General features: G+C 42.3%; 2 protein-coding genes across 11 annotated transcripts; both read left to right on the top strand.

The window, feature by feature from the left end:
* The first annotated feature begins 3,556 nt into the window (after nt 1-3,556).
* Nucleotides 3,557-8,200, top strand: tmem183a (transmembrane protein 183A). The gene is made up of 8 exons (XM_085775846.1): nt 3,557-3,761; nt 4,120-4,209; nt 4,316-4,486; nt 4,604-4,763; nt 5,096-5,276; nt 5,454-5,534; nt 5,651-5,806; nt 6,648-8,200. Exons 1-8 carry the CDS (start codon nt 3,698-3,700, stop codon nt 6,837-6,839), a joined length of 1,095 nt encoding a protein of 364 aa, XP_085631972.1. The 5' UTR covers nt 3,557-3,697; the 3' UTR covers nt 6,840-8,200.
* A 727-nt stretch (nt 8,201-8,927) lies between these two features.
* tfeb (transcription factor EB) lies at nt 8,928-41,865 on the top strand. 10 transcript variants are annotated; one of them, XM_085775843.1, is made up of 12 exons: nt 8,929-9,217; nt 20,426-20,519; nt 26,478-26,582; nt 27,553-27,723; nt 30,474-30,572; nt 31,173-31,361; nt 32,157-32,246; nt 35,709-35,826; nt 36,007-36,057; nt 36,582-36,657; nt 36,772-36,919; nt 37,975-41,865. In XM_085775843.1, the coding sequence occupies exons 3-12, from the start codon at nt 26,553-26,555 to the stop codon at nt 38,557-38,559; spliced, it is 1,557 nt and encodes a 518-aa protein (XP_085631969.1). In that variant the 5' UTR covers nt 8,929-9,217; nt 20,426-20,519; nt 26,478-26,552; the 3' UTR covers nt 38,560-41,865. The 10 variants fall into 10 exon arrangements, with proteins under 10 accessions (XP_085631970.1, XP_085631969.1, XP_085631963.1 ...); XM_085775836.1 differs by having other exon boundaries at nt 8,948-9,217; nt 36,001-36,057; XM_085775840.1 differs by having other exon boundaries at nt 8,962-9,217; nt 20,412-20,519; nt 36,001-36,057.
* Nucleotides 41,866-52,482: the final 10,617 nt, after the last annotated feature.

The raw sequence follows: 52,482 nt of genomic DNA, 5'->3' as shown, positions 1-52,482 counted from the left end.
TAAGGTGTGAATAGAAGCTCCCAGGAATAAAACAGCGATGATTCTTTGTTGCCATCTAGTGGTTAATAGAGATTCACTGAAACAGTGCTGCAAAACAACCTCTGTATTCTGACCTCTGACCTCGTCTGGGGAGGATCTGTTTTATTTTTTGGTAAAACTACCTCCTCTTCAGCCTGCTCAGGATTTATGACTATGGACTGTAGTAAGTGTTGCTGTATTACATGTGTTATAATTCTATAAAATGAGAGATTTTATACTCATGACCAGTTAAAGCTTTCTCTTCTGTACCCTCATATTCATCTCTAATTGTTGACAATACAACATAGATTATCACTTTAGTTCATATTTGTATTATAATACAAACCATTTACAGATTCTGCTTGTGACTGAGCAAAAGCCGTTGCTGTTGTGTTTTAAAGGCCCCATGCTGTGCACTTTTCTCTGGGTTTATTTACCTGCTGATATCCCTAACAAGATGTATCATTGGTTTTGAGTGCCTGTGATCTGCTTAATATCGTTTATACGGCCCTTTTCTGTTGCCTCTTTCTGGAGCTCTAGCAGGCACAGGTCATTTGGCCAATCAGAAGAGAGAATGAGAACCTCTCCTCTGATTGGCTCACTGTTTTTGAGTGGCATGTGGTCGGGCCAATCACAGGCAAGTAACTGAAACCTAAGCTGCATTCATAAAAATTGAAAAAAAAAAAAACAACTGGCGGAGTTACCTTGTGTGTGACATCACAGAAAGGAGGAAGTGCTATCCACTCGTCTTAAAGAGAATGTTCCTACAAATGGGCGGTGTGCGTTTCTCCGTTTATGACCAGTTTGATGCATGGGGCAGTGTATACGTGGCCCAGAGACCTCCCCAAGCACGAAAAAATAACCAAAATCACATTTTTCATGCCATGGGGCCTTTATCTTTTCTGACTGTCAAACCTCTGTGCAATATTTACCTACTGTGCACTATTATCTGTCTATTCTACTTTGTCCTGTTTTATTCTATTTATTTAACATTTCTTACTCTTCTTGATGTCCTTCCTAAGAATGGGAGTGCCCCAGACAAAATTGTGTTGTGTATTTATTAGACAATGACAACAATATTTGACAAGATTGCAGTTAATGTGACATATTTTTCTTTTTGATTAAAGACAGGGTTATAATTAGGATATATTAGGTGTGTAGGTTATGGACATGAGGAGGATTTTGTGTGTTAAGGTCAAATTACAATGCACTGGCAGGAGACAGTTTTAGGTTGGGATAATAACAATAAGAGGAGCTCTTGTTCTTCTTATTGATCTGAAGGTCTTGATGTACACGGACATTTTTATGTTGTGGGGTTTCTTTTCAGAGGAAATCAATATTTTGGGTTGTAAGACGGGGATGACTGAAAAAGCACAGTGGTCATGAGATATTTGACAAAACTGGATCTGTTCTCAGACTCAGACTTTAAATAGTTTAATGGGAACTCTGGTTACAATCAAGAATAACCTGATTTCTCCTGACATTGCCTCTGGCACATCTCTAAAGTGGGAGGGAATCAGAGAGTCGCTGTGCTGATTGCAGATGCTTAATTGTTAGGAAGTAGGATTTTTCATGGCCAGAGGAGGTACAAGCATCACCTCTGTGTTTTCTTTGGTCTTCGTTGAACTACATCAGATTTCTCCCAAAAACTAATTTTTACTTTAGCAGTTTGCCCTGCGGTGGGTTGAAATATTCTGCCACAGAGTTTTCAAGGTCTCGGCAGCAATGTTGTTAACAGTCACTCTGTGTTGCTGTGGTGGCCTGAAGCACTTTTCACAAGATGATTACATAGGTCACTGCACATAGGACCTTTTTAGCATTATGATTCTCAGGGGCTGATAACATTGTCCGTGGTAATGATTTCTGCCACTATCTCCTCTCTCTGACAGATGGTTCTTCTTGAGACTACCTGGCTCGCTGATTGACTTTAAATGTGTGCATTAGCGCCCTGATGAGTGGAAAAGATAATCTGTAGCCTACTTTCACTCACTTTTCTGACAGACACGCCTGTTGAGTGGGAACATGGCTTCAACCGATGGTGATGATCACTCATAGTCGCACAGGAAACAGCAACTTGAAGATCTCAGGATTTCATTCTGCACACAATAAGATACACACTTTCAGCATCAGCAATGCTTTGTATGGCCTTTTTCTGTTTATCTCATTAATTAGGCCTACAATAACATTTAAAACATAATACTCAGATAATAATAACAAATGCTTATGTAGACATGATGAGATTGGAGTTTCAATTAAATCCACAGTTCAGTGATACATTTTAAACACAGAGAACAAATTTACCAACATACCTAGTGCCCACCCACGGTCGAGGGGGTACACACTCCCTCGACACACAGTCGCTGAACACGCTCTCCCTATGCAAAACAAACACATGCTAATTAGACCGCTACGATCGTCACAGACATTTAAAACACTTTAACACATGTGTATAGGCCATATGCATGGGAACTAGTAACTTCAAGAGCCCATTAGCTTCAAATAGCAAAGCGAGTTACGTCGTATGTCCTACCATTTCCATTTTGAGGGAACAGGACACCTAGCTGCAACATGCGCTGCAATACCTGGGGGTGCGTCACTAATTAACGCCCCCACCACAACAGGTGAAACAGGTCATAAATAAACTTTCAGTAAATAAATACATAAAATTAAAAAATTGAAAAAAATCAGCCATTAGCTATTTAAATCAGGTCTAAATAATATATGTCGTGGTTTAAGTTTGCAAAAGTTCACATAAATAATATCAGTTTTAAATACAATTTTAATCAAAGTATTGACCATAGACTGTAAAAAGAAGGTATTGACCAAGTTAATGGGCAGCAGGTGCTGCAGGAACTGTTTCAGTGAACACATGATTAATCTCTGTTGTTGCTGATGTCTTAATTACGTTTTTACTGGACACAAATCATCATAACACTACACCTCTTTCAGACAATTAATGAGAAACAATCCAAACAGGATAAGATGTCGTGTTAAAAAAAAGGAAGAGAAATTGATGTCCAGCTAAAGTCTTCACTAGAGAACACTTTTTTTTTTTTTTTTTAATAATGTCTGCTCTTTATTTTCATATTATAGGCTATTGCATATCATTATGTCTGCCCTCCCCTTGGAAACTTTGAGGAATAGGCCGATAACTTAATCCAGTCATACTCAATGTGAGTAAATACTACAAAAATATATATGGATAATAAACGTATATAAAACTGTGCTGATCAAGCAATAATGTCTGGTCAGCAACATTTAGAAGATAGCACCGCCATGGCACTGTCAAATGAATAAAAAGCACTAATATAATATAAAATGTGTACAATTAATTGTGAATAGCTAAATCTCAGGAAGAGTGTGCAAAGTATTCTGGAAAGTTGTAAAATTTGCCTAAAATTAAAACAAAAATGCATCAAAGCTCAATTTTCTACACTGGAGAAATCGTTGTAATGCTCGCGCCTACCTGCAGATGTCAGTAAAGCAACAAGACCGAGCGGCGGCAACGATACTCTCGCGTGATTTCCGACGTCACGTCATTCCATGATGGCTGAAGATCCTGGCGGAACATTTTTCAATTTCTCTCTCATTTTTCTTTCTTTCTATCTACCTCGGCTTGCCATAGAGCCATGGCAGGACTCACAGCCCCGTTAAGCGTTCGCAGATCATTGGTGTCGACATGCCCAAGAAAGGGAACCGAAAACGGCTGAAATTTAAGGCTGGAGACGTTTGTTCGGAATCAGGTAACTTAACGTTAGCTTCCGGCTACAAGCTAACTAACTCGCCCACTGTTGGCACTCCACACCTGGCGAGACTAAACTTGAAATAGTTCACCTTTATTTAACAGTTTTTAATACTTTATCATTGCATTTACTGCATTATACTACAAGTGAGCTCTTTTAACGTTTGTCTTTAGTATCACTATATTATATAAGACTATTAGCGCACTGCTAAAGTCATGTAGCAGGTTGAATGTGTCACTGTACAATAAGTAGCGGTCATAGGTCATATGTGGCTTTGCTGGAATATATTAAAGGATTATGACAGCTGAACAGTATAATAATGAGAAAATGTATTTTATTGTTAATGTTATTTCCGCAGTGACCGTTGCTGATTATGCTGATGCCGACCCAGCCGTTGTGAAGTCAGGGAGGGTGAAAAAGGCTGTTGCAAATGCAGTAGCTAAAGAAGGTAAATAGATAGTGCACGATTGTGTGTCTAACTAAGTGAGTAGTGAGTCAGGTGCTGAACAGGCTATAAAATATGAATGTGTTTTTTTGTTTTTTTAATCCTCCAGTAAAATTACTGTGCGGGCTGGAAGCATCTCAGGGTGCTGTAGAGGAAGTCCTCTCGTCTGCAGTGAGTGTCCAGTCAGACGCTTTGGAGAGCAGTGATGACCTGGAGCCCGAGGAGGATGGAGAAAATGAAACTAAAGTGGCCCGCAAGAAGAAAAATAAGAGGAGAAAGGGTATTTGGAACTTTCTTTTTGGTTCATAAATGGCTCAATAAGTTGAATGCACAGGATTTCCTGGTTATTATTATTATTATTATTATTCAATGTGATGTTTGTACGTTGACCTTACAGAGTGCAGTGAGAGCAGCGATGGGGGGGAGTATCCAGTGGACATTTGGTTAGTGCTCTCCTCCTATATTCGGCCAGAGGATGTTTGCAGATTTGCCCTAATCTGTAGGAATGCCTGGACAGTCACTTGCACCGCAGCTTTTTGGTCCAGGCTCTACAGAAGGTGAGGCGATTTTATTTATTCATCAATTGCGCATACTTAAGTCATTTTCAGTGGTGGATTGAAGGCAATTTGTTGATTAATCTATTCAGTTCCAAAGCTAATCTGCTGATTCACTCAGAAGACAAGAGTAGCAGTGAAAGTGCACATGAAACTAAAACCTGAGTCTCTATGCAGTCTATGGTTTTATCTTACTCAGTGTTTTGACCAAATTTACCTTACAGGTAGATGATAAAAATGGAAAAGACAGAATGTGGGTCAAGTAATGACGTTAATTGACATATAATTAACATGTTTTCTTTCCCTCTCAACTTCTGTGTCTCTGTTTTTTGAAGACATTACAAGATTGATGCCGATCTGCCGTTTCGTCTCCAGCCTGACTGTATTCACATGATGCGCTGTCTACGGGCCCGTGTCATTCGCTCCCTTTTCCATTTGTATGAGCCGTTCAGCTTGCGCGTCTCAAAAATTCCTGCCCTGCCAGAATCCACACCCACGACCTTACTCAACTCCAAGGTAAAGTATCAAGCAGACATACGGCATCTTGCCCGCTGCACTTTAAACAGACAATAGATTTCTCAATTCTTCATTTTGCATTTGCATGAATATCATATTTATATAAGAATGAAATCCATCTCCCAGCCTTTCACAATAGAAGCCGCTGTGTTATACACTTAATTTTTCCTGTTGCAGTGTTTACTGTTCTGGACAAAACAGGTGTCAGGGACTCGACCAGAGGTATTGTGGGAATTCAACTTCAAGTTTGTAAAACAGGTAAGAGCCTTAACATTTCCTTCCCAAACATTAGCTTCATATCAATCGGTAACAGCCGACTGTGGCTCCTGCTGTCGTTCATTTTGTGTCTGTCTCTCTGTTTTACTCCACTGCAGCAGGGACACAGTAAAAATGGTTGTGCCAAGTCCTTGTGTTTGCCCAGACAATACGAAGATGTCCACACCAACCCAGACTCTGACTGCTACGTGCTTCAGGTCACCACACTCAACTTCATCTTCACCCCAGTGGTCATGGGCATGACACTGACCCTGGTGGGTACTTCCCTGGTGTTTATTTAGGTTTCGATAGTTATGTACTACAGTTTACTGAGTGGAAGTATCTGTTTAGTGCCGAAATAAGAAAAACTGTGTAGATTGTTTTTGTTTTATTCCATGATGTAGTGTCCAAATCTGCTGTCAGTCACCACAGCTGAAGATTAGACGGGGCTTCACTTGATATGAGGGGATGTACAAACTGTTGAGAGTAAAAAAGAATGAAGTCTATTGTTAGTAGCAATAAAAAAAAAAGTTTAGGGACTATTAGCAGATCAGATCTATATCTGCTGTGTTTTGATCAAACATCAGACTGGGACTCTAATGTTACCTGATCATTAATTCCTTATTCTAATACTTGAGTTTTTTTTTTTGCATTGTTTGGTAAAACTTGCTTTTAGGGGTCTGTGTCAGGTCTTTTTCTTGAAATATGATAGATTGGTGAAGTGTTGACTAGCAAGAGCACTGGGACAAGCTCTAAATATAAACACTTTAAGAAGTCTAGTTAGGGTGAGTGAGTCCTAGGGAGCGGGGTTAGTTGCTGTTTATTATTAGCAACAGTCTCTAGAGTTTCTGGGTCTTCATCACAGCCCCATAAAAAGTCAGTGAATACACGATAAATACAGACGAGGGAAGTCTGAAGTGAATAATGTTAAAGGACATCCAGGATCACTTCTCCTAATGTTTGTTTGGGACATGCAAAGTAATGTGTTTGAATTGTGTCTGACCAATAGACAGGTTTATCTTACAAACTAATGAAATAATGAATTTGCACAACTACCAGCTCCTTAACTCCTCTCCTAATCCACTTTGTTCTTGTCTCTGTCCGTCCGTCTCATAGTTCACAATCAACGTCAGCACAGACATGCGCCACCATCGAGTTCGTCTGGTCTTCCAGGACTCGCCGCCGCTCCAGCGGGGGAAGAAGAGGGCGGATCAGGGCGGGACCCAGGTGGTTTTGGATCCAGTGCACAGTGTGAGGCTCATGGACTGGTGGCATCCACAGTACCCCTACGTACCCTCCTTAGCGTAGGACTTTGTTGCCCCCCCCGTGCTGTTAATTGCATCAGTCCCACCGAAACAGAAGTCTTGGTGTTATTCTGTTGAAACATGGTGACAGTGGCAGTTCCTCTTCTCTTTGAACACTCCTCAGCGCCACACCACTTCCTGAGTCTCTCTGACAAACATGGAGAAGTAGGGCTGGGTATCATGGGAAAGAAATACATTTCATCATAACGAGAAGATCATCATCATCTAAAAATCGTGTTGGCATTTAAAAAAAATCAAAAAACATCAGATTTAGGGAAGCATATTATCATGCACAAACCAGGAAGAAAATTTGGTTTTCAGATGAGATTCATCAGATTGATATTGAACTTCATGTTGTTAAAATTACACAAAAGTGTTTCACAGTGTAGAAAATAGAATGAAATACATGATTAATAGACATATTACCCACTCCTAAAAAAAACATGGCAGACAGGATTGGGTATTTGGTTCAACTGGTTGCATAAAAGATTTAAAGTCCATCACCCTTCAACACAGACAACAAAGAGTTGCCTGTTAAACCTGTGTGTGTGTGTGTGAGAGTGTGTGTGTGTGGGGCATACTTTGTTTTTAAGAAGAGAACTCTTGGATCAACAGGGTGGAACATTTTTACTTCCCTCTCAGTCTCTGATGTTCACTTGAAATTTGAAAGTTATGAAATATTCTGATTTTAATTTTGACAATGTTGCACCAACATAGATTTTTTTTGGTTTGTTTTTTAATCATACGTTTTCTTTGGATGTATTTAATTCAAGGCAGCCTCATCATGTAGTATTATGTGAATATTAATAACACTGCTCTACTCTAAAAGGGGCCAAAGAGCTGATTTACTTGATGTCATCCTCTCATCTGCTGATTTGAGCAGTGTTTTCTTTTCTTTCTAAGTGTTTCATGGCTAAAAAAAAACAAAACATCTTGATTGTCTCTTTGCTAATTACATGAGCCACGCCCATGACTGCCATCTCTATAACCTCAGTCTCATGTTCTCAGTGGTCTGTCTTGTGCATTTTGAATGTAAGTGAAGTCACATACTTGATCGAGTGCTACGGAGGGAACGACAACTTTCACTTACAATGATTTAGGGATCAATTGAAAATCATTTCTCTTTGATTGATTTGCACTTATGCTATATATATATATATATATTGTGAAGGAAATCATTAGATTAGCTGCAAACTGTTTACACTAGCCCATAGCTAATGTCAGAAGCCCATAGCAGAGGACAGGTGGATGTTTAGGTTTGCAGCAGGTGATTGTGTTAGTGGGTGGTCTGGGTTTGATCAGATGAGAGGTTCCTCTGGTTGACAAAACGTACTGCACTGAAATAAAAACTGAAACTGCCCATGATGAACGACTTCGCTCTTCTCTCTTTTATGAAATGTTCATGTGCAAAGTAGTTTTTCCCTCCCACTTGTGGTCATACCTGGTACTACCTCTGAACAACCCTGAAGTCATCCATGCAATATCAGTGGTAAGTTTCAATGTGTAGGCTCCAATACAATACAATCTCTCTACATGTGTGTTCAAATTCACAACCTATAAATGAGACATTGGTGCTGAAATCCAGACAGCAGTCATGTTAAGTAGCACTTTACTTCACCACTAAACTGGCAGAGATGAGAATTTAGGAAATAAAGCTGGATCAACAGGATGTGGACTGTGATGAAATCTGAACTAAAACTGCACAGACTATGACCTCATAAATAAATCCCAGATCCCCAGGTTGTAAAGTAAACTAACTGGTCGCAGGGATTATTCACTGGATCACATTTAGTGCAGAATAACAAAGCAGAGTAATCCAATTAAATTGAGACTTTTTTTCTCAAATGGATAGAAACAGACTGAAAGAAGAAAATACAGATTATAAATGAAGTGCTGCTGTTTATCCTGGAGGTATTTTTGGGTAAAGTTAGAGGAGACTCTTCAAACTCTCCCCCCAGCTTTTTGCTGTCAACAGGCGTCACGTCATCGCCTCAAAATAACTCAGAGCCAGTGGAGGATGTGAGAAAACTACATTTCCCACAAACCAATTTCTGCGCTTCGCCATTGGCGGTGGCACAGGTGACCGCAGACGCTTCTCCGGGTTGTGACAACATCCCCGACGGACGAAACGAAAACAAATTAGCCTCCGAGGCTCCAGCGGTTGCACGCGCTGCAGCGGCTCTGTGGAAATACAGAGAAACCGAAAACTGACTTATTGGGGGTTTTTTCCGTTTACACACGACTTTTTTCTACTCCTTCTCCTTCTCTTTCTGTGGCAGAGACTGATAGACTCGGTGTGTTATCAGGGCATGCACAGAGAAGTGGACACGCACTTTTACTGAAGCCAACTCTTTCCTTCGTACTGTCTGACCTTCAGAGCGGGTAAGTGATATTTCACCAGCAGCGCCACTGACATGTGGCTCCTGTTAAAACACCAACACCTCTGGAAAACACTGCGAGTGTCGGATTTAAAGTGCGTTTTCGCCCCTTTACGCGCAAAGTTGTGTGATTTACGGAGCTTTTAGAGTGAATTACAGCCACTTTATTATTTGTCCTTAGGGAAATTAAAGATTGAAGCGTCCTGCTCTTTTAAGTGAAATGTTGCCAAATCATTTTTAAATAGCTGTGAGAACTTAATGCCAAGTTTTATTTCTACACTTTACTACATTAAGGCTGCAATAAGCATCACAAATCACAGTGCCCCATTGATAAGTCATTATTGATCTGAATAGAGGAACTCTGCTGCATTCAATACATTTCCATATGCATTATGTTCAGGTCATTTATAGTTTACAGTCTTCAGTCTAAATGGATCACACAGTAGATTTTACAGCAGCTCTGTCATTCTGCTGTTTGCCTTTCAGACAGGGTCACTGCTGCTGCTGCTGCTGCATTAGGACCCCACTGAGTTAGACCATAATGCATCACTTTCCCCCTTTTGCAGTCATCTCTGTTAGCCTCTCTCTGCTCGGAGCTGCCCCTCTTTGCCATATATACACAGTAGCCCAGCAGGCTGGTATCAGTAACAACACCTCAGCCCCAGGGGGGTGGGGTAGTGGGGTGGGTGGGTGAACATGCTCTCATGTATAAGCTGCTGCTGCAAACAGGACGGATCACACAGAGGGAACGCTCTGCTGCTGCTGCTGCTGCTTATTCAAGAACTTTCCTTGAAGGTCCTGCATGGTGCCAACACCAAAATAATGACGGCACCGCCTCTTACCATTTATTTCCCCTTTGGCCCCCTCTCTGCAGACTGAGATTTATTTATATACCGCAAGTTTATTATTAGTGAGCAAGCATGCATGTTTAGGTCCAGTTAATGCAGAGTCATTCTAATAATTACCATTTACATGTGGTGTGGTCTTCACGTTTTGTGGCTTTCTAAAGTCACATTTTATATATTTGAATTGATTTTTATTTTTACGAGATTGGTGCTGAGGATGGCAGTGAGCATCAAAACAGGATTTTCTTTTATTTATTTATTTTGCTCTTTTGCTCTAATAATGGTCAAACTAAAAGTTCCCCTCATCTACTAATCTACTTGTTGGCCTGTTGGCTGACCTACAATGTTTCTAACTGTCCATTTGACATTAGACCCTGTTCCTTGACACCTGACCCCCTCCCCCACTACGGCCTCGTCCGTCTCTGTGATCGACTATACCTTTCTCAACAGAACACAATAAAGGGTTAAAGGTCAGATCAGAAAGGTCTCTCAGTAAGTCTGAACTTGTGACTGAAAAGTGCATCTTTTTTTTTTCTTGTTTCCAGTGCTCTGCTTACGTTCTGCTTACGTTCATGACCCGGGCCGTCTGCTTTCATTCTTAGTGCGCTTCTAAGAAATTCCCCGTCAGATATTACCAGTAGCACTAATCCGGTGTGACTGTTGTTGTGTTATAAAACATCATGATGACATCCCACGGAGTGAGTTAGCAGGAATAGGAAATCAACACTTCAGCTTATATTTCTGATAAGCTCTGTGTATATTTTATGAAATAGATCATGGGAGGTGGATTTTTTTTTAGGGAACTGCAATCCTGGAAACCACAAGACAAACAGAACAATATTGACACAATCAGCAAAAAAAAAAAAAAATTAACAATTTGAATGACAATGGGTTGAAATACCTTTGTAGTAATGTGTTTCACACACCTGTTGTGTATAGAAACAGTATGTTAGGTTTAGTTTAGTTTATTATTTGTTTCATTCATCGAAAAAAGAAAAAAACAACAACTCAAAAAATAACAATAATGCAACTCCTGAATGAAAGTGGGCAGAAAGAAGCAAAATTATGTTGTCAATACCCCTTTTTTTTTCAAGAAATCCTTTCACACATTAGATAGTATAGTAGTAGAGTTGTTTAGTAGTTTAGATTTCCACGAACATACTGTATGTCACAATCAGTGGGTGTGTTCAGCCAAGTTATTTTAGGACTATTTTTCCAGACAGTATTGTTGCATAATTGTAATATGATGGTTACGGATGATGATTTATCATTCTTCCATGATGATCTGGGAGAGTAAACAAACCAGTTTAATGTGGTTATTGTCTTGTAATTTCTATGATTTGTCTATATTTTTCCTAATAACGTCTCTGAACTGAAAAACTCCAAAGTCAAAGAGGTCGTATTGATAAATATATGAATATAGTAAGTAAAATGTAGTGATAAGACACCATTTCTATATAATAATAATAACCCAGTGTGTAAGTGTAGCTGCATGTGTAGACTGACACCTGCACTTTACACACCAGAATAAGTGTGTGTGTGTATTGTTGAGAACAGGACAGATGCACATGGAGGCGTCGGTGGGGTTAGAGAGTGCAACACAGCAGGAAAGGTCAGGGGTCAGTAAACACACTGAGCTGTGAGGTCACTGTCAGCAAGGTCAGAGGTCAGCAGCCAGTATTCAGAGCAGCATTTTCTCCTGACAGAGTGATTGCTCCAACAGCACAGCTGTAACCTGCTGCTGCTGCTGCTGAGGCCGCCAGAGGAAAACAGAGTCGGGTTCCTCACGCCAAAAAACCTCAAAGACCACTTTGACAAACTCTTCTAATGAAGATCCTAGATCTAATTACCAAACTACCTGTTGCATTGGAGCATATCTCCTCTCCTCTCCTCTCCTCTCCTCTTCTGGCTTGTGTTGTGATCAACTTGTCGGAAATATCCACGGATTAGCTCATGCAGTGCTTCCTGTGTGCTGTGTATATGGAAAAGTGTTGTGTGGGTTATATTTTCAGCCTCATTGGATTCATGGTCGTTTGCAAGTGTTTGGCCATAGGGTTAATTTTCTTAAGGTAAACAGAAGCAACAGAGGGACACACACACACACACACACACAGTAACACACAGGCAACACTGGCAAAGGCCCAATGGATGTACTCTAGTGTGAAAGAGCATCAGGAGTGTGTAAACACAGCGTCGACTCGTCCGTTTGCCATATGGACACATCTCCTATGACCTGGATAGCTGTCCTGCCATGTCGTGACTAGACCAGTAAAATATGTGTATGAGGAACTGTCTCAGTGGTTCACTGGGTTTCCCTAAAGAGAAAGAAGTCAATCAAAGCACCAAAGCAATAAAAAAAAAAGAAAAAAAAAGTTTGTCATTTGGACTTTTTCTAGAAATCCACAGGAGTGACAGCTCGGCATGTGCTGTGTGACAACATGACCCATGATCTATCAGAGGTGAGTGTGGGCGGGACGTTTCAGGGCATGTGCTGAATGTGTGACTCCACTTCCTCATCTTATCTCCATTCCTCTGTTTCATATCCTCTTTTGACCGACAGACAGTAGTGATGGTCTAACGCAGTCTCTCTCTCTCTCTCTCTCTCTCTTTCTGTCTGTCTTCTCTGTACGAACGGCGTCGTCTCAGCTGCGTCTGTGAAGCACGCGCTGCAGCTGCCCTCTTGTTGTTGTTGTTGTTGTTGTTACGTCCGGACAGTTTGTTTTTATTAGTTTGAACTGCAGCAGGGGTTTTGTTTCTAGTCTAGTCGTGGTCCTAATTGTCTGCAGCTCCAGAGATGTTGCTCTGTCACCTCAAGTGATGCTTCTTAGAAATAGAAATACCACAGTAAACACCACACCACTTTAAATGTTGTGACTGTGGCAGCTCAGTTTCAGTCTTAGAGGACATGTCCACTGATGACTCATGACAAGACACGTGCCGCATTTATTCATCTCCGATTAGTCAAACCATCTCTAACTCATGTTCTCCAGTATATTGTTGATATTAATTCTGGAGGCCTTGGACTTAGTTTTCACCTTTTATCGGTTGAAATGGACAGGTTTTGTATCATCCTCAGGTAAAAAGCTCCTGTGACATCACACATGGCTCCATATTAGATCAGATTGACCTTCGTGTTTCCTTTTGATCATTCAGAAGTGCAATATTTCCTTCCACTTATCTTGATGAAACTTGGCTGTAATGACTTTCCATTTGATTATCAAGGTCTTAATAGCTTTGTTTCATATTTCTCTCATGTACGACATCGCTTAAAGTTTTCTCTATATTTCTATATATCATATATTCTGAGGATCATCAGACACACAGACTGTGGAACAGTTTTCTCTTTTACCATCAAGTCCTGAACCTGCTCCTGTCTTTCTTTTCCAATCTAATGTGTAGAAATTGGAAAATGATTTTGTCCTTTGTACCAAGCAACCCAGAATACTTTCATTTTAAAATGTCTTTTCAGCTCCAGGTCCACACTGGTGGAAACGGACCCTTGTGAAAACATTTTGATTTTCACCTTGTCAGCCTCTAACATCATCAAAGTGCACAGATTATTCATATTTTTTTTATGAATCCGACTCTCTGAGCCCTTCAATCTCCTTTTTTGTCAGTATTTTTTTTGTTACACTGCACAGGTGTCTCTGTGAGAGGATGACTAAACCTCACTGTATTTCAGGGTCCCACCAGAGCAGCAGCTCTTTGTTACTAAGACGCATTTATGACCCTCAGTCAAAGATGTTTTTTGGCAGTTGACGGAAACCTGTTTGCCAACTGCCATTAAATCATAAAGAGGAATTTAACCTTTTGCACTTGTTGCAGTTGTTATAAAAACCTTTTGTATTCACTGGCACGGTGACTTTTGGCTACTTGCTCAGATTTAATATTTGCTGAAATAGGGAAAGTATTAATTTGGCCTTCATCAGTGCTGAACATCATTATATCAGCAGGGGAAATCGTCTTAGCGGAGATTATCACTTTAAACCTGTTTGATAGCTGAAGAGTTGGACGGATGCTCCTTCAGTCATTAGCAGATATCTTCTCTCTTTAAACAGCTCTTATCTGTTTGCATCAGTAATTTACAGAAAAGCTCAGCTATTTAAGCAGCGACTCTGTGCACGGCTCCAGTTTATGTACATTTTAAACAGATCATTTCTTCCTCCTCTTTGTTGGCGTCGGTCTCTCGGTCCGTGGCGGAATCATTTGTGGTAGAAAGCCGGTGATGCGCTGTATAAGGTTGGATGTGTGAGTCTGTTTATAGACACACAGCATTCCTTTGTCTGCACTGTTTAATCAAAAGCTCCCTATATTTGGTCAGGGAATCAAATAAAAAGGAGGTGGATGCTGATCTCCAACCCATGCACATGCACTTACTCACACGCTTACAGACAGGAAGTTCATCTTTAAGCTTATCTAATTGATTATCACACCCTCGACCCCTCCTTGAACTCTCCTCATGTTTTCCATTGTTCCTGTCCTCTCTCTCTCTCTCTTCACTCTGTTGGTTTTTTTTTGTCTCTTCTCCCTCTCAAAGTCTGGAGAGGTCAGAGTCAGCCACGCTCTTCGTTGTTAATCAGAACTAGTTTTCAACTTGTCCACACAGTGAGGATGAAGGATGGAGAAAGAAGAGTTTAGAGAGAGTGGAAAGTTTTGTAAACCATCAGGTTTTTTAGTGTGCAATGTCTGCAGTGAAATACATTTTGTATGAGTATGTGTACTGTGTGTGTGTGTGTGTGTGTGTGTGCGCGTGTGAGTGTGTGTGTGTGTGTGTGTGTATGTGTGTGTGTGTCTTATCACCCAACTCATCAACTCAAATACCTTCCATTCCATCAGCCCGTACATGATGACTTTCAACCACGTAAAAAGAAAATGCTGTGCGTCTGGTTAGTTCATCAATCTGTGACTCTCTCTCTCTCTGTCACACACACACACACACACACACTCACAGATCCTAAAGTATGTTTACTCAGTAGTATTAATAACAGATCATTTATACGCTTTAAACTGAAGTACGATCTCCGGGACATCCAGCCACAGCAGAAACATAGACACTAGATAGATCCGAGTGTATTTTTTGAGTTTGTAAATCATCTACATTTATTTGTGCAAAGTTTGCAAAGTTATGAAGGAGCGATGCACGACATCAGGGGTCACCTCAGGTCGTATGATGTAATACTTATACCATAAGGAAATGGTTTTTTCATGAGCATAGATTTTATTTTAGTAGGACGTGAGCAGATGTTGAAAAAAGCAAGTCTCGGGATTGATTAGATTTATAAAACCTTATTTTAATATCTTTAAATATCTAAGCTTGATGTAGAGGATGATGTGTGCAAAATGATCTACAGTGCATCTATAATATTTCCATTGATTACATTGATTGCTTCCATGTGAAGCTGATAAATCTGACATATCAGCAGCTTTTATACTGTATATCACACAATGCAAAATGTAAGAAGTTGTGTGTTAAAATCATGTGTTTGCTAGCAGACGGATCATGTGCAGCCTTGACAATAACTTGTCTGCTATAGTGACAGCACTGTTTGTCCTACTTAACTCACAGATAGCCTAAGGTTAACATAGCTGGGTCAGACTTCACTCACATATCAACGCCGTCCTTTGACACTTTCTATAGAGCCACAATGATGTTCTATTTATATAGTATTTGTTTGCGGCCCTCTCGCAACCATGGTGACAGATGGAGTAAACGATGGGAATCTTGCCCGCCGGACACCGAGACAGGGGTCTTGGGTTTGTGTATCCGTGTGTGTGTGTGTGTGTGTGTGTGTGTGTGCGGACGAAATGTGTGCCTGTGCATGTGAGTGTTTTGGTCCAGCTTCCCCCATAGGCCATTGTCAAAGGAGTACAAGACTGTCTTGGTCAATGATTTGCCCTCCTACACAGATGCCTCGCCATTGGCCGGAGCCGTCAGGAACGCGGCTTTCTCAGCCAATGAGCCGAGGGCCTGGAGGGGTCCTGCCCCTGGACCAAAATAACCCAGTAAATACACTGCGGGCACTATGAGAACTGGAGCGGGCCCTCTGCTGAAGGCTTTGTGTACAAACAAGGGATGCTTGTCAGTTGGGTGCTGCTGCTGAACCATGCTAGCCTATGTGCTCTCCTCTCGTAGTGATAGGCACAACTGGCCGAGTGGCACTTTGATACCAATGTTTGTGTTTCTACATTGGCAGATACGGATGAAAAGGGGGGGCATGTAAGGAGGAGGAGTAACGGACGGAGCAGTATTTATAGTCCGGTTACATACGAGGCCCGAGGCCAAGTTTTTATTAACATGGCAACGCTCCAAACACCCCCCCCCCCCCCCCCCCCCCAGAGTATCTGTCAAACACAATGGAAATTCTGCATGTGGCCTTTACAGCAGCCTATGTTTGTGGGGAAATAGTGTTTGTGTGACGACCCTGGGCGAATCCAGATTGATTTGGTGATTGATTTCAAAGCTGGTCCCAATATATTCTAGGTTAATGAGTTGAGCAACAGTAGAAGTCCTGTAGCCTTACAGAGAGGTATGACAGACAATAAGCAAGTGTTTTTTAGAAAACAACCACTTATTCTGGACCTGTCCTTGTACAGTTTGGTTTCCATATGGGTTAGGGTTAGGGTTTGGAAGTGTCAACATGTTTCTATTATACACGTGATGACCACTAGGAGGCTCCTTTAAATGTCCTGTCAGTCAATACTTAGTCCGACTTACTGATGTTTCTTTTCTTGTTTGTCTGTCTATTGTCTTTCTGTTTCATGTTTCTGTGTCGGTTTGATACGCTCATCTGCACTTGTGAGCGTTTTTTTTGTTTTTTTTTTTACATTTACCCACATTAACGTGAGCGTGCGGGCGTGGAGGAGGGAAGAGAAGAGGAGCGAGGGAATGGATTCACAATGTGACTTCTGTTTCTTGTAAACACATCTTTCAGCACTTGTTTTCAGAGGAAGTTTTATTTTGATCTGAACTCACCAGTTTGTCACAGGGTTGTTGTGCACAACAGCCAGTCACCGCGAAGTAAACATACCATCATCATACAGATCCACTTCAGTTAAAAACAGTGGAACTGACAGCTCAGGATTTTTCTTTCTCATCAGTGAGAATTAAAAGTATTTACATACGGTGCAACACAACCTGATGGAAAGAAGCCCCCCGCATGGCCTGCATACGGGTGTGATCATTCACCTGTGGGTTCATTTCATTGAACGATGTCATCATCAGCCCTCACCTAGTGCTCATTGTCTTTTAATAGCTTTTATTGTGTCATAATGCGAGTTTGGTTGGATGTGATATGTATTTTCTATTTCTACTTCTATTATATTACTGAACTGTAACGGTATTATATATTATTTTAAAATTGCCCTGAAATAGTGATTCAACATCATCTAGATAAATTTCAGTCAGTTTAGAAGAGAACTGGTTCACTTGGCGACATTCTTTAGATTGCATTTTGTTTTTGTGTTGTTTTTTTTGGGTGGAGCTCTATGCCCTTAAATTTATTTCACAACAATACAGTGACCAAAACTTGCAGGAAATGATAATGTTATGTTATGCAATGACCCTTTTCTATCATTATGATAAGGCAAGTGTTGGACAACTAACAAAACAAAACCAACAACACTAAATCGATACAGATTATTGATAATATAAGACAATGAATATGATGAATATTTACTTTTTTAAATTTTATTTTTTACTACTCCTTACTTTTTGATTTACTTTAATATATATATTTTAATATATAACATATATCTATACGTGTATGTTATATATTAAAATAAATGTAATTTTTTTTTTCTTCAAAAAGTAATATTATCCACTCAACATCAAGAAAGTACCAATTAATCCTGGTATTGTAATAACAAGTCCTATGAGCTCAACTGCAGCGTGTGGGTGGTTGTGTGGGTGTCAGTGTGTGGGTGGAGAATGAAAGAAGTAAATTTGCTGATTCACTGCTGCTTAAGTCTGGAAAAAAAACACAACAACACGATCTGGCCAAAATAAGGAATTGCCCCCAGGCTTTGTGTGTGTGTTAATGCACGTACATAACATAGGTGTTGCTGTATGCAAATGTTGTGCATTGCTTTAAGGAAGGAGACTGGACTGAAGGAGGAGTCCTCCATTAGAGAGAAAGAGACAGAGAGAGAGAAAGGGAAAGAGAGAGAGAGAGAGAGAGAGAGAGGAGCTTGCTGGACACAGGGCTCTCCTTGTTGTTGCCCCAGAGTACGGCATTCAGGCTAATTTAAGGGAAGAGGAGGAGGAGGAGGAGGAGGAGGAGGAGGAATAGGAAGCTGAGCTGGTAGTTTGAGCGAGGCAGGAAGGTGGTGACTAATAGTGAATGTCACTCCGTTTACTGTAACTCAGCTGGTGGAGGGAGGAGTGGCGGCACGACCAGTGAACCGGTATATGTGTGCAGAGGCTGCTCCGTCTCTGTCAGTGAGAGTGTGTATTAACACGTGGTGGAGGAGCAGATATCTCCCTGGATACACTATGTTGTCTTTGGGATAGTTGGAGAGTTGCTGGTAAGAAAAAAAAAAGTTCATATACATACCGTCCTGTATGCATCAGTGTCACCGTCTGACACTTGTTTATGTAGATGTGATGTTAAAAACTGAAATTATTAATGTTTATTCTGCTGCAAAGTGTTTTTTATTGTCTAACAGTAAATAGACGCGGCAGCAGCAGCAGCAGAACAAGCATTGGGTTGAATTGCTGTCAACAAGTAAAGAGATTTATTCGTATTTTTACAGTTTGACCTTTCAAAAGCAGAAATTGGATCTCGAGTCATTACTGCATCGTTTAGCAATGCATGATTGGTTATGTGCAGCTATGTGGCGGCACCGAGATGGTACTGATTGTGTGGGCAGTCTGCTGGGGGAGACAATGAAAGTAGCTTCGTGAATTACAAGAGTTTGTTTGTGTGCCAAATGGAACCAAAATAGTAAAGTGTGGTTCATGTGGAGAGATACTCTGCTCTAATATTCATGCACTATAACAGGCTGACTAGTCCTGTGTTGTAAGATCTGATCATGGATATCTCCATGTGCAGGTGTTGGTGGTGCTACATGTTTTGTGTATGACTGTGTATATATTGTATGTGTGTGTTACTGTTACCACATGGGTTGGTTAGACGGGAAATACCTCACTGATTTCACGTTAGACAACATTTACTTTGTTTTTCTTGTAATTTTCCAAGCTTTTGCTCGTGGGTAAATGTCCGTCGATATCAAAACAAGCAAATATTTATGCCCGAAGCCGCCTCAGCGCTGGAGGCTGTGGTATGACAAACAGCTTTTGTTCTTTCCCTGGGTTGCCTGCGGAGGAAGTTGCTTCACCCTTGACAAAACGAGGAGTTGTGAAAACTGATGGAAGGAAAGGGGAAGTGATGCATTGTGGTAGTTATTGATGATGTGGGTCTATTGTCTTGTCCTGCATCTCGTTGCGTTGGTACTTTTTTTTGATTAGATACGGCTGGAAGTGTGTGTTTGCGCCGATAAAACCTGTTGTCATCCTTTTCTCTGTAACATCACAATCGTCTCTGTGATCTGTGAAGCGGGTCTGAGTGGACCGACTCAACCCTGTGCAAGGGTCCCCTCTTAGTCGGCTATAAATAGACCGTGTTTAGAAGGTGACAGGCTTTGTGATTCACACATAGTGTTGATGAGTTGCAGTGATTCATTCACATGACCTTCACAAAGTTGGTCATTGTGCAGAAATACTCAGCGATGGTAATTAATGCCACGTCTGACGCTGATTATTTAACAAAAAGTTGTCATACGTCCAACTCTTGCACTCAACCGTAATAAGATTTCAAATTTAAAAAATGAAACAAAAGGAAGAGGATGAGGATGAGGATGTGTGCACAGCTCCGCTCCTGAACCTCCAACTCATTTAAAACAAGATGTGAGAGTGTGAAAAAACCCCTGATAGCAAACTTGACACCACGATGGCCGAGGATGAGCTGCAGGAACTTACTGTATGACAAAAAACAAAAACTCAGTCAAGAAGCAAATGAAATGCATCTCATAGAATAGAGTGACAGAGCAGCTGAGAAGAAGAATATCCTCCCTCGGTGCATCTTACCATGCTCTGTTGCTTCCCTTTGCTTCCGCCGCGGAAATTCTTCTCTTTTATAAGTTCTTCAGTGCAGCACACCTGCTGCTTCGCCCCTGGTCAACCCTCCACTGTTCCTACAGCTAGCTACCACATTCATATTTTATGTTACAGCTGTTCATCCCATCTGTTTTTTTTCTTCCACGTTTTATAACCAATCATCTTTTTCTGTCTGTCTTTTGTTTTTGTCTTTTTGCACCTTCATCGCCTTCCTTCATCCCACTCTGCTCCGTCATCAGCTCCCTGTGTGCAGATTGCCACCCACTCTGTCCAGCCTCCAGACATGTAGTCAGCACCGTCAGCAGAGTGTATTCCTATTTGTGATTTCCTCTTTTCTTCTCAAACAGGTAACTGCACATGTGCCCGTATAGCTGTCTGTGTTGTGCATGTACATGTTTTTGTATGTTGTTGTTGCTGGTGAAATCCTCTCCACTCATTCACTGCCTGTGGAGCTGCTCTGCTCTAAAGGGATAGTTCAACATTTTGGCAAACTGGCCCATTGCCATAATCCCTATAGTTTTAGGAGTAGGTTCATTACCTTTATTTGTCGGTGCAAGCTATTTTTAGAACAGCGGAGCAGAGCCGCCAGCTGCTCAGAGCTACGCTACGGAGGCTAATGGGATTTCTTGGTTTCCCTCATCAAACTCATCAAATACACAATCCAACAACTCCAAAACGCTCTGGTGGACAAGTTGTGACCTGCACATTGACCACGCTATGAGATAACGCAACGTTACCAGACAGAGTTGTTTTAGAGGTAAATTAATGCAAAACCGCTGATGCGTGTTGCCTTCAGGGACAGTTTTCCCGCAAGCAGTCTCTGCGTATACCTTGAAAACAACTCTGTCTCGTAACGTTCTGTTATTATCTCATAGCGTGGTGAATGTGCAGGTCACAACTTGTCCACCAGAGCGTTTTGGAGTTGTTGGATTGTGTATTTGATGAGGGAAACCAAGAAATCCCATGAGCCTCTGTAGCGTAGCTCTGAGCAGCTCGCGGCTCTGCTCCGCTGTTCTAAAAATAGCTTGCACCGACAATTAAAGGTAACGAACCTACTGCTATGACTATAGCGATTATAGCAATGGGCCAATTTGCCAAAATGTTGAACTATCCCTTTAACACAGCAGCAGCAGCAGTAGCAGCAGCAGAAGGCAATCCTGACTTATATAGAAATAGAATATTATTTCTAGATCCCCTAAAAATGACCTCATCCACTCTGGAGCCCATGCACAACTCTCTGTATGCCGTAACGAAATACTTCGTATCTGTTGTAATTAGTACAGATGTGAGGTGGTAACAGAAGGTTTTTATATCTGAAGCAGCAATCGACCCAACAGAATACCAAGCCTAAGTGTTTGAACATGATCCTGCCATCCGTTCGTCTGCCAGTCTGTCTGTCTGCATGTCCACGCAGAAGAGTTCGGCGTGTTCTGTCACTAAGGGATACAGCTGTTTGTGTGTGTGTGAGACCAAAGAGGAAGGGCTAAGGACCCCATACTTGCCATGCCAGCCCCGACACATAATCCTACCAGCGTTTCCCGTTGAGTGTCTATGTGTGCGCTTGCTGTGGCTTGGGAATATTGATACTATTAGGTCTGTGTGTGCATGTCCTGAAACAGTCTTCTCTAAAGCCAACAGACGCTGTGGAGCGGCAATACATATGCAAACTCACCCTTTTATATATGCATGACACCCTCCCACCCCCACCTACCCACAAACACACACAGATACATACACACATACACACTCACACGCTCTCTCTTTCTCACACACACACGCACACATATGTATATAAACAAAACAAAAAAACACACACACCACGGCTCAGGGGAACAGGGTGTTCCTGAAAAGGAGAACAGAGAGCAGGGGGGGTTTATTTTAGTCATTAGAGCAGGCAGACAGATAGCTTAATGCGGAAAGGGTGTGTGTTTGTGCAAGTGCGCATGTTTCAGTGCAGTGATGGGAAGCCTGGTGAAGTGCACGGTGCAGTGTCACATTTGGAGCCTTTTTTTTATATTAACAAGTTGTTTCATAGTTTAAAACTTTTACCAGGAATGACTCAATATGTCTAATGTCGGCACATGACAGGTTAAACTCGTGTGTGTTGTTTTAAGGCATTTCCATGACCTTGAAGGATTTTTTATTCTCTCTCTCTCTCTCTCTCTCTGTGCAGAACTGCTTTGATCTTAATACAGACATAAAAATTTCTTTTGGATTTTGCATTCGTCCCTTTTAGTTTGGTTGAAAACACGTGTGGAAGTTCTCTTTGAAATTTTATTATGCAGCTGTGTGCATGAATGCACACACGCATTTTTTGTTGCAGGTTTCATGTGTCTCTGCGTGTATATGCACACATTTAACCGTTGGCTGCCAAAAAGGCCTCCCTTGGCATTGCAGAGTCACGTCTAAAAATACATATCCCACAAATTAACACCATGTCCCTGAGCAGGTGCCATGGCCCCACACTGCCCCCAAGTGTGTGTGTACTTGTGTGTGTGTGTTCATGTTTGTGAATGTTTATGTGTTGCACTTTGCACATGGATCGAACAATAGGTGTCATCACATTGTGCACATTGTCCTTTTTAATGTATTGCACAGCACACTTTGTGTATCGTGTGCATGTAACTGGCACGTAACTTTGTGACTAATCTGTGGCACAATCCAGAGTCGACCTCTGACCCCGGCTTCCTCCGCTCTGCATCCTCCCACCGGCTGTCAGTGTTTGAAGTGAAGGGGGCTGTGACATCACGGCGTTGGGGACACAATGCTTCGCTGTGTGCTCCTACTGCGTCACAGATGCCTGCTTTACCCCAGTGGATGCGCGGCGATGGGAAGGCCCCGTCGTGTGGGAGATCATGCTGCCTGGTAGCCGTGTGTCACCATACGATATCAGGAAGTGATATTGCACCGGCTTGTTTGCATGTGTTATAACATACATATTATGTGTCATGGGTTAGTCACAGCTACAGGCTACATGATACACACATATGCATGGTGTTATGTAAACATTGCTGTCATCACATGTGGAGTCATGAGCACTTTCTTTCTGCAGCGTTTTAGGATTATATAGTTCTTTTTTAATGTCTTTATTGGTTCTTTGGGTATCCCGAAAAAATGTAAATGAATCTGGTCAAAATTGTGTATCTTATTTTTTAATAAGTATAAACATTTTGAAGATGATTTTCATACATTTTCAATTGAAACTGGTGGAAAGTCTCTGTAGACTTATATCCATTGCTCTTTAGATATAGCGCCCTTGTTTCAGTTTTGTTTTTATCAGTTTTGAAACTAAATATTGTGTGTTGTTGTTGTTATGGAGGAGCAGCCATGAATTAGTTGGAGTGAAGTTTTGTAACTTGACTCTATGTAACATTTTAAGCTGTAAACCAGTAGTTTAGCATGAGATTAGCATGTTTATGTTAGCGGGTTTCTCATATGAAACCTTATGTAAAAAAAAAAAGAAAGAAAGTGCGGACCCGTGCGGTGGAACTGAATGTGGTAGGCTATATTCTATCTGGTGGACATGACGTCAGTGTTATTATTACATATATAACCAAAATACTCTCCCTCAGAGGACTTTACACTCTGTACAGCGTACAGGTCTATCCTTAGACTCTCCAAGCATAGCGCACACGTCCTTCCCTGGCTGGCATTCCTACCTTGCCGATTGACTTTGCAGATGTAATCACCCCATTTGTCAGACTCTATAAATACACCGTGCAGCATTCCACCACTGTGTGTATGTGCGTGCACACCACACACTTGTTTGTCTGTGTAAATATTGGGCACCTTGAGGGACACACTTGCTACTTGCTACTACAGCGGGGGCACGACCTCCAAAGCTCCAGATGTTAGCAGCTGCTGCAGAGAGTTGCACCGCTGTGTCTTTCTATGTCTTTTGATTTTGATTTTTGATTTGATTTTTATTTGTCTCAAACAAGCACATCAAAAGACAAACAGTATATGTAAAAAAACAAAACAAAAAGAAACCAAAACAATAATGATACTGTGCAAGTTTGAGAAGGGGCTGAAGGAAGCAAAGCTTATCAAGTTCAGCCCCCCCTTACATTGTGATTCATGTCATACATCTGTAGTTCCATACAATTTAGAAGATTAAAAACATATTACTTTAATATGAAATAAGGCCATGATTATAAATATAAATAAAAAGAAGAGGAAAATTAGCTGTCCAGTTCTTTATAGCATCTCTGTGTCTCTCTTATGATAGTAGAATTTAATTTTTTGTTTTCGGTCGGAGGATGTTGGTGTGGAGTCGGCCTTCCTCTGAGGCCAAGTGGTGGTACATGTTTGTGTTGGAATGTGTGTGTTTCAATGTGTATCTCTGCATGGGTGTGTGTTTTTCATGTGGGCCATCCAATGGGCACAAAGCGGGCAGTGTGTGCCCCCTCGGGCGCTGAAATGTACACTTCGGACAACAGGCGGCTTCAGTCCTTCTCAATAGGAGCTGCCCTTCTTATTGTACCTCACACACAATGAGCTTTTCTCTCCCTCTCTGTCTTTCTCTCTGTGTCTTTCTCTCTTTATGACCATATACAGACAGTGTTTCTGATGAGAGACTGGAGGAATCTGATTCTGACTGATGTCTCTGTCACTGCTGCTCTGTGTCTCATCTCGCCACAAATCACAATCAGCAGAGAGAGAGAGAGAGACATCAGACTGGAGTGGAAACAGGGCCACCACAGTATAGGTTGGGTTTCCTGGTCTCACCTTTTGTGGGTCCGGACGAGCTCAGTCATGCAGGGAATGAATGCAAGTCATTGCAGATGGGGAACTTCTCACGGCCTCAGCGGGAGTCCCCACTGAGCCGCATGGTTGTGACCGGAGTGAGACGAGAGAGGAGGAGATATCGTATTGGAGTGATGGGTGTTCCCCCCACACAGTCGTTCTGCTCACATGATCACCCAAAAACAACAAGACCACATGACTTCCCACATGACCCGTCCACCGTCCGCAAAGGCTTCCTCATTTTCTCCTTCTCTATGGAGAAACAGAAGAGATTATTACTGCTGACATCATTGACACCCCCCGTGTTTGATTCTGAGCAGGATGATACAGATGTTTGTCTACTCTGGAGGTGCTGCTGTTGCTGTTTGTGTTTACACAACAAGGCCCCGGGCCGCACTTGGCACTGTCAGTCATATTAGGAGACAAAACTAAATTACATGCTGTGTGTCTGTCACTGTGATTTACACACAGGCAATTGAGACAGAATGACTTTCATTCACTTATTCCTTTAACAGGTATTATGCGGTATTACTTGATAACATGATTTTAATAAGTGTAGAATGTATTTTATGCAGTTTTATGCAGGAGTTTGGCTTGTTTTGAAGTGTCTGAACATTTTGCAACCTATTGCCTAGAAACATAACGGCCTGTTTTCGAATGTGTTTTCGCAACAAGGCGGCAGACATCGTGAATACACTGCAGCCTGATCTATTCTAGATGCAGTTATTTGTAGCGACCATGCAAACAAAAAAGACACTGTAGCAAGCGAATGCTCCAAGGCAAACACACTAGGTAAATAGAATTAGCAGTCTGACAGCTGGTCTGTGAGAGAAAGGTGACATGGAGCCTCTGAGGCAGCAGCAGCAGCAGCAGCAGCAGCAGCAGCGTATGAGTGAGGAGACAGGTGGTGAATCCAGCTTGCCCAGTGGTGCATCAAGATAAATGTCTCCGTCTCATACCTGTGAGAAGAGATGAATGGCACCAGAGTTGACAGGTGGAAACTGTTAGTCTAGCTCCAGCAAAGATACACACACACGACAACGCCACAGTTTTACACAGACGACAAGTTATTGTGGTGTTAGGAGCCGTTTTCTCGACAGTGGATTTACTATTTGATCCAATAACATGGCCATGAAGGTATTTATTTGATCTTGACTTGTTAGATAGATACGTCTATTCTTCTTTTTACAACTGTTATCTTGGATCAGGAGAAGCAACCATCAGACTACTATTCAACTAAACACAAACAAAGACAAACTGAACGTCAGCAGCAGCCAACCACCACGACACAGCTTTGTAAACATGTTTAAACAAGTGTATCACTACACTACACACTTCCCCTTCCCCTCACACATGTATTTCCTTGTCACTAATGCACCCATGAGTGACTAAAAAACTGAACCGGGCATGTGTATAAAGAGGTACAGGTTTTTACACTGCGTCCATTCTTGATAAGCGGTGTGAGTTCAGTTTCGATCTCCCTTTTTGTTTTCTTCTTCCTCTTGCTTAACTCACTCTCTCTCTCTCTCCCCCCACCACCCTTTTCTCTTTCTCCACAGCTTCCTCTACCTCTCGGGCTGGACTGCGGTGCACTGACGTCGGCTCGCCCTCCCCTGCCCCCTCGCCCCCCAGCTATGGCCTCACGCATCGGGCTGCGGATGCAGGTAAAGCACACGCATACCGTTCTCCATCCTATGTATACAAGCTATGGAATAAATTAAAGAGACCACTCCCAAAATGATCAGTTTCTCTGGTTTTACTATTTATAGGTATGTGTTTGAGTAAAATAAAAAAAAATAAAAAAATGTTTTATTCTATCAACTACCAACAACATTTCTCCCCAAATTGCAATAAAAATATTGTCATTTAGAGCTTTTATTGGCTGAAAATGACAACTAGTCAAAATAACAAAAAATATCAAGTCTTTTCAGACCTTGAATATTAATAATGCAAAGAAAACATGTTCATATTTATTCCTAAACAACACAGCAGGAATATTAACTCAGGAAGAGTTTATAAATCAGTTTTGTGGGATAATATCAATGTTTAATCCCAGCAGTGGTTTTTATAATCTTCCTATAAAACCAGATGTGGTTCAGAGGATGACCTCATCCGTGTCTCATTAAGTAGAATGAGTTGTGTTTGTGTTGGTATTTAAAAAAAGAAAAGAAAAGAATGACTGTCATACATGTAGAGATGCTTTTAAGAAACATTTGTGAAAGTGGTCTCTTATTTTTTTCCAGAGCTGTATGACAGTACATGTAAGCTTTTTATCAGCCACGGGCATCCCAGTGTTTGGTTGAGTGGACACTGGAGAGGAAGGTATTCTGCTCAGTGTGTCTGGGTGTGTCATATATGTGAAGGGCATCTACATGCAGCAACTGTTTGTTTTTTTTCCACTGATAAATTTGGCTTTGCTATTTGGCCCTTGCATATTTTGATGTATGCACTGTGCATACTCCTATTACAGTCTGATTAAACACATACATGAGTCACCAGTTATTATTTGCAAAGATGCTGCCAGCTCTTCATATCCACTCTTAAAAAAGCAGCGGGACAGAGAAAAAAAAAGCCAAAAGCCACATCACCTTCCTTCTCTAATGAGCATTCCTCTGTATGTCTGTGTTTCTCCAGCTGATGCGAGACCAGCTGCAGCAAGAGGAGCGGCGTGAGCGGCAGCAGCAGCAGAATGCAGTCTTGCAGCCTTACATGCAGCAACGCATGGCGGGGCCACCTGCACCCACCCCGGCCATCAGCACTCCACAGCATTACCAAAGCATGCAGGTCCCTGTGGAGGTTCTTAAGGTCAGTGGGGATGCAAAAGAGGCATTTCATTATAGATCATCTCTTTTTTTTAATTTCCTTTTACGCTCACATCCGATTTCTTATCCAACCAATTGCTCACCTCGTCAATGAAAATTCACAAAATGGTAAGAGCAGCCCAGGGTGACGACTTTAGTTTTTGTTGGTCAAAAAGTCAAATATGATGAATTTACACTGATATGAGCACAAAGAAATTAACAAATTATTTGTTTTTAAAAGCTTTTGACCAGCAAAGGTAATTTTAGCTCAATAAATGAGTTGAAAAATGATGGCACAGCTCTTAATTATGTAACATAGAAACATAAATACATATTATAACAGTGTGTGAATGCACTGCTTGTAATGTATGACTGATACATAATCTGTTGAGAGACTTTTGGCAAGAAAAGAAGAAAAACTTTAAGGGGGATTTGCGGTTTGATCCGTTATCCACTGAGCACAGACTTTTTTCTAAATACTCTCTCTGTGTTTGTAGACTTAGACCGGACCACCGTGCAGTCTGTGGGAATAAAATAATGAGTGTAATAGGCTAGTGAAATCTCTGTGATTCACGTCAGGGTCAAAATGCAAAACCCCGCCACAAAGACAAAGCACTAAACGGATTTGAGTGAGGGGATTGATGGAAGAGGGAAAAAAAAAAAAAAGAAAAGATTTTGGTTTAGGTTGGAGTTTCAAAAAAAAAAAAAAAAAGGTGGGGTGGGGGGGTTCAGCACTTATGTTAATCCACTCACATGTTGCTGAGAAGGAGACAGGATAGGACGGCAGCAGCAGCAGCAGCAGCAGCAGAGACTTCGCTGGATGTCACAGCCTCTCACACTGCAGCTCTGGCCACACATGGAAAAGTCAGGGACAGATTTGCAAAAGGCAAAGAGAGAAAAATGCGGTGGAGCAGCAAGCAGGTAGGGAGACAGAGGAAGGAGGGAGGAGGAGGAGGAGGAGAGGGAGATAAGAGACGTTTGACATGTTTCACGATAGGACAGACAGGAGTGATGCAGATAGTCTGAGTCAGACAGGGACAGATAAAGCTGAAGTGACATTTTACCCGATTCCAAAGATGCCTGTGCGCGTCCTTATCTTTAATGGTGTGTGTGTGTGTGTGTGTGTGTGTGTGTGTGTGTGTGTGTGTGTGAGCTTGTGCAATACAACCATTATGTGCTAGTGTGTGTGTGTGTGTGTTGCTTTATGGTATTTGAGACCATAAATCTACAGTTTGTATGCACTGATAACCGTGTGGGTCAACTCGATGTATTGACAGTTTACTCCGTGTGCATACGTGTGTGTGTGTGTGTGTGTGTGTGTGTGTGGGTGTTTGTATGGAATGGTGTTTATGAAATCTCAGTGTTTAGACTTGTCAGTCTCTTTCCCTTTCATGGTGTAGATAAGACGAGCCAGTCTGTCCATCAGGCCCACCGTGTCTGTCATCTAGTGCTATAGGCCACATGGGTCAAATACTTATGACTGGATACTTGTCCCTTTGCCTTCTGAGGCCCAGACAACTGTCAGACAATCATGTCCATTTATCCAAAGTGTCAACATTTGCTGTAAATATTAATACTAAAAAAAAAGTGGACAGACGAAGTGGGAATAACATGTAGTTATTGAAAAGTTTCTGCCTTGTTTGATATAATCTTGCCGGGGGGTTTGGAGGGCACAGGAGTTGAATCCTTCCCTCTGTAGTAATGCGTTGCAGTCCCGCTCTCTGCTGAGCTTTTACTCTTTGATGTGAAGGAATGAGGCCAGCCCACTGCTCTTTGTAGCCACACCAGAGGAATTACTGTGGCTTTACCCCTGTAGGCAGCACCACTGACTTAATGCTGCCATGCTCCAGTCTCATCACTGGGTTAAAGGGACAGAGATAAGTGAGTGTGTACGTCTGGTCTGAATGCTCAATGTGTGGTTATGTTACGTTATGTTAGATGTCAGTGAGCCAGTGAAATGTAATGCTGAGTTTTTTTTTTTGCCTTGTGGGTGAATGTTTTTCATAATCTTAATTACTTTATTGATCCCTGAGGGGAAAATCCTTTGTTACAGAGCTCCCAATACAAAAATGAAAATATGAAATATAACATGTATAAGAGTTGGGAAAAACAAAGATAAGGGATTATATAAAGAATATAGACAGCAAAATAAACATATTTACATGGAATTTAAAACAAGTCTACACATTATACATGGTGCGTGTGACTCTTGTTGTAATGTGTAGAGTTAAACAGTTTGATGGCGACAGGCAGAAATTACTTCACATGTCGCTCTGTGGATGAATGAGTGTGAGCTCCTATTTTATACGTTAAAATGTAGATAAAAGTCTGACTTTGATAAATTAATGGTTTACTTTCCCAGTTTAAGTTTGTTTTTGCTGAGTCATAGTAAAACCCCTGTACTATTTGTGAATTTGTCTGTACAAAGTCCGGCAGTCTGTTAAGATCAAGGTCACGTTTATTTATAGAGCACCTTATAACAACCTAGGTTGACCAAGGTGCTTTACATAACATAAATAACAATAAAATACAAAAGTACATTTCAAAAGACAATTTCAGCAATGACACATAACATTCAGCAAACCAAACAACTTTGTCTCACACAGGTCCAAAAGCCTGGGAGAAAAAATGGGTTTTGAGAGAGGACTGTGTATAAAAAGAATGAAATAAAACCTCAATGGATCATTTTAATTGTGAATTATTAATGGAATAAGAAATTGATCAGGTGTTTCTCTCTGTCCATCTTCCACACAGGTACAGACCCACCTGGAGAATCCTACAGACTACCACATCCGTCAGTCTCGGCGGCAACAGGTGAAAGAATACCTGTCTACCACCTTCGCCACAAAACAGGTACCAGTCTAAACCTGCAGCTCCATGAATATGTGATCTTTTTTTATTTTATTTAACCTTTATTTAACCAGGCAGAATCAATTAAGAACAAGTTCTTATTTACAATGATGGCCTGACAAGAGGCATAAGCTTCTTGAGGGGACAGGGGAGGGGGGCTGTGAAGGAGAAGAGATAGGTTAAAAGACAGTAGCAAATATGCACAACTATACAAACATTCAGCAAAATCAAGAACATAAAAAAGTTAATAGCAAGGATTTTTCAAGCATAAAAAGAATTAATAGACAAGATTTTTACAGACATTACAGGATTCTTTAGAGAGCCTAAAAGTTGAGAGAGGGTAAAGAACAGGGTTATCAGTAAGGATTATTTACAAACGCAGAAACACCAAAAGACAGTTAGTTTCAGTGTGTCACAAAAAGTGGCCTAGGCCGACGGCGGCAGGTATGGGCATTCAACAAGCAGAAACTGAGGAAAAGGGTTAAATAGTGGGGAAGCAGCTGCAAGAATCTGTAAAAAGGTGTGAGATGGCCTTTCTCCTGTGTAGTTTATTATCATTATGTCTTTATCACCTTCTTTCTCTCCCTCTCTGTGTGCGATCAGACGGTCCAAGCAGTAGCAGGGCTGGTTCCACCCTCTCCTCCCGCAAACATGGGACCCACGGGGGGGTCGGCGTCTGCGCCCCCACCCCTCCAGTCTCCACACATGCGCACCGAGCAGCTCATGTCTGGCAACAGCGCGCCCAACAGCCCCATGGCCATGCTCAACATCGGCTCCAGCCACGAAAATGAGGTACAGTTAAATACAGTACATGTACAGCACAGTACAGACGCCTGCAAGTCTGAGTGGACGGCGGCATAAACATACAAATGCTGCTCATGTTATAAAGTGTTTCATTTTACAGGAAACAGATTGAACAAGTATCCCCCCTAGAATATGACTTAATTACACACCAATATAAAATTATGATGGATTGAATATTACCTCCAAAGTAACATTATCTCTGCATTTTTTTTATGGAAGCATCATAATGATTTAAATGGGCTTTCTTAGGCTGCAGCAGCGTTTGTAAAAGCACTGGTGTTAATGTGTTGTGAGTACAGTAGGCGTGCGTGGACCAATGTGTTGACTAACTGGCAATAACTGACACTGGCTATCATTGGAATTTAAACACTCCATTATGGCCTTGCAACAGTAATTACAGCTTAACAAGTGACAGAGATCCTGCAGGATTCGAGGCCCTTTGAACCTGGGAGACTTTGACCAGCTCCCCCTCCTCCAGAGCTCGACCATGGCTCCTCTCGCTGCCTCGGAGAAATTTGTTTTTAGCAGTCTCCATGACATGATAAAAGTCATCTTTTCTCTTGAACGTCTGCACCTGCAGGCTACTTCCTGTGGACGCCTACAGGTTTCATATGCTTAAATTAAAAAAAAAGAAAGAAAAGAAAGCATGAGCAGTGGAGGTATTTGTCAGTGTGGAGTCTGGAGGTGCTGTGTCTGTTTTTAAAGTATAAGACGTTACGATTCATTAAGCTTTTTTTAAGACCACATAGGTAAAAACGGCCCTGCTTCTTTCTTTGTCCCCAGATGGAGGAGGTTATTGACGACATCATCAGCATGCAGTCCAATTACGATGATATTCAGGCGTACATCGACCCTGTGCAGATGCCCAACACAGTGAGTATGGTGCCAAAAACAGAGGAGGCAAAAATACAGCATGAGGTGCACTTTTAGGAACACTTCAGTTTTTATTGTCTTTTATATGACGGATGTACTTTGTATCCAGCTACGCAACTTTTCAGTCGTATAGTTTAGTTTAATTTTCACCTTTCACCTAAGGAAAGTGGGTAGTCACTGGTACATTTTCCTTGAAAGAGCACTGTAAAAAGAAACAAATTTCAAGTATTTTTGGAGTTATTCATTTTTTCACAAACATTTTCTACAAAATTTGTGAATTGAACTGATTGATAACAATCTACTACGAGATATTTAATTTGTTTTATGAAAAATTGTATTTTGTAACACTTGGTTTTAGGGCATTTAAAGCATTTAAATAAACATTTTATTCTTTGTGCTATTGTAGTGTTCAAAGTATAATTCATTAAGGACCACATCACAGCTCCTAATGTAATATATATATTATATATATGCATGTATGCATTTTATCTGGGCTTGCAAGACTGTACAACATAAATGCATCAACCTTGCTGTGCAACAGCAACTTTTCCGAATGTTGCATCGTCTGAATTTGTATTTCTCTGAACTCCTCATCAACTTTAGGGATTATGTGGTGCATGGTTGGCTCTAAATGAGTCATAGGTTTGGGTATGCCGAGTTGTCAGTGTTCAGACTTTGACTTTTCAGCTATTTCTATAAGCTTCTGCCTCTTTGTCGTCTTTATATCTGAGAGAAAACTGGCATCATTTTGCTATAAATTTCATTTCTTAGTTGTCTCCCGTTGACTGTCCCCATTGGAGGTTATGTCTAACCCATGCACCCATAAACACAAACACATACACACATGCAAAACTGTGTAATTAACTTAAACCCTAAACATTCCATCCCTAAACCATGTTGGACATAGTTAGACACTGCAGGGAAGACTGTACAGCGCTTTGTGTTTGAGCGAACAACTCAGAAAATTAACAATTAAACTGCCAGCAGTTAGAGTTCAACTTGTTTACAAGACATTCAGGGAGAGGGAGAGAGGGAGAGAGGGAGGTGGAGAAGGAGAAGGAGTGGAGGAGGAGGAGGAGGAGGAGGGGGGAAGGAGGATAAGAAGGGAGGAGGGAAAGGGGGATGAGGGCAATTTGTGCAAGGGGAAAACAGGCTGAAAGTCCAGTTAGGGGAAAGTTCATTCGTGTTTGGTGGGGAGCAGAGGTAGAAGAAAGACGGCATCGGTGTGGCTGAGGTCATTCTCCGGGGACTGGGGCGACAGTGGCAGAAAGAGTGCGCGAGAGAGAGACAGAGAGACAGAGAGAGAGAGAGAGAGAGCTGTGAGTGCCAGAGAGTGAAGAAGAAGAAGAAGAGGAAGAAGAAGGAAGAGCAAAGACCAAGCAAAGGAAAGGAGTAGAGGATGAAGGAGATGAATAAGACGTATGCCATTGTGGAGGTTATCGAAGGAGAACAGATTCAGCTGGTAAGATGACGACTAAGTGCGGCCGTTTGTTTAAAAAAGAAAGAAAGATTAAACTACAGTAACTGTGAGGTTTGGTCAGAGTGGTAGGAGTTGGCTTTCATTCACAGTTTGGGGCTGATGCAGTGGCAGCTCTAACTCCCAGCCTCGGGTCTCTGATTATCAGATGAGCCAGGGCCGGAGCAGAGGGGTGGACGGACCGAGGGATGGTTTCTGCTTTTTCTTTTTTTCTCATGTTTGTGTGTGTGTGGACGGGTGTGGATCAGCCAGATTGTTCGGTGGGTTTTGGGTGATGTTGGGGTCTACACTAGTGCAAGCTCATTGTGTGGTCTGACACACACACTTCACAGCTATCTCTAAACGTGTGTGTGTTAGAAAGAGAGAGACAGAGAGAGGGAAGGGGAACCCGAACAGTCTCCTGCAGCTGTATCTGATAATATGTCCTCTGTGGTTGATTGGTTTAATCAGTGTGAGTGTGCCCACATGCATGTGTTTGTATGTATGTGTGTGTGTGTGTGTGTGTGTGCATGTGAAACATCAGACTGATTAGATTAGGTGATTGATCAACCCTGAGGATGATCAGTGTGTGTGTGTGTGGAGCGAGTTACAATAGATTAACTGAGACAGAAACCGAAGCTTCGTACAGTTTGATACTCAGCAGCAGCAGCAGCACTAGTGTTGTTTCGTGTTCAAACACACTCAGAAACAAAACTCACTCACTCTGGAGTCTTATTCCCGACTGACAGAGCAGTGAGTAAAACACTCACCTGCTAATCCTGATGCGGATTAAAGCAGCAAACTCCAAGGAATTCTTGGAATCTCAAAGTTTAGTAAAAGCCGGGAACACCAGTGAATACCAGGCACAAGTGAGCAGTTCCACCCTTAAAACTATGTGTGTAAATGTGTGTGTATTGCAGACTGTACTGAGTCCTTGTCTTGTTTGCTTGTTCAATTGAGTTAGACGGTCTAGTTAAAGGCAGCGTGCTCGGACAGGAAATGGAGGATGCTGGGAAATAGAGTTTATTTTTTGTTTTATAATGTAATGCATTGTTTTATATGGGATTCCTTTACTTAACTGGATGCATATAATATTGGAAACAGTTGCTCAACCACACATTTGTTACCATGCAATGAAATGTCTCGATATCGGAAGAATCTGATTATCGGGAAGTTTTTCAAATCGCAGCTCCGCAGTATAATTTCTCTATTGTCAGATTTTTAACGGAGCATGCAATTTACAAACAGAAGGTCCGTGTGTGTGTATGTGTCTGTGTGTGTGTGTGCGTTTATGTGTGTGCGAGCGTGTTTGATCTCACAAGTCGCACAGTAGCCAGCAGATAACGTATCTTTTCCTCCGAGTTCTTTATCTTTCAGGCCTCATTAGCAGCGTCACATTTGCCCTCGCTGCAGGGAGTACCACACGGCTGGCAACGAGGCATAGGAAGAAAAAAAAAAAGAAAGAAAAAAAAAGAAGTTCATCGCACTCATTAAAACGTACAATTAAAAGGATATCATGTCTTTTTTAGGAGTCCATACAAAACTAAATCACGGCCATTACACAACGTCTAAAGTGCACGAGTAGCGAGACCTCTCCACAAGTTCAGAGAGGCTGGAGGAGGCAGAGGAGAGAATCGAGCCATAAAGGGAGATAAGATGGATAGTACGATAGTCAATCATTGCTGTGTGTTTGGCAGGCCCTTCTCAGGTGTGATATTATTGCATTATCTTCTGCTATCTGCTCTTTACAGTGCTCTAAACATGGACACTAACTTTATAAAGGCACTCAACAGGGTGTTTAAAGCTGTAAATGAGTCGTCCAAGAACCAGAGAGCGAGAGAAGCCATTTAATTTTTACACCAGTTTGACCCAAGTGGAACTCATGTTTGAGTTCATTCATTCATTCATTCAGACTTTGTTTAAAGCCAGATTCATTTTAAAAGTAAATGTCTTTCTAAATGTGTGTATTGTTGACATGTGTGTCTGTTGTTTGCATGTGTCCCCAGCTCCCTCTGTCCAGCAGTCATCTGGACGTGTACACAGGTCCTGGGATGAAGGGGCCAGCCTTAGCTATGACCAGTAACTCCTGTCCTGCCAACCTGACCATCAAACGAGAACTGTCAGGTGCGGAAGTCACAGTTGTTTTTTTTTGTTTTTTTTTTACACACAATGTAGTAACTAACGACCATGAAGATGTTTGTGTATCTAAAACTTCTGCTTCCACTTCGTCTGGTTTTACAGTTAGTAATTATGCAAACCGTCTCAGCTGTAAGTTAATCGGCTTTTGTTTTTGCAAAGACACAGAAGCCCGTGCGCTGGCCAAGGAGAGACAGAAGAAAGACAACCACAATCTGAGTGAGTGCATTTTGCTCTTTGCACACGAACGCACACACACGAACACACACACGCACACATGCACCATAATCTATAATCTGTCTCTTGCAAAAACAGTTTTATACATCTCTGCACTGATTTAGCTGACATAGGGCAACCTGTGGGTGGATGGTTAACCTGCTCGTTTCTGCTGTTCTGGCACTTAAGTGTAATTGCCTGTGACTGCCTGTGTGTGAGTGTGTGTGAGAGTGTGTGTGTGTGTGAGTGTGTGTGAGAGTGTGTGTGTGTGTGTGCACTTGAACATTTGTCCCTTTTTGCCCTTTACTGTAGATTTGTGAATCCCCCCCCTGTTCTGTACTTGAGTCATATGCACCACATTACACTGTCACTGTTTGTGTTAATTCTGTTTGTCCGTACCACAGATTGTCTCACACAAAGTTATCCATCTGCCTCGTTTCATGCCTCATTATTGTAAAACTAATATATTTTCTTTTATCTTTTCCCTTTTCATCTCTCTCTCTCATGTCGTCTTTCCTCTTTAATAGTCGAAAGGAGGAGGCGATTCAACATCAACGATCGAATCAAAGAGCTGGGCACCATGATCCCCAAAACCAACGACCTGTGAGTTGCTTTGCCGAGCTCTGTTTCGCAGCACAGATGAAACTGTTGATTGAAACCGGTAACTGTCAGTCACTTACATGTGGAAATTGCCTGTGTACCTTACTGTGTGCTTAGAGATGTGCGCTGGAACAAAGGCACTATATTGCGAGCATCGGTCGACTACATCAAACGGATGCAGAAGGACGTGCAGAGGACCAGGGAGGTGGAGAACAACTTCAAAAGGATGGAGATGGCCAACAAGCAGCTGATGCTACGCATACAGGTATTACACACACACACACACACACACACACACACACACACACACACACACACACACACACACACACACACACACACACACACACACACGTAGAGACACAGAAACGCAGCAAATACACCCTCAATGTACAACAGAGTGTTTCCGGAAGTCTTTTATCCCAATGGCAGTTAGACTTTTTAACATTTCTAGATAGATCGTCTGTAATGTCTGTAGCACTTTTACCTCCTTGCACTTTAAAACTGCTTTTATCTTTTGTTTGTCTACCAGCAAGCACTTTTAATCTGTTATTCTATCCAGCAAGAGTAGTTTTTAAAGGGATAGTTCAACATTTTGGCAAATTGCCCCATTGCCATAATCCCTATAGTCTTAGGAGTAGGTTCGTTTTAATTGTCGGTCCAGGCTATTTTTAGAACGGCGGAGCAGAGCTGTGAGGAGGCTATTGGGATTTCTTTGTTTCCCTCATCAAACTCATCAAATACACAATCCAACAACTCCAAAACGCTCTGGTGGACAAGTTGTGACCTGCACATTCACCACGCTATGAGATAATAACAGAACGTTACCAGACAGAGTTGTTTTAGAGGTAAATTCATGCAAAACCGCTGACGTGCGTTGCGCTCAGGGACAGTTTTTTGGCAAGCAGTCTCTGCGTAACGTTCCGTTATTATCTCATGAGTTTGATGAGGGAAACCAAGAAATCCCATTAGCCTCCGTAGCGTAGCTCTGAGCGGCTCTGCTCCGCCGTTCTAAAAATAGCTTGCACCGACAAATAAAGGTAACAAACCTACTCCTAAGACTATGGGGATTATGGCAATGGGCCAATTTGCCAAAATGTTGAACTATCCCTTTAAGTATTTTTATGTATTATGTATTTTACTTTTTGTACAATTTGATATAGCTAATGGCATACAGTGTATATATATTTATTTAGTACTCAAATGTCCTGCTGTTACTAACGAATTTGCCCTCATGGATAGATAAAGTATAACCTAACCTAACACACTGATGATGATGATGATGATGATGATGATGTTGTCTCTTCACACCGTCTACAGGAGCTGGAGATGCAGGCTCAGATGCACGGCCTCCCCAGCAACTCCCCCTCTGGCCTGAACCCGGGTGACCTGATGGGTTCTTACATCAAACAAGAGACCAGCCCAGAGGAGAAGCTCTCTCACCCCCAGGTACAAGCCCACCACCACCAGCAGCACCCCCAGCAGCACCTACCCCAGCCCCAGGCCCAGCCCCATACCCACCAGCACCACTTCCTCCCGCAAAACCACCTCCAACCTCAGGGCCAGGCTCAGCCTCAGCCCCGGCAGCTGCCGCCGCTCCCGCAGCACCTGCAGCCGCAGCCTCCCATCCAGTTCCCCGCTGTGGGCAGCTCTCAGCCCTTTGACTATGGCCAGTCGCTGGACTTGTGCGATGGGATCCCCAGCTTCTCAGACAGCATGTCGGGGCTCGCCGACCTCGGAGGACTGGACGTCCAGGGCAGGAGAGGCGAGCTGAGCTTCCTGATGATGGACGAGCCCTTGTCCCCGATGGGCGGAGACCCGCTGCTCTCCGCGATGTCCCCCGAAGCCTCGGTCGACTCCAGCCGCAGATCCAGCTTCAGCATAGAGGACGGAGACATACTGTAGACGAACACACATGGCGCTCATACGATACGAGCACACACACACACACACATGCGCACATACAGAGGTTTCACTTCACAGAGGGTGCAGGCAACAGGCAACAACTCTCAACACATGTACAGCACACTCATCACATCAGCACAAACTCACAAACTATGCACAAAACACAATTTGAACCCACACACACACCAACGACACTCATTTGTGGTACAACTATCTGTTAACGGTACAAGCAATAGACAGTGTGCAGCTCTCGCACGGTACAAAAAACATTGCACACACAAACACAGCAGCAGTGTGTGAGAGAAGATAACCTGAGCAGTTTGAAACTTTGCCCAGCAGACTGAGCGTTTATAAGGGGGCGAACCAACACTGCCAGGTCAGGAGTTATATAGCTCACTTGGCCTTGTTTCCATAAAGGTGGCTCTGAATGTTAATTGAACAAGGGACAAAAAACCAGCAGTTAATTAGATTGAAGTTATCAGATACAAGGACAACCGAGCTCATTGTCTCACTCGATAGAGGACAAGTTATTTTCCCCTTTACATCAGCCCTCTTTTAGTAACCATAAATGATTGAATGAACGATAGTGCATAAAATGGAAGTAGCTTTATGGTCCTGCATGCATAATTTATCTTAAAGGGGGGGGAGGGGGGGGGTTCAGTCCATTCGCATTGTTCTGCTACTCAGTCTGTTATTCCACCGTTTTTCTTTTTTACCCTAAAGCTCGAGCTGTTTGGAGTCTGACAAAAGATCAGTTTTCATTTACTGCATCTGTCTCTATTTCAGTGGTGCCCCCCTCCTCACACTCACTCACACGCTCACGCACGCACACACACAGACACACACACTGCTGTCCCTCCGTTTCTACACCTTTAACATTTTACAGTGGTGACATTTAACCACAGGGACTGTAAAGTGTGTGTTGACTTTGGAAAGAGAGTCAAGAAAGAAAGAAAACTATTTAAAAAAACAAAAAAACAAAACAAAACAGTGTCATCCAAATCTATGAGGTGTCAAAATACTCAGGTACTGTAACAGAATACACAAGGAGGATTGTTTTTAAGTAGAAGCAGATGTTAACCTGGACTGTGTCACGGCCGTAACCCCCCTATCAACGTGTCCTTTTGGTTATTGCAGCTGCTGCTCCTCAAAGGCGTCTTTTTATAGGTTAGAGGTTGTGTCCGGGAGGGGTAGAGAGGTGGGGGTGGGGGGGTTTAGACTTAATATCAAGTTCAGTTATGCCTGTAAATGCTTTAGAGTGTGCTTCTGTACCACATACAACCCTTATTAACGTAGGAGATAAACAGTTAATGTCTCTCTCACGCAGTGACTTTGAAGGGCTTAATGCCAGAGGCCCAGACGAAGGACAGACGGGGGTTTGTTCCTGCAGAGAGATAGTTCGTCCCAGGTGACAGTGGCAGCAGTAGTTATAGTCTTCTCACACACACACACACACACACACACACACACACACACACATACACACACACACATGCATGCATTCGCGCTGTCATTCGGTTCACAGACAGACAGACAAAGCTTTGAATACTAGGGATGTCACGATTACAGATTTTCTTGGTACAATTATTGTCAGAGAAATAATCACGGTATTACGATTATCACGATTATTATGTAAAATCAAATATAGTTAAAATATACATCACTAATTATAAAATATTTTAAATATCTATTAAAATATGACTAATTATTAATCCGGCAGGGGAAGTGTCATCGATACCAAATGTTTAAGTTAATTTTAATCTTTCTTTTTTTTTATTACAAATGACACTCTAGCATTTAAATTCCTACCAATTAGATGCTACGTTAGGTAAATGGACCAGTATCTGTGCATTTACCTTTACTTTGGCGCAACACGGATTATACATGATCTTTTTTGGGGAGGAAAGTGACGGTATTTAGGAATCTTTGCGATCAATTAATTGTGGCGTTTAATACCGTGATCAAATGTGAAAACCAGTAATTGTGACATCCCTATTTACTACGCAGATGCACGCCCACTAGACACACATACACATACTATATTATGCATTAAAGAGCTCACACACACATACACATACATATGCATACATACATACAGTGCAGTGTGCCTTGAGGCTGTTTTCAAATCAGCACATTAACAAGTCTCCTGTGGTTCAGCCGGTCTCTCCCCCTGATGAGTGGGGTGAAGCTGCAGAGGGAAACCACAGGCCAGATGTTCCAGCTGCCACGTAAAGGGAATCTGTTCTCACTCTGTGTGTGTGGCTGAGGGCAGGTACAGGTGGACGTGTCCCCGAGTTGTATCTCTGTGGTGGGTGGACCTGGGGGGGAGGGGGGCTTGGCTTTGATTTGATATAGCTTATGATCAGTACTGATAAAGGTAGGAGAAAAAAAAAAAAAAAACTTTGATGGTGATTTTTTTTTTTTTTTTTTTTGATTAAAAGAAGTGTTTGTTTTTCTTTTATTATAGTTTGTTTGTTTATTTTATCTCCCAAAAAGCACTGGAAACTATATTATTGTATTGACTTTGTACATTACATTGAAGAATTATGAAATAAGATTTATTTCAGATATTTTATGCCACTAAGCCACTTAAATGTATTTTATTTGTATTTGTTGTTTTTAGTTTTATTTTTTAGTTTTATTCCAAAAAACTACCCTTTCAAGAAGTACACTGTAAAGACATTTATGCCACTAATGTTTGATTGGGGAAGGAGTTTGGAGCCATTTATGATATAAAACTTCCAGATTTCAAGTGACTTTGGAGAGATGAAGAGTTTCTGTACATTTATGATGCCATTTTTATATGATTGGGATTTTTTTAACATTGAAATTTGGAGCCAGAAATAGATGAGAGGTGATTCTTTTTTTTTTCTTTTTTGATTAAAGTTAAATTACTCAGTTTATGAATGTACGGTTTACCAGTGGTTCTGGTCAGACTGGAGCAGGTTGGCTTTTTTTTTTTTTTTTTTTTTTTTTTGCCACGCCTCCTATCTCCTTCCTGACTTTGGTTTCCTTGGAGACCAGAAAAACGACTGACTTCACATGAACTCTGAGCCGAGGAGTTGTGGTCGCCATGGCGTTGTATCACTGACTCTGCGCGTTCAGCCTCTGTCCCGTCTGCCAGAGTTGTGCCTTTTTCCCTTTTTCAGCCAGAGTTTGACTATTGTACTGTCACCCAGCCAACACTCCAAAGAGCTGCTCAGGCCTCCTCTACTCTTCCACTAGAGGGCGCTCTACGGAGCAAACTACACAGGGAAAAGTGGTTCTGATTTTACTGAGAATATAAAAATGTTTTACCAGAAAACACTCACCGGCTTTCTGTGTTTTTTTCTTTTCCTTTCTCTTTTCTTTATTGATATAACTTACATGTGTTTAGAGACAAATATGAGGTCTCGCACATTTGAATTATAGGGACTCTTTGACAATATGGGGACAGAAATTAGGTCCCTGCAAGATTGAAGTCCCCTGAAGCGTGACACTAGACAGATGTTTTCACATCTGTCAGCTGAAAAGGAGAAGTTTCTTTCTGACATCATGACCAGTATTTAATCAAGTCGAGGTTGAATATGCAAACGAGACACCATGTGTACAGGAGACGAACAATATTTGCATATTTATGGACTGTGGCTTTTTCAGTGAGGGAAAAGGAGTTGGTATATTTTTATGATTGAGACACAAATGATTATTTCAGCCTTATTGTTTGTCTCTAAACATGTCAGACAGGGATCTTAACAATTCGATTTTGTTTCGGGAACAGAATGCAAGCCAATGCAACATCATCCTAAACCAGGCATGTCCAAAGTCTGGCCTGGGGGCCAATTGCAGCCGGTGTTCAAATTCCCACCGGCCCTCAGCCTCTCTCATAACATCAATAATATGCGGCCCGCCAGCACGTACAAAAAAAAAAAAAAAACACATACAAAAAGAAGCTATTTTATATTTCACCAAAAGATGGGAGCAGACCTGTGGCTGCACTCTAGCCGCGCGACCCTTGACCCTTTCCAGCCCATTTCTAAGATATAATATAATATGATATAAAATATAATATGTAATGTCTCAAATGAACCTAGATATGTTTAAGCTTCCAGACAGACTTTTTCTTCATTTTATGTGGTCTTCAAATACGAAAAACAGTGATTTTGGTAAAAAAAAAAACTTGTTCAGATTTATTTATATTTTATGTGAAGAAATGAAAAGAATGCCATTTGCAATAATAAAAAATAGTATTAAATAGTTCATTTGCATTTAATGTTAATGGTTCAAAGGATGTCAGGCTGAATGGTCGGCCCACACACATTTTCACTTCACCATAATCTGTCCCTCTTTGCAAAAAGTTTGGACACCCCTGTCCTAAACAAAACCCCTTATATAATGTGACATAATAAAGCCACCAGGGGGCAGCAGAGATCTATGTGGCAGAACATGACCCCAGTGAGTGTATCTACTCGCTGCTGTGATTTTACAGCCACAGGCAGAGACAGGACTGAGCTGCTGTGCAACTGACCTCTTGTCTCACTTTCACTGGCTGGGTGATGTACAGTGTGTGTTTTTATACCAAAAAAAAAAAAACACAGTCAGGACATTGCTCTTTTGTTTCGCCTGGGAGAGTTCAACTTTTCTTCAAAGATCCCAGTAGTGTAGCAGGGCAGCACACACACACACACACACACACACACCCTCCGAGAGAAAATATAAAGGTGTGGACAGACGACGAGGTTTATTGGTGCCAGTTTAATCACCGTCTTTTATCCGAGGTGGAGGCCGTCACGTTTCACCTGCCTGCTCCTCCTGTCGGCCTCTTTTCTCCTTTTTTTGCAGCTCGTTCCATCATCTCCTGATGTATGAGTCCGCCACTGCTTCAGGATGATCCATAAACCGTTTAACAGCCTTTCTTAAGTTAAATCGGAGTAATCTTATTCCTCATCCACACACATACACACACACACACACACACACACACACATGCACACATGCACACACACTGACTGATGCCGCAGAGCATGTTAAAGTGTAGTGGTGGTGTCTGCAGCCCATCCACAGGCCCATTCTCCTGGGTCTTTATGATGCTAATGTACTCCCCCAGTCTAATAAATCCCTGTAGAGCTGCAAAGAGTAGATCTTATGGCTCACTCCGATCACCACCTTTTCGCCCATCTTCCCCCCCTACCCCTCCAACACACATTACCGCAGCAGAAGTGCCTGCCTTGCACTTCCACAGATACTTGGGTGGCTATTTAGTAAGAAGGGGAGAGGGGAAGGGTTGAGACAAATCAAACATGAAGGTGCAATTTAAGAGATGCTGGCACGCGAACGCAGAATCTGGGCCTGGCATAGTGTGTGTGTATGTGGAGACACACTGAGAATCTCTCATCACCTCCTTTTTTTTCTGATGGCTGCATGGGCCTCTTGAAGCGGGTTTGGCACCGGCACCTTGAGAACCGCCGCGCCTTGCAGAGAGGTGAGGAAGGAGGGAAGGAGGGGGGTAAAATAATCACACAGGGGTTTTTCTTAGCGCTCAACAAGCAGCGAACAAGGAGCTTCATTCAGAGCTGTGGATGGATCCTCTATCAAGAAATGAAAGTTCATTCTCTCCTCCAACCTGTCCTTCTTTTTCATCCTTCCTCGTCCTCACCCCTTCTTCTTCTTCTTCTTCTTCTCTATAGTCTTCTGTCTGCTGGCTTCAGTGTGTGTGTGTGTGCGTGTGTGTGTGTTAGTGTGTGTTTAAGTCCTCCCTCCCTCCTTCCCAGGGGAGCAGTGTGTCACTCAGCATGAAGCCCACGGAAGTAAGGTGAAAGGGGGCTGATTGAGCTAATTTAGCCCCTGGATGTGAGAGCAGGAAAGGCCTCACCCTCTGCTAATAGACAGACATCAAAATGGAGATGAGGGGTGGAGGGGAGTGGGGGGGTTTGGATGAAAGGAGGGAAAGAAAGAGAGGAGGGAGGGAGGGCTATAAAACCGTGATGACTTTTTGATGGATTTATCTCTTTTTGTTGGAGGGGATGTTGAGAAAACTTTTATGAACACGGAGTGACATTGTGAAGTTGGTAAAGGTTTATGCGTGTTGCCTTGAATTAAAACCTGCTGATATTACTTATTGATCCGTCCTCCTCCATTAAGATACCGTCAATCACCGTCGAGCTTTATGATCTCTCCAGCCCAGGCCACTCCGGCCGTACATCCTCCCTGACAGCCAGGCAGACTGGAACTCAAACCGCCAAATACTGGCTTTTAACCACACAAGTGGAAATTGGAGACACTTTTTTAAAATATATATATATATAGCTCCTGCAGGTTCACTGAGTCCTGTAGTAGGGGACCTGATGGCCTGCAATCAAAAAGCCTCTAATGAAGATGGCACGATGACACTCACATTGATTTTAGATCAATAAATCATCAAAATCTGTCCTAAAGTTTTTGGGCCCACCTCTGAACACACTGATTCTACTCGTTCTGCAAAGTTTTCGCTTTAGTTTCTTCACATAAACGTATTTCCAGTTTCAGTTGATCTATACTGGAGCTCAGTTCAGTGTTAAAAAGGTTGAACAGACGGGGTAAATGTGGCATCTCTCTGAACACCTATCACACCACTTCCCTCGCAGTCTCTCGCTAACTAACTTGGTCTCACCGCCACCACCGCCACCATACCTCCCGTCCCTCTTCATTCCCACCTCTGCTGCCCCTCTTTATTCTGCCGCTCCTTTTGTCCATCTTCCTCTACATATTTAATACTCTTCGCTGACTCCTCTCAACCCCTTGTGCCTCTATTCCTGAAAGAAAAGGAGCTCAAATTGGCTGGAGAGATGAATAATGTCCCCGCCATTAACAGTGGCATTGCCGGATCAGTCTTTTCATGTGTGTGGAGGTGGAGGAGAGATGAGCTGCCGGAGAGGTAAGGTGGTGGTGGTGGAGGGGAGGGCTGTGGTCGACGGTCTTTATCGTTCTTTCTAACTTTGCTCCGGCTGCAGCAGAGGAAGAAGCAGAAGTGAGAGGATGAGTGACTTGTATGAAGATTTATTATATATAGAAGCAGCCTGCAGAGTCTGCTGGTGGCGTGGTGGCATTTATGGTTTGTGTGTGTGCATGCATCTAAGCTGAAAGTCACACCTTTGCAGGAGAGTCTACTGCAGCAAGTTCAGTTAAAAGGAGAAAAAAAAAAAAATCAAAATCCATGTGTGATAAAACAACCGAGTCTTTGACTTTTGGTTCTTTTGAAACAGGCATAAAAAGTACAGGGAGAAAAAAAAAAGCTGAAAAGTGAAAGCTGTGATTAAGGTTTTCCCTCCAACATCATGAAAAATAAATTAGAAATCAGCTCAGCGTTGCTTCTTTATGGATGAAATTCAATTTTACACCAAAATGAAGTCCATGTATCCTTGGGTTCTTACAGTAATTTCTCCCCAGATGCCACTACGGAGTGTGTTTTTTTGCCACTAAAGGGCCAGTAGGGGGAGTTAGTGGTCCACAACACTTGTGTGGCAAGCAGCTATACAACAGGAGACAAACAAGGCCAGATTGACATTTCTTAGCGCTCAAAATGAATATGTTGTTTGGATTTGCAGTGAATGTCAACCAGTGACAGGGAGAGCGTCTGGTGCAACCTCTGGAAAATTAAGACACGGTGTCGTCTCTTACATTTCCAGCGGCTGCAGGCTGAACAGACAGAAAAAAAAAACTCTACTGTTTGGGTTGTTTGAAATGATCAAAAGATGGAGCACAAACACTGAAACACCTCTTGGTGTTCTAGGGTTTGGTGCTAAATTGAGCTTATCATTATTAAGATAAATAATACATCTGACATACAGTTTGTCACATTTTGAAGGTTATCCACTCCATCGTTTCCCCGGCAGCTGATGGAGTGACTGTGAGAGTGATGAGTCCTGTATCATGTCCTCAGTGAAGCTTTTTTTTTTTTTTTTTTTTTTCACCAGACTTAACGTTGAGCAGGACGTCAAATGATGGACAACGTTATCGTCCTTGACGACCATAAAAAAAGCCATGAAGATTACTGACTGACTAACTACTGGTCTGACGCACAGGATTCATCTATAAGCTCCTGAGATCTGTTTGTTCTTCTGCTGTGTTTGTTTCTGCATCTGCCAATCCACCACCCATCTATCCATCCATCCATCCATCCATCCATCCATCCACTCATCCATTCATCCACTCATCCATCCATCTTGCAAATCCTCTTCACTTTCATTCAGTGTTGTTGTGAGTGAGAAGCAGCTTCAGTGAACTTAGAATCTGAAGGTCGCCAAGATCTGACTTTTATTTTAATTTTTTTCCCCTTTTTTTTTCCATACCTCCCTGAAAAGCAGCGTAGATTATACAGCCTACAGCTGTTATCACATTTATGCCCTTCTTCAAGCTTCTTTTTATTCTCATCCTCTCGTCTCGCGCCTTTCAGAGACCTGAAGATAACGGCACACAACATGACGCCATTGTCCTCCCTCTCTCGCTCGTAGGTGGAGATTTAAAGTTCTGTTTTAAAACTGCCACTGTTCCAATCCTACTTAACCCCCCCCTCCCCATCCTCCCCCTTGTCTCCCCCACCTTCCTCCTGAGTATACTACCTAACCCCTCTGAACTTCAGTCAGAGTTACTGAAGACCCGGAGTACACTAGGGAGTCAGCTACACTGCTGAGAGAGAGACAGAGATAGACAGAGACTTAGCTGCCTGCTATTCTACCACTCTCCCCGGTAATAAGAAAAGTTTCTGTTCTTTTCTGTGTTACAGCAGAGAGATAAAACTAGGGATCACTCGCGCTCACAAACACTTTTGTGCACACACTGACACTTAGACACTCTCTATCTCTCTCTCTCACACACACACACACACATATATATGTATTCTCAGAAACGCACAAGTTGCACACATGATCTCCGGCGACAGACATGCACACTCTGGAGAATAAAAACACCCTCACACACACACAGAAACTCCACCTTCACGTACTATACGAAGCTTTGCGACTCTTTAGCACAAACTCATGCGAACAAAAAAAAAAGAACCAAAAGACGAAGAGAAGCAGAGCAGAGGAGGAGGAAAAGAAACAAGTTTCGTCTGTAAACGGCGAGAAATCCTGACTCGAATTAGAGGGCGATTTCCACAAAGGTCAATGTATTCAGCTGATATCCTAAGAGGGAGGAAATTTAATACCCCTTTTTGGTTGAATTAATTAATTATAATATTAGGCTAGCTCTAGGGGCCCTTTTCTTCAGTGATTAAGTGAGCACATATCTTTAAAAGACTGTGTTGGTCTCTGGGGCCCTGGGCTTCTGAACCTTGGGGTGAAACAGAGAGAGATGTATTATACATGAGAGGACGGAGGAAACACAGGCCGGCCCGCTCACCTCCACTGCACAACGCACCACGCTACTTATTTAGGACCTTCAAGAGCACTTCTCTGTCGAACCCGTGCCCTTCTCCGGTCCCTTCGGTGAGCGGCTCAGCGTGGCTTATAGGTGGAAATGTCTCAGACAACAGGTGACTGCTGCTACTCCAGTCCGTAGTACCTTTCCACACATCTGCAGTGAGTAGGATTAGATCACATCAGCACGTAAATGTAAAAAATGTAAAAAATGCGGCTGGACTCGTCACATTCTTGAGATCGTGGAAAATATCAGCAGAAAAATGTATTCAAGTATCAGAAGTGAAAGTGCTCATTATGCAGAACGATCCCTTTTCAGAGTGTTACATTATTGATGCATTAACCTGTAAGCATTTTAATGTTGCAGGTCATGCAGGTGATGCTGGGATTAAATACATAGCACAGGGTGCAAAGAAAAAAAAAATCCTATATCCGTCTATGTATGATTTATCTTTCATGTGTGCTTTGGTTGGAGCCACGTTTTTATAACGTTTTTTTTTTTCCTTTTGCATGTAAAACCATTATGTCACTGCAGATTTAAGAGGGATGTAGCAAAGGTAACATTACCTTGTAAAATGTGTTTTACAAATAACGTTTGATTTGATTAAATCCCATCTTATATTTTCACTTGTTATTCATGTATTCAGCTAAAATTATTCATCAAATTCACACCAGGCAACACAAGTGTTTCCAGGGGACGCTAAAAAACGATGAACCTGACTGACACTTGTTGTTGCCCATGACTTGTTTTCTAAAGTTGGAGTTCACTGAGCTCTCAGGGCCATTATAAACTACAGGCTTCATATTGAAATATTAAAATAAAAAACACAATCATATTTTCATTATTTCAAAATATAGTGATAAAAGCATAGAACTGCAGCTTCTGTAAATACTTCAGGATTTTACTTAAATATCATAAATCTACTCAGTTACTTTCCTCCCTGTGGAGAAGTGTCTCTTTAAACACACGTGTATGGACGGTCATGCTTCTCCCAGAGCATGTGCTAACCCCTGGGCTGACCCGGCGAGGAATCCCCGAGCTGTCAGTCATGTCGAACATGTGTGTGTGTGTGTGTGTGTGTGTGTGTGTGTGTGTGTGACAGTTCTTTGACATCAAGTCTAAATCATGGCTTGTTAATGGCTGCTCTCCTTTCTAACAGAGGCTGATTGCAGAGACTAAAAGGAAGGGCAGCGATGACAAGAGGGTGATGACAGGGTAGCAGGGAAAATGATGGGATACTGCTTGAGGGGTGTGTGCTTAAGTAAGTGTATGTATTTTTATGTGTGTGTGTGTGTGTGTGTGTGTGTGTATGAGAGAGAGAGCGAACGGAATAAACACAACAAATACATGTGGAATAAAGCTACTGTCCACCTCCATACAAAGGTGTTGTGTTGCAATGTGGATGAGTGCTTGTGACTAACACTCACATCCCCCCTCCCACTTGTACACACACATACACACACACACGCACACATTCAACCGTAGGCATCCTGCCCCCGCTGCCTGACCCCACTAAACATTCAGGTACAATTAATTATTCCTTCCTGATCTAACGAACGCGGCGCACTGATTGGACACCCTGAGGGTGCAAGGGTGCACTATTTTAAAAACACTTTCTGGTCATGAATTTTAATCACTTCAAATGTATTGATAAATTATTAATTAAGTGACTTTAAGTGATGCCAGGTGGGCATAATTTCAGAAGGAGTAGTAAAAATGCTTTTGGGGGTGAAGTGCTGTGATGTGAAAGCAGAGCGGAGCAGCTTGTTATTTTTCTCTTAAAGCAGCTGTTTTATTTAAAAGCGACTTCTCACAAAGTGCTCAGCAGTCTACGGGGCTTATTTGGTCAGGCGGAGAGGATCTGCCATTTTGCAAAAATTAAGGCCATTTTTCATTCTTTGTTTAATTCCAGCTGTAGGGCGCCACCGGTAGTGGTAGTAATAGTAGTAGTAGTCGAGCAGTAGATGTTTTGCAGGATAGAAAGTTCTCTGTTTGGTTAGTGTCGCCTTCTTCCTTAAGAGGTTATAGTACATTGCTAGTATTTAAAATTAAAATATGACTTATCAGCATTTTTTCAGCTCATGTGTTTGAAGTTGTGGAGGATTCAGTATAGTTTTTAAAGGCAACACTCCTCCTCATTGTGCTTTTTTTTTTTTTTCTTTTTTCGTAGGGTGACACGCAGCATAAACTCCTCATAATATCGCTAATATTAGGTTAATGTTCAAAAACTGAAGACTGAATATGTACATGACTCTTGCTGGCACCCCGGCAGGTTCAGAGTGAAAATACAGTATGTTTAAAGTGTGGGTGTGCAGCAGACAGTGTGCAGTTCGGTTGCCGGTGTCTGTTGTGCACGCGCCCGCCGCCTCTTCTATAGGTTAACCTGCCGAACAAGACCCAAGCGGGAACAGCGCAAATTACAAATTACCTCCCTTATTAGGCCTGACCCCAAATTTCCTCTCATGAATATTCATTATGGTGGCGCCCGGCACGCCAAGAAATGAATTTGCCCTCTCCTCAGAGTGGACTGTGAATAAGGAATGATTAATGGAATTCTGCGTGGTATGAATCCATCATTCCTCGGATGGAGGCTGGCCTGGTAATAAGGATCCAATTAGAGCCACAGTGGGTGGGACACAGCGGGAGCCGTGGCAAGACAGACTCTATAACACCTATACCCTCCCTCACACACACATGCACACACACACACACATATATATACACTTTACAAACACACACATGCACCATTTTTGCATTTCTCTTTCTGCAAATTTCATTGAAAACGTAGAAATGTAGAGTTACTGTAAGTTTTTTTTAGCGTTTCTTTCCGTCTGTTTCTCCCTGTTGAAGAGTTTTGAGGTGGCACTAAGCAGCCCCCCCCCCCCTCCTCCTCCTCCTCCTCCTTCCTCCTCCACCTTCACCTCTCCTCTCAGCAGGGCTGCTCCGGCTCTGCTGGCACCTCCACCTTTCCTGGTTAATTTCATGTTCCGGTGCGTCCTGAGAAAAGCTCATCCTGCTGCCAAATATTTGTGTTGGGGAAGACCAGCTAATCTGGAGAGCTGGGTGCATGCTCCTGTCCACATAGACACACATGAACACACACACATACACACACACACACACTGGCATGGGTTATCAGACAGTGCACCAGTGTGCCCTTGTGTGTGTGTGTGTATATACAGTATATGTGTGTATTTGTGAATGTGAATGAATATGGAGCTTGCTGCTGATACCGGTGTGTATCTTCTACACACTCCTGACCGGTGTATCGACCATTTGGCCCGAGTTAAAGCAGATTAGCGGTGCAGCCATGTTTACAGCTGAAGTGCAACTGCTCTAGATGAACAGGAGAGCGAAGGGAGAGGACGAGACGACGGGACGAAGTTGTGGAAAAAGATTCTTACTTCCTGTCTTTCTAAGTTAGTTCTGAGTCTGACTGACTTTAGGTTTGTGTAAGAGACTGTGTAAATGAAATTTATTGTTCTGCTAAATCCATCTTAATTGAAAATAACCCATGTTTCACCTGTGGCCAATGTAAATTCCACTTCCTGGAACATCTTTATTGTCCATTCATCTATTTTCCTGTGTCCTCTCTCTCTCCTCTCTCCGGCTTTAATGAGGTGTTCTGTTCCTCTGCCTCATAAACTAAAACCTTTTAGATGAATTACATCTCCTTAAGATTCATCTCCAGCACCGTGGCTTCTCTCCCCCTTTTATGATTGTATTTAATCCACATCATATCTTTATTCAGAACAAATACCCTGCGTATGACACCTCACCGAGAGCGCGCGGGGCGGAGGGGAAGGGAGGGAAGAGAAGAGGAATGTTTTGGGCTAAAAAGGTAAGAGAGCTACGTGGAGATGTGCCAGCCAGGCAGCGCGGCTCGGCTCAGCTCAGCCTCCCTCTGATGATATCCTCGATAAGACTTTTAGCTAATTACCGACTGCTGCCTCTGAATGCAGCTTCAGTGAAGAGAAAAGGCAATGAACCTGCCTCCTAGCTCAATAGAGAGGCAGCAAGAAAAAAGAAAGGGGACGTGGCTGTTGAAAGAGAGACAGATTAACATTTGTTCTTTTACATGCCTCCCTCTGCCACACACACAATAACTTTGCTTATACTAATTAACAATTAGCAAAGACTGGTTGGCTAATTGTGTTATTGCTCCTAATCAAGAGGCTAATTACCAGAATGTCAATTTAGATTTAATTACTAAGTGCTTTGTTAATTCCCACTGAGCATAAGTTACCCTTTCTCTCTCTCTCTCTCTCTCTCTCCTCCCCTCCTCCCTCCCTCTCTACCTCTGTTCCCTCCTTCTTCTTTACCCCCTCGTTCCATATTGAACCTTTGGTGTTTTCCGAGGTCCTGTGTTGGGACTGAGGCTGTGGTGGGTGTGTGGGGTGAGTGGAGTGGGGGTGTGTTGGGTATTGGGTGGGTGGGGGGGTAGGGAGTGGGTAAATACAGAGATAAATGAGGCAAGGTGTTTGAGCAGGGGGACCGAGAGGCAGAGGCAATAACGAACAGCTTTTACCGCCGGGCCTCCAATTAGCCAAC

The sequence above is a fragment of the Trachurus japonicus genome, chromosome 5, assembly GCF_045865225.1.
Source record: "Trachurus japonicus isolate A0001 chromosome 5, Traja_1.0".
In the NCBI taxonomy this organism is placed as follows: Eukaryota; Metazoa; Chordata; class Actinopteri; order Carangiformes; family Carangidae; genus Trachurus; species Trachurus japonicus.
Note: the sequence above shows the minus strand (reverse complement) of the source record. Positions and strands in the feature narration are given on the sequence as shown.

What these genes read in the sequence shown, in the direction of transcription:
- tmem183a (XM_085775846.1), top strand. Translation starts at nt 3,698, where the DNA reads ATGCCCAAGAAAGGGAACCGAAAACGGCTGAAATTTAAGGCTGGAGAC. An exon ending in GAAAAATAAGAGGAGAAAGG is followed by an intron (nt 4,487 to 4,603) that starts GTATTTGGAACT and finishes TTGACCTTACAG; the next exon opens with AGTGCAGTGAGAGCAGCGAT. An exon ending in CGACCTTACTCAACTCCAAG is followed by an intron (nt 5,277 to 5,453) that starts GTAAAGTATCAA and finishes TTCCTGTTGCAG; the next exon opens with TGTTTACTGTTCTGGACAAA.
- tfeb (XM_085775837.1), top strand. Translation starts at nt 26,553, where the DNA reads ATGGCCTCACGCATCGGGCTGCGGATGCAG. An exon ending in CCACCTTCGCCACAAAACAG is followed by an intron (nt 30,573 to 31,172) that starts GTACCAGTCTAA and finishes GTGTGCGATCAG; the next exon opens with ACGGTCCAAGCAGTAGCAGG. An exon ending in GCTCCAGCCACGAAAATGAG is followed by an intron (nt 31,362 to 32,156) that starts GTACAGTTAAAT and finishes CTTTGTCCCCAG; the next exon opens with ATGGAGGAGGTTATTGACGA.